Source organism: Leptidea sinapis, chromosome 12, assembly GCF_905404315.1.
Source record: "Leptidea sinapis chromosome 12, ilLepSina1.1, whole genome shotgun sequence".
Lineage (NCBI taxonomy): Eukaryota > Metazoa > Arthropoda > Insecta > Lepidoptera > Pieridae > Leptidea > Leptidea sinapis.
The window spans coordinates 9,208,407-9,280,495 of record NC_066276.1 but is presented as its reverse complement, the minus strand read 5'-3'; the positions used below and the strand labels follow the sequence as shown (position 1 = coordinate 9,280,495).

General features: G+C 35.0%; 2 protein-coding genes across 2 annotated transcripts; both read left to right on the top strand.

Moving 5' to 3' along the window:
- Nucleotides 1-46,290: 46,290 nt before the first annotated feature.
- LOC126967141 (uncharacterized) lies at nt 46,291-50,764 on the top strand. Its single transcript, XM_050811578.1, has 2 exons — nt 46,291-46,432; nt 46,511-50,764. Exons 1-2 carry the CDS (start codon nt 46,389-46,391, stop codon nt 50,199-50,201), a joined length of 3,735 nt encoding a protein of 1,244 aa, XP_050667535.1. The 5' UTR covers nt 46,291-46,388; the 3' UTR covers nt 50,202-50,764.
- Nucleotides 50,765-57,477: 6,713 nt separating this feature from the next.
- Nucleotides 57,478-58,410, top strand: LOC126967331 (uncharacterized). The gene has a single exon (XM_050811790.1). The coding sequence runs from the start codon at nt 57,478-57,480 to the stop codon at nt 58,408-58,410; it is 933 nt and encodes a 310-aa protein (XP_050667747.1).
- The last annotated feature ends 13,679 nt before the right edge of the window (nt 58,411-72,089 follow it).

Sequence of the window (72,089 nt, the reverse complement as noted above, 5' to 3'; positions counted from 1 at the left end):
TAAACTACAACAGCTGTTTTATTTTCGGATTTTTTCCTTATTATTATTGTTCTTTCTTCCTTCTGTGAGACCTAGCTGATTGGACAATGTCTTCGTTTATTGTATTTTTGTTTGAGCTGATGAGCTTGTTACCAATGCTCTAAATAAATAAAACTAATAATAATTGACACACTTTTTACACAAATTATCTTGCCCAAGTTAAGAATATATAGCCTGTGTTATTGGTTACAAGACAATGATAAATTTAATACAATATACTTACTTAAACATACATATATTCATATCAACATACATAAATACATTTAAACATCCATGACTCGGAAACAAACATCTATATTCATCATATAAATGCTTGCACCTACCGGAATTCGAACCCGGGACCTCTTGCTTAGTAGGTAGGATCGCTAACCACTCGGCTATACAGGTTGGTTACAAACATTGTCTATTAAATTTTATATACTACATTTGAAATGTGAATACAATTTCATTGTAGAATTCTAAAGTATACACAAATTTATTGAACAGAAATATACATTTGCCAACATTGCAATGGCTTGATCGAATCATATAATGAAGCAGCCATCATAAATGTTTTCGTGGAAATGAACATATTTATCAAAATGAAGAAGACAACATCTTATTTTCTTTTCAGATTGCTAACTCTATGAATATAATTATTAATGGAGTTAGCAATCTGAAAAGAATTATAATACCTTATCAAAACAGTGACCCAGACACCTATTGTGGAGTGCTCCCGTAATGCTGCAAACCGTCAAAAGTGGAGGAGCAGCGCGAGGGAACCAGTGCGACCCATAACTGTGGAGACCAACGGCGACTAATGTTGCGTCATCTTGGCAACCACGACCACTCTGACAAGAGTGAACGATTGAGAAGAGAAACTCTATGAATATTTTTTTTCAACACTGAACTTAGTACACTCGCACTCTGCTGGTGCATTTTAAAACTAATTCATGTTCCAATTAAGCATCAGCACAATTGTACGCCAATGAGTCGCATTTTGCTCTGTAATTGGAAAACTACCAATAATAATAAGTGCTTACACATTAATGTTTGGAGGTTAGCCGGCATCAGAAAATTTTGTAATCAATCCTGTTCGCGATGAACAAAAGAAAGATTGATATCTTCTTAAAGATTTATATTTCGTTTGTCTAACAGGATTAGATAAAATCTTGTGTAGTTGAGGTGTCGTGTGCAAGTAGTCGAAGTAGAAGACCGAATGAATGAATGTTGTATTTGACAGATAGATAAAGGATGAAGTATGATTGACAGAGTAGGTAAATTAGAGTAATTGTTTGATAGGTTTAGGTGTATGACTCGATATAATAATAAAATTAAATTTAATCCAGTCGACGATAGGATATCTAGCGTCGATAAATCCCTTTTGGAACATTTTTTATATCAGTTAAAGCATCATCACCGTTGTAGAAATGAATGGCTCTGAGAGAGAAGAAACTGCGCAGGAAGCTCTATCAGTATTCTTATTTATATATCACTTCATGTTATAAAACAAAGCCGCGTCTGTCTGTTCGCCTAAAACTCAAGAAATACTACACCATTATTCATCCTATTTTCGCCAATAGATAGCATTTAGTATATAATTTGTTAAGTTTTTGCCTACAATTTTGCATACATTAACGATATTTGTTAGAGATTTCAGAACAAAATAAGCCGTATGAGAGCTTTCAACGAAAACGCTGTCGAAAACCTTTGAGATATAACAAAATAATATATCGTGGAATTGTGTATCTTATACCCTACAATATCTACGCAGGGCATATGTCTATCTCTTCCTGAGCGGCACTGCAATGTAATAGGCAGGGCGTATCAATTACGATTAGCTGAACGTCCTGCTCGTCTCGTCCCTTATTTTCATAAAAAAAAGCAAAATCAATAATTTCATTTCATTTGATTTCAATAATTTCATCTCATTTTATTTAATTTCATAACCAATGGATTTATTGTAACAAAAACATTGTACGGATTAATTCAATACAAACATTGGAGCAACCTTCAATTTTAATGTAGATTTACAATAAATGAATGGGATTAGTATTTCGATACAACGTTGCGGTACATCGATTCGTTTGTTGTACAACACTCAAAGCCACAGGCAATTGCTAGTGCATACGAATGTAGCGCTTCGTGGTTTTAATTAGTTTACCCAATTAAATTCCGTTGACGTAAATGCGAATCGACTGGCTTTGTCGTGTATACTTCCACCTGCTTTAAATTTATTTTATTTGATGTTACAGTTTGTGCAGTCTTTGGTGCTTAAGCTTAATATATATAAATTACGTGACATGTTGTTTGTCCGCGATGGACTCCTAAACTAATGAACGGATTCAAATGGGGATTACTTCATGGAGTGCAGTTTAGTCCAACTTGAGAGATAGGATAGTTTTGATTTCGATTTGGGACCCACAATAAGTTTTATTTCCAATATTTTGTTTTCTATGGACATATTTTATATGAGAGAATTTATTGACGCACGGATTGACAGTTCTGCTGTGAAAGAATTTCATTGTAACAACAGGGAGCATATTTTACGAAATAATTCTTGATGTTATGAAATATTATTGATAATTTCATAAAAAAAACAGTACTTTATTTATTATGTACAGAACAACGCCTGTCAGATCAGCTAGTCTTTTATATATATATATAAAGAAAATTGTCTTTGTTTGAGGCGCTTTCACGCCTAAACCACTGATCGTATCGACATGAAACTAACACCATTCGACGCGAAATTTATCCTAGATGATATAGCTACTTATTTTTCGAATTACAACGTTCCTTCCTTTTAAAATTCGCCCAACGGAGCGGGCGGTTACGGCTAGTGATTATCTATAAATAATTTAAGTGAATAAGTCTCTCATATCGATTAATTCATTTTAACTATGAGGAGATAGTAGGTATATTGGTAAGGATTGACCAGCAGATTTGCTCTTTTGAGTAATTTTAAATCACTTTATTATTGTAATTAATTTATTGTAATTAATAATAAAACATTTTCAGAACTGGCTTTTGGTCTATGTACAAAGCAAATACCCAGTTAATTTTTCAATATGAAGACTATTTTTTAATGAAAATTTATTGATTTTGGCGTTATTTTACAGAAATTCATAATTATACAAATGTTATGAGTTGTTTAGAGTGGAATTTCCGCTAAGACTCTCTTTTTCTAAGAGTTTGACAAGTAAACAGCTCCTGAGGATGCCTCGTGTAGAGGCCAAACAATTCCTAATTATCACAAATACTCCGAACATTCTATAGTTAGTTTCAGTTTTATAGCGAAAACTGCGTCAACAGATCATAGAGTTATTTATGAAAAAATTGACGAGACGAGCAGGACGTTCAGCTAATCGTAATTGATACGCCCTGCCTATTACATTGCAGTGCCGCTCAAGATTCTTGAAAAACCCAAAATTTCTAAGCGGCACTACAATTGTGCTCGTCACCTAAGACATCAGATGTTAAGTCTCATTTGCCCATTAATTTCACTAGCTACGCCGCCCTTCAGACCGAAATACAGTTGTTGGTACATGAACACTTGCGAGGTTTGATGCATATGTTTAGATTTCCTAGGTCACAGAAACAACGAAATCCTAGTTAGTTTCAAATAAGGATAAATATAGTGGCTGCAAAACTGGAAGTTTTGAAAGGAAAACTCACCAGACAGGAGCACACCCCTTTTGCCAATTCAAATGTGACTACACTTAATGTTTTGGAGAACCTATATAACTACTGGTAGACTCGGCACTATAACTTGTACGCACACAGTATTCCGGACGATTGATCGATCTTAGACCTTAGTTTTCTATATTTTTCACGAGCGATGATGCGGTTACGCACGTGGCCAATAAGAGAGTTTTTTATGACAGTTCACCAGATGGCGCACATCACGGTTATGTTTATGGTTTTCCGGAAAAGTATAAGTGATTGTTCTGAAGCCGCAACATTTCCCCCCACTTGAAACCATCCAGGGGTTTCACAAGACATTCACTGTCAGGCAACATCTAGGCATCCAATAGCTCAGACAGTGACTATTATAGACATACATAGAAAAAAAAATAACATAAACTTGTAACTAGAATACAAATTTATAAATAAGTATATACCCTGGCTAGACTAAAATATGTGCGTTGATAACCTAACTTAAAAGTAAAGACATAAGACAAGGTTGCTTACCTGTAAATACTATTTTTAAATATAAAATAAAAAATTAAAAAATATTAAAGTTTTAATTGAGAAGTAAAGGACAAAGCTTCACGATGGGTCTTTTAAGTACACGTTTTGGAGTTTTTACCGTCACAACGGGAATAATATTATCGTTACCTGGATGAACTCCAACAATACGCCCTAAACAGTTATTTAGAGGTAAGTTAGGTTCAGTAACAAGCTGTCCTACTTCAGGTCTTTGTTGGTCGTCTTTGAACCATTTCTGTTTTTGTTGCAGTGTGCAAATACTTGGCTTATATAATATATAAGGATATATTATAAGGGATAGTAAATAAGGGATTGTTCTGAAGCCGCAACAACGGTAATGTTTACACATTACTGCTTCACGGCAGAAATAGGCACCGTTGTGTTACCCATAATCTAGCCGGCATTTTGTGCAAAGGAGCCTCCCACTGGTAAAGTAGAGTATTATTATCGTTCGAATAAAAATCTGAGTTACTTTCCTGTCGCGCTTAACAGTATTACATCAAATATATCAACGTAAATAAATCTCTCTTCCAATACAAAATATGCAGTGTAATATTTTCATTTTTCCGTATTTGCAATTCCCAGAGAGAGAATTAGTAAACAGCTGTCATGTTTAAACTTGAAAAATATTACTCCAGAGGACGTGCAAAGTGCCCACTCGATGTCAGACATTTTCTTATCTCAGCCGTTTTTTGCAATGTGTCGTAAAAATAATCATAAAAATAACATCAACGTTAAATCGGGATAGCTAGGTATATCGTAAAAATAAACGTTATTTTCTCATAAGCCGTAAGGACGATCGCCAATTACAGGGAATTTTAGGGCTTTGACGATTGAAAATATAAGAAAATAGAGCAATTTAATATATTACCTTAATTATGTTCGTTGCGTAATTTCATTTGATCAATTTTGAGGAGACAGACTTAAGAAAAACGTGTAATAAAAATAGTGGATAATAATTTTTGATCATTGGTATATGAAATGAATAAATGTAACTATTTATGGGATCTTGGTATTGGTTCTGTTACAACCAACAAACTGTTCTGTTACAAACAGTACAAGTTATATAAGGAGAGAGGATTAGAAAACTATTTTTACCACTGGAAAACTCCTGTGCACAGAATGCCGGCTAGATTATGGGTACTACAACGGCGCCTATTTCTGCCGTGAAGCAGTAATATGTTAGCATTATTGTACTTCGGGGCAAATGAGACTTATCATCTTATGTCTCAAAGTGACAAGCACAAATGTAGTGCCGCTCAGACTTTTTGGGCATTTGCGACACTGCATTATAATGGGGCGTTGTAGGCGTATCAATTACCATCAGTTGAACGTCCTGATCGTCTCGTCCTTTATTATCATAAAAAGAACAAATGGTATAGAGAAAATTGTTCATACTGTGTAACTTTGTATTGAAAATGAAACATAGATGTTATTGTACAACCCATGCACTCTAATTTGAACTAAACGCGAACTGAAGCAATGTAATTTAATTAGATATTGCAATTGGAACAAGCGTACTATCAGTAACATAGCATTACAACTGGGAATCTGGGCGAATGGCAAATTGATATAAAATAAAACCGTTCAACATATTATTATAAACTTTGGGCTGGTATAGCGTTTTGTCTGCGATGAAAGTTCTGTTATACCTATTTAATGAGTAAATGCTTGGCTACGATTATATCACATGTGGACTAGTAGCAATGGGCAAATCTCAGCTCATTGAACTAAAGTGTTCTTGTGAATATATCATCAACCACTGTTGAACAAAGGCCTCCACCAAAGATCTCCACGACAATCGTTCCTGCGCTTGTTTAAAACGTTGAGGCCAGTTATCAAAAGAAACACGCACTCTTTCCATGCGAAAATTCTTCACTACCAATCGTACGGATTGTTTTAGGGGCTCCAATTATGGCGTTTAGAGCAAACCGTACTCTCTAAGACTGACCATTATCATCCAAATCATAATCCAGCAGATTGAGATCGGGACAATATGACGGCCAGTCTTCAGCTCTGACGGAGTCCAAAACGTTCGTTTCCAACCAAGACTGCGAAGACCGAGCTCTATGACCCGGCGAGTCTTGCTGGTAGGACCATTCTTGGTTATTGAACATGGTGTTGTTAAGGGGCTTCACTACTTTCTCAAGAATGGTATCTTGATATACTTGTACCGATGTTTTGATACTTTTTTCACAAAAGTTTGGCTCAGTCGCTCCTTCATAGCTAATACCCCTACAAACTATCAATGAAGTCGGATAGTGCCCACGCTGTACTCTGTCGACTAATTGGGCAGGTTCCTCAGAGCTTTGAGCATAAATTCGGTCATTTTGTTTTTTAAAATTTTGCTCGATTGTAAAAAAAATCTCGTCCGTAAACAAAATTTTTCTGTGACCTCCCATTGCGTACCGCTTCAGTAGTTGTTTAAATTTTATCTCCCTATTTTTTTTTAAATAATCAGTTAAGAAATAACTAGTACGTCTCTTATAGGCAGTAAGTACTAAGTCATCTTTTAAAATACGCGCATTGGTTCTAGGTGCAGGACAGGATTTCTTCGAATTCTTTCCCTTACTGCTTTAACCACCTTTTTCGTACGAACACTACGTGGACGGCCAGATCTTTTTCTGTCACAAGCAGAGGAGGTCTCATTGTACCTATTAATATCAGTATACAAACATTTTACTAATACCAAGCGTATGGAGAGTTTTAAAAATTGCATTTGGCTCCATATCTACTTTGTGTAATAGAATCACAGCGATTCAGTTCTCTTTATCACCCCACAAAATTTTAATATCGCAAAATATTGTACAATGTACACTGTGTGTGACCAGCGTAGCAAACTCTAGGAATGGTATATCTCCGCATCATCGGGTTGTTTAGCTTCTTCTATTTTCCCTCTCACTTGTTTCAGTATGTGGTGCACACTACAAATTCGTGGCACTTAACGACATAATAATCACAAATAATGAATGCCCCCATTCCATTTAATATGTAAAAATAAACGTGCGACGCCATATTGGAAAAAATACAAAATGGCTGCCATATGTCGGGCCAGCGTGTTCAAATCTCTTTCTTACAAAAAATATTATAAGAGCGTTAATCAACTAAGTTTGCTAAATCTGTTGATAGAAAGATTTCGTGTCAAATTAATGCTGCGTAATTGAAAACATTCGATTATATTCTATTATATAATAATTTTACTGTGTAATAAGATATGAAATATCAGCTTGGGTACCGTGAGTACAACGTTATATTTGATTTTACTGGATTATCCATAGAATGCGCAATACACGAATCTGACATTATTATCATAAAGGACTGTCGATCGGAGTACAGTTACAAAATATAAATTATTCGATATTCCAGCATCTACCGCGAGTAATTTCATATCAGTTTCATTAATGATGAGTAAAATAACATCGATGAAAATATACTATTACCAAAATGTGGTCTGTGCGGCTTTTAACGTTTCAGTTACAAATAAACCGAGTCAATTGTTAATATTTACATTGTTCTGGTAAAGTTTAGGCAAGTTTATTCGTTTAACATCACACATACGTTGCTCACTAAAATATTAAAAACTTGCTGATACCGCCGACTTCGACCGCGTGAAGATATCGCCTTTTTTTTAGATAGGGGCCAAGTGTGTTATACGATTTAAAAGGTTGCGTCATAAAAGATTGGTTGGCAGTTCTTCTCCCCATGTCAAAGACTATTTACGAACTGATACATGACGATAACAAAGTGTTGTTGCAATATATTATTAGCGCCGATTTCTGCAGTGAAGCAGTAATGTGTTAGCATTGTTCGTCGTCGTAGTGTTTCGGCCCGAAGGGCGCCGTAGCTATATATATGGCCGTGAAATTACTGGGCAAATGAGACTTAACATCTTATGTCTCAAAGTGACGAGCGCAGTTGTGGTGTCGATGAGAATTTTTGGGATTTTCAAGAATCCTGAGCGACATTGTAATTGGCAGGGCGTATCAATCACCATCAGATAAACGTCCTGCTCGTCTCGTCCGTTATTGTCATAAAAAAATGTTATACTATTGTCACTCCTTATGGTAAATAGAATATGTATTTCTATTTCTAAATCTATCCAGTAGTTTTTCCGTGCTGCGCGCACAAATGCAAACCTCTATCATTTTAATCCGTATGAACAATTCTCAACACTTACAATACACCAATCTGCTACGTGGCGTCTATTCCGTTTTAGTCTATTATTTCCTAACTAGCTGATTCGGCAAACGTTGTTTTGCCATATAAATTATTTTTAGAGTTAGACCGTTTCTTGAACATTGCTCTATTTTTCTAAAATAAACGTAGCCTAAGTTACTCCTTATTACATCAGCTACCTGCCAATAAAAGTCGCCGGATTAGCCGCAACAAACAGACAGACAGACAAAAATTGTAAAAAATGTTATTTTGGTGTATGTACCGTATATATATATTCATAATATACATTTAGTAAAAAACGGTTATTTCAATATTACAAACAGACACTCCAATTTTATTTAAATGTATAGATAATTCACACAATATTTTTATAAATTATAGCCTGTATATGTTATTCTGGTGTGTAAGCTATATTATTGCAAAGTTTCATCACAATCCATTCAGTAGTGTTTGCGTTAAAGAAGTTCAAACATACATCCAGACATACAAACTTTCACATTTATAATATTAATAGGATAATAATAGGATTAACGAAACACCATACTAACGTCGTCCATACAATATATATCGTAACAATATGTTATGTTTTTTTTTAAAGTGATAACCCTCACTTCTAGGACACAAATAAAATTTGAAAAACAAAATTTTATGAACGATTCGGGATTCGAACCCACGACCTCTGGCGTTCCGTGCCGGTGCTCTAACCAACTGAGCTAACCGTTCGAGTACCGCCTCGTTATAAAATTCTGTTTGCTTTGTTCAATTCTCAGGTTGTGGCTTCATCTACAGGATCTATGCTCAACCCCAATATTTGCATATTAGGAATATATATCGTGAGTACCCTAAATAAAACTAATAACTATGTTGAAATTCCACGATCAAAAAAGCTGAAAAACACAATATTATTTACGTGATGAGTTTCATAGTTTCATACCGTTGCGGTCTGGGTTGTATAGTATGGAAATATGCTGCACCGCAGAAACAAGTTCACTAGGCTCCTTTGCACAGGATGCCGGCTAGATTAGGAGTACCACAACGGCGCCTATTTCTGCCGTGAATCAGTCATGAGTAAACACTACTGTGTTTCGGTCTGAAAGGCGCCGTAACTAGAGAAATTAATGGGCAAATGAGACTTAGCATCTATCGATGTCTCAAGGAGACAAGCGCAGTTGTAGTGCCGCTCAGATTTTTTGGGCTTTTCAAGAATCCTGGGCGGCACTGCATTGTAATGGGCAGAGTGTATTAATAACCATCAGCTGAACGTCCTGTTCAACTCATCCCGTATTTTCATTAAAAAAAAACGAGCTAAAATTATACTCTTGTATAAATTAATTTTTGCAATTCTCTGAATGAGAATTATGACAGAGCCGACATGTTTTTACTAGAAAGTTATTACTTTAGAGGACGTGCGAAGTGCCCACTCGATGTCAAACATTTTCTTATCACAGCAGTTTTTTTGAAATGTGCCGTAAAAATAATCATAACAATAGCATCAACGCAAAAATGGGATGGTTAGGTATATCGTAAAAATAAACGTTATTTTGTCATATTCCGTACAAGTTTTCGGAAATTTCAAGGAATTCAGGGCTTTGATGATTTTTGAAATATTATAAAACACATGTATGTTTATTCAATTTTCTTATTTACCATATTACAGACTTACTGTTTAAGGACTGACACTAAAAAGTCTTATTTATTTTTCGGGTTAATATAATATAGCATATGACACTCGCAAAAAATGTGGCTTTCGACTAGTAGGTCGTTTAACTAAAAGGTGAGTTGTAGTATTTGCGACGATATATGTACATTAAATGTATTTTTGTAACACCTACGGGGTTTGCGCCGCAAACATGAATAGCTCTCAGATTGCAGTTTTTTTCCTACTTCTTGACACTTATCGTTATATTTTGGATAAGTCACACTTAATCATTATAAGTTATAGCCTATGTGTTATTCTGATGGGTAAGCTATATTATTATAAAGTTTTAATAAAATCCATTCCGTAGTTTTTGCGTGAAGACGTAACAAACATACACACACACTCACAAACTTTCGCATTTTATAATATTAGCTTGTGTGTTATTCTGATGTGTAACGGAAACTCTTTGACAACCTGCAACTTTACCTATCAAAATATTACATTTCATATGCTGTGACCAATGACGGAAAAATGTTGTTTATTCCTTGAAGGTTTCCTGACCAATGGGCATTCAGTATCCCGCGCCAGCTTACCGCAGTTGGATGACTGAATTGTGTACATTGCAAATATATAAGTATAATAAGTCTAAGAAACAATACAGTGTATGAAATACCGAAATTTGTTGAATATTTTTTTTGGAAAAGGAGTACAAACGAGCGTATGGGTTACCTGGTGTTAAGTGATTACCGCCACCCACATTTTCTTGCAACACCAGAGGAATTACATGAGCGATGCCGGCCTTGAAGGAACGTGTACGCGCTTTGTTTGAAGGTACACATGTCGTATCGTCATTCCACAGCTTTGTAGTACGTGGAAGAAAGCTCCTTGAAAACCCCACTGTGGAGGACCGTCACACATCCAGATGGTGGGGATGATATTCTAACTTGTGGCGTGTCGTACGAAGGTCTGTAAAATAAAGGTGAATGAGATGAAGCTTCACGTGAGAAAGTATATGTAAATAAAGTAAAGGGGGATATACCTGGAAAATGACCGATAACTTGGTAAATCGTGTATTCACAGAGAATACATAAATTGCGAGAATTGTTCGTAATAAAGATTAATTAATTTAATCATAAATGTGATAAAAACATGTTTTTCATAAGTTCAATAGCTTTTAAATCGCACCGTAAACATAAATTGTATTTAAATACATAAAACGAAGAATATCAAATATGTTTTCGTAAATACACTGTAAAGTATGTTTAATTAATTTGATTTTAAATCCACATCTGGGCACTTCAGTCCACCGAGCTCATTTCCAACAAGTTAATATAAGCCAGCGCAGCTTTATTTATTGCTAGCAAGCGTAAACAGACATAAAAGAAATCTCTACGTTGACAGAATGCAATCTAGCACCGCTCGTGTAGTTCAAAGTTAACATTTAGTTACATTTTGAACAGTTTTATTTTATATTTATATATCAGTTTTGGAGACGGATTCCCAGTTTTAATTAATTTTATTTTTTTATTTATTTTGATTAAAACGGTTACAACACCAATGACATTAATCAAGTATATTATACCATTGCTAGACGCTTTTATGCGAGGACTCACAAAGTTGGAGCAGCAACTGCACCAACACCTCAAGTGTAAACCACCAGCTTCTACGAGGTGATTAAACAATTTCAAAACTCACGGCACGGGCGCCGCAGTGCGTGCTACAGTGCGACACGCGGGCACCGCCAGCAGACGGTGATTTCTACTACGAATATAATTGTCAGGTGTATACAATCGAATCAGCTCATTATGAATATCAGGGGCATCTATTAAGCCCCGGCTAACTTTAAGCAAGGTAGTTGCCTGGTCGAGAGCCCGTCTGGTTTCCAGAGTGTTGTATCCTAGGCAACCGATGAGATACGCCGTCGGGTACAAGTACGGGTAGTAACCCAGTTTCCGCTTGTACAGGAAACGCAGAAATGCTTTTTGTACTTTCTCCAGCATAAGGGAATAGGTTACTTCGTAGGGATTCCATACGCACGAGCTCGCTTCAAGCTTACTACGCACAAGGGTATTGTAAAGCAGTTGTATTATATTGACGCTGTGGTAATCGCGGGCATTCCTTAATACGAACCCTAGTCTCATAAAGGACTCAAGAGAGTGACTGTTATTATATGGCCGTGGAAGGTAAGCTTTTGGTCAAATGTCACAGCCAGATATTTCATTGAATTTCGTCTAGTTATGAGCTTAATGCTTTGTAATTGTAATTAGCGCGTTTCAATTGTATTTTACTTTGGGCCTTATGAGAAAGCTCATGGTCGCTCAGAGGGCAATGGAGAGGGCTATGCTCGGGGTTTCACTGCGAGATAGAATCAGGAATGAGGAGATCCGTAGGAGAACCAAAGTTACCGACATAGCCCAATTGATTGCGAAAATGAAGTGGCAGTGGGAAGCGCACATAGTTCGACGGGCAACCGTTGGGGCAGTTAAGTCCTCGAATGGCGAAAACGTACCGGAATACGTAGTGTTGGTAGGCCACCCACAAGATGGACTGACGATCTGGCCAAGATCGCCGGAATACGTTGGATGAGGGCAGCGCAGGACCGGTCGTCGTAGAAATCTTTGGGGGAGGCCTTTGTCCAGCTGATAATGATAAATTGTATTTTGGTTCTTATTATAGAATTTGCACTTAATGTTGTTGTTTGAATGCAAAAGGATTACAAACATACATACGGGTCAGCGGATGATATATGATCACTATGGCCATACTCTCTCGTAACACAGTGTTTTTGCGATCTTACAAAGCGTCAAATAAAGGTACATATAAATTTGAAAACTGTAAACAATATTACTTTTAAAATTTTGTTTTTTAATTTAATTTGTGCAATTACTCCCAAAAGTGAGGGTTATCAATTTAAAAAAATAACAAATCGTTTAGATTTTATTATTTTTCAAAAGGTAGTCAATTGAATTAATGGGCGCTCGAAATAAAAGCATATTATAGATATATACTAGCTGACCCAGCAAACGTCGTATTGCCATATAACATATTAAAAAAAATCAATTATTAAAATTTTGATGCAATCGATTCTCAGACCTACCAAATATATCGTACATTTATTGTATTCGATTGCCATCTTGATCAACCCTATATCGGTTTGGTGGATGGAATCGAATAATATAAAAATCGTGATACAAAAATAGTTGTAGATCGTAGAAGGGCGAAAATCATTATTAAATTTGTATATATTTTTAATGCTGAATCATAATAAAATAAAAATAAAAAAATTGTCAAAATATAAAAAAAAAATTGGGGTGGACTTAACATTTAGGGGGATGAAAAATAGATAGTAGCCGATTAGTTTTTTGACTTTCAATAAGTGCTTTCACATTCTATTTTGAATAAAAATATTTGAATTTGAATTCTCAGACCTACTGAATATGCATATAAAATTTGATAAAAATCAGTAAAGCCGTTTCGGAGCAGTAAGGTAACATTGTGACACGAGAATTTTATATACAAGTATAAGATACATCAAAACTTATTTTATTTAGTGAGTCTAATTATCAATACCTATCTTTAACGATGAGGACTGTATTAGTTAGAAAACTGTTGGCTTAGTGCTCGACAAACTATTAGACCAACACGAGTTGTTAGGACAACTTTTAACACAATAGCTTTTGAATTTAACTTTTCCGTGTTTCTAGCGGTATTTCATGTAGCGAGAAAATATGTTATTTTAGTTACAAAATAAAGCTTCTGAATTTTACGAACTTTGTCTAATTTGTGTGTTGTACAGCTTCCCTTAAATGAAATCAAATTATTTACTAGCAGACCAGACAGATGCTATTCTGTCAATAGAAAAAAAAAATATTTATGTATTCGGGAATAATAGCTCAAGAAAGTTAGCCCCTCAGATTTGTTTTTCTAAATTTTTAATTTTTTTTATTACATTGCAATTCATTAAAATTGGTTAGGTTAGGTTATGCTAGAACAGTTAAAACAACGCACGAGCCGAGCGTAGCGTGCCGCGGCAGCGGCTGTCGAGTGCCAGAACCAAATAGTAGGCGTTTCCCCCCATTAACAGGGGGCGGGGGCTAACTAAAGGGTATGTTTTTAATTAATTGTTTTTTAATAAACAACAAAAAAACAAACAATTATTTATAGCGAACAATTAAGAACAAACTACGAACTAACGATATGCGATATTGAAAATTCAAAAATAGCAAAAAATTTTTTTTTGGGGGGCTAAGTTTGATGAGCCGGGAATAATGTAGTCTAAAGCCATCGCTAATGTGAAATCAAAGTTAATTAGTTAAAGATGAACTAAAAACTTATTTCTATAAATAGTATTTAAATGATAGTAAACAGTTTTCGGGAAGCTCTGAAAAATCTTCTCGTCCCAAATACCGCAGTGTTTGAAGACGAATGTTTTCAACCAGTGTGTTGCCAGTAATGACTTACGTGGTCGCTAACTAACTGGGTCTTATAAGAAAGCTCATGGTCGCTCAGAGGGCAATGGAAAGGGCTATGCTCGGAGTTTCCCTGCGAGATCGAATCAGAAATGAGGAGATCCGTAAGAGAACCAAAGTTACTGAAATAGCCCAAATGATTGCGAAACTGAAGTTGCACTGGGCAGGGCACATAGTTTGACGGACAGTTAGGGCAGTAATGTCCTCGAATAGCGACCTCGTGCCAGAAGACGCAGTGTTGGTAGGCCCCCCACAAGATGGATCGATGATCTCTTTATGATTGCTGGAATACGTTGGATGAGGGCAGTGCAGGACCGATCGTCGTGGAGATCTTTAGGGGAGGCCTTTGTCCAACAGTGGACGTCTTCCGGCTGATGATGATGATGAAACAGCTTTTACATTACCGCTTTATAATTGCCGATTTCCTAGAGTATTAGAATGGATATAGTGCGTTATCCTTAAGAGATAGATACATGCCATCGTGAACATTTCTGTAGATCTATATAAGATACACAATTCCACGATGCATTATTTTGTTATATTTCTAAGGGTTTAAACAGCGTTTCCATTAAAAGCTGCATATATGTAAGACGGCTTATTTTTTCGTTAAGTTGTTTTTTTATCAATTATTTAAAATCTTAACAAGTTATACGCTAAAAACTTCACCGAGGACCATCCTATTCATTGATGATATCAGTATGAAAATCGGTGCCATAGTTTATGAGTTTATCGTGAACAGACAGACAGACGCGGCGGAGGACTTTGCTTTGTAATATGTAATGATTTTATATGAACACTTATTAAACAATTATTTAAATAATAATTCATATTCAAATATTAAAAGATTCAACAATACAACAATCTTAAATGCTTAGATACGTACATAAAGGACATAAAATTATTAACTGGAAAACACAAAAGATGAAACATTGTCCAATGCATTTGTAACAGTTTTCCGCTGTGAAATTTGTATAGGTAGCTTACGGTACGTCAGAATAAATAAAAGATTTTTTATTTGTTTTGACTATTCAAAATAATTAATATTCATTCCGAGTTGGACAGAATAGAAAGATCTGTTATAACAAAATGTATTTTTATCTCATAAATGTTAGATAGGCTACGTTGATTTTCATCATTCAAAACGACGCATAAATTTTCATATAATATGCGTATTTATTACCATAGTTGTATCATCTTCTATGTATCTATATATATTATGAAAATGGTCTTTGTTTGAGGCTCTTTCACGCCTAAACCACTAATTGTATCGACATGATTACCACCATTCGACGCGAAATTTATCCTAGATGGTTTATGGCTACTTATTTTTTTATTGTATTTGTAATAAGATAAAATTTAATTTATTTCCTTTTAAAATTCGCCCAGTGATGCGGGCGGGAACGGCTAGCCTATAAATATATATGTAATGAAAACGGTCTTTGTTTGAGGCTCAATCACGCCAGAACCACTAATCGTATCGACATAAAACTACCACCATTCGATGCGAAATTTATCCTAAATGGTATATGGCTACTTATTTTTAGAATTTCAACATTACTTCATTAATTTATTAAAATTCTCCCACCGGAGCGGGCGGGAACGGCTAGTTTAAATATATATACCGTTGTAGTTTCCGACTCATTTGTTAATCGCATGCTTTACACTATTCTTGGTATTGATATAAAATTCACAATCATCATCATCAGCCGAAAGACGTCCACTGTTCCATGTTCCATGTTCACTGTTCATTTTGTTGAACTCCGGCTATCTTGACCAGATCGTCGGTCCATCTTGTGGGGTCCCACCAACACTACGTCTTCCGGTACGTGGTCGCCATTCGAGGACTTTTCTGCCCCACCCGCCATCTGTCCGTTGAACTATGTGTCCTGCCGACTGCCACATCAGTTTCACAATCATTTGGGCTATGTGGGTGGCTTCGGTTCTCCTACGGATCTTCTCAGTCAAATTCTGAATACTTGATCATAATATTATTATTTTATGCGATAGTTTAATATATTTTAATATCTTCTTTTACACATCTCTTATTTGTTTCAAACAAACTGTAAAGAATGTTCTAAATATGAAGAAATAAATATGCTCGGGTACTTATTTGACATCTAAATCATCATATACTCTTTCGAATACGTCAAAAAACCCAAATTTAGAACTAATATAGTAGAACTTTATAACTATTCCTACTTTGTCACTTATATCGTTTAAACGTCTTGATAGACTATGACAGCTGTGAAAACGTCGAAAAAAATTGAGTTTAGAACTAACTATTTTAAGCAATTCACGCACACTAACACAAAGTGTCATACAATCTCGAGTGTAAGACGTAGCTTGTCACGCACACTAAACTAATATTCCTGGCCTGTTTTTATCGGTTGTCTAACAGCAAGAGACTATCTAGACGTATACGAGGGCGGCACTGAAAATTTCGGGAATCAAGGAAGTGACACAACATTTAAAAATGTATTTATTGCTATTCGAAATTTGACACATTTTTTCGTACGATGGAACCAATCATTGAAGCAATCATTCCATTCGGAAGTTGGCCGTTTTGTAGGCGTCCACAGCTTCTTCAGGTGAAGAAAATCATTGACTCATGCCAATGTCTAAAGTTCCCTGAATTTCGCGGTATGTCACATGTCGATCTTCCTCAATCAGCTTACGCACAGCATCAACGTTTTCTTTGGTGACTGCAGTTTTTGGACGACCTTGACGGGGATCATCACTGAGCTTGACACGTCCACGTTGAAATTCAGCAAACCAGCGATAAATTGTGGTTTTGGATGGGGCTTCATCACCAAATGTAGAAATCATCCGGTCAAGACACTGTTTTTGTGTTAAACCACTTCGAAAGTCATAATAAATCATCGCTCTAGAATTTCCTCGAGTCAATTCCATTTTCTCAACGACTAAACAAGTTTGACAAGACGTTGAGACAAGACCGAGAACCTTTTTTAAATAAATAAATGGTATTCGATTTTTAAAACCAAGGAGTTTTCAATTAAAAAGAGTTTAATATGACAGGAACGTACACAGACATTCCCGATACTTTTAGTGCAATTATGTTTCCCGCTATTGACATAAACAATTACTGTTCACAAATATATAGAATTATAATAATAATTATGTATATATATATTCATGACGTTATAATGTTATGTGTTAAAAATAACCTTGTTATTTGAATGCACCATGATATATTTATGCATAGATTCTTTAATAAATAAGATATTATATTGAACCCTGGACTTGAGACGCTGAGCAAATTTTTAATTAGTGTCAGTCAAATATTATTGCTACTAACTGTAATTAAATGTACTAGTCGCATTGTTAAGTTATTCTGACACGTCTCCCGGCTCGAGACTAGACTTGTGTTAGTCTGTTGAGCGCCTTGTCGTGCAGGGCAAAGTGGAGGGCACCAGAGGGCGAGGAAGGTCGCCCATGCGATTGACCTACCAAATTAAATCTGCTGTGGGCGGTATTAAACGAGTGCACCAGACAGTCGGCCAGCAGGAAAATATGGCGAATTCTCGTGGGGCAATTCACATCTACCCTGAAGAATCTGAATCTAAAGCATCCGAAGAAGAAGAACTGTTACTATATACGAAAGAACTCGTATTGTGACTGTAATATTATCCCCATGGAAATCACACAATTTTAACATTCACATTTTGAACAGTTTTACTTTTAATTCACTTCCAATTCGATTCAGATTCCCAGTTCTATTACTATGTAATTTAAACTGTACGCTCGTTGCAGTTGCATTACGTAATTAGATCGCAGTGATTCAGCCCTCATTTAATTTATAATTTAATTGCTTGAATTAGTCTGTAATGCTTTTCAGATGTTATTTTCTTTGTTTGTAATAAATGAAACAGGAAGTGTGTTGTGCAGTAAATAAATAATATCTACGAAATTATGTAGTATTATTTCAAGATATAACAAAGGGTACATAGGATTATTATATCATTTACGATGATATGGAATACTTCGTAAGCGAGTTCGACTCGTATTTGACTGGTTTTTTGTTTCAAGTAAGTTTTTTCCTTTGCCTATTTATGCCGTGAAGCAGTAACGTGTAAGCATTATTGTGTTTCGGTCTGAAGGGCGCTAGTGAAATTACTGGGCAAATGAGACTAAACATCGTATGTCTTAAGGTGACGAACACTATTGTAGTGCCGCTCAGAATTTATGTGTTTTTCAAGAATCCTAAGTGGCACTGTATAATAATGGGCAGGGGGATCTTACTATCCCGATGTTAGATCTAATTTACTTGATACATCAACATCTACAACAGTAAAGGATAATAAACATTATTGTACGGAAATGTAATCTACAAGTATCAATAGCTTTGGGGCTTCTCAGAATTTTCAGACTGAAAAACTATTTGCGAATAAATTCAGTTCATTACAGTTCCTTTTGTGAAAGGGTCTCGTCAAAGCCAAAAATAATGATTTTTCTATTCAGAAAGCGGTGAGTCGCAAAGGACTGTTATTATTTTGTGAGGTTGATGGTTTGATATTTTTGAAAATTACCTACCGATGAGAAAAAATCCTCTTTCTTTATTCTGTCTGCATATTTTTTCTATTTATTGTATTTTGTTCTGTTATTGAATTTTACACTTGTTATTGCTGACCTTCGTGAAAAATGATTTTCAGTAAAATCGCACAACAGTTGCATGATAAATTTTAATATTGTTTAAATGTTTAATTCAACCCCAAGAAGGCACAAGTTTGTGCGTTCACCGCTAAAAAGTCTCCCTTCGTCGTATCCCCTCGATTCGAGATCACTCCTCTAACTTTGGATAGACTGGGACTGCAGCCGGCGCTCGATGACGATGAGAAGGCTGAATGCCTCGCCGACAGTCTCGAGAGTCAGTACTCTCCAAATGCATCAGCCGACCCGACACACGTTGACAAAGATGATCGTGAAGTTCGACGTTGCGCCGCTCTGAGCCCTTCAGGCGATATAATTAAACCCACCTCTTACGAAGAGGTGAAACTAATAACTAAGGAGCTTCACTCCAAGAAGGCCCCGGGGCCCGATACTATAAGCAATAGGGTACATAAAATCCTGCCCTCGGCTCTTATTACTTTATTGGTTTTTATTTTTATTTTTAACATTCTTTTGTCTAACAGCGCGTTCCCCGAACAATGGAAGGAGTCCATTGTTATATCCATAACGGGATACCCATCCCAAATAGCTAAATCCGAGTAGCTATAGGCCTATTAGCTTAATTAATTCAATCGGGAAACTGTACGAAAGACGAATTCTCACGCGTCTTAATCACTACATCGCAGAGCTTAACCTGATACCCGACATACAGTTCGGGTTCAGAACTGCTCACTCATGTCCCCAGCAGGCTCACCGACTTACCGAGTACATCCTCATACGGCGTCAATTCCACGCTACCACGGCAGCCATGTGTTTCGATGTCGCGAAGGCCTTCGACAAGGTATGGCACGACGGCTTACTCTAGTCTCGCTCTTCACGACCGACATTCCCAAGTTTCCGAGTGTCCAGTGTTCAAATTCAAATATTTTTATTCAAAATAGGATTTAAAATCACTTATTGAACGTCAAAAACTACCACCCATTCAAAACAGACTGCCTCAGACCTGAGAAGAATCGGCGCAAGAAACTCAGCGGGCTTTTTTTTTAATATAAAATATGGATTTCAATGTGATATCCTACAATAAACATTCATAATTAAAGAGCCTGAGGGTGTTCGCTTTATTCCCAGTCCGTGGTGTCATTAAGAAAATCGTTTATGCTATAGTAACCTTTCCCACACAAAATTTTTCACAATTCTTTTAAATTTTGTAACAAATTTGTATTGTACATTTTCTGGGATCATATTGAAGAAGCATATACATCGCCCAACAAAAGACTTACTAACTCGACCCAACCGAGTAGTAGGCATAAGAAGTTTATGTTTGTTCCTCGTGTTAACATTATGAATGTCACAGTTTCTAGAAAATTCCTCAATGTGCTTATGAACATACAGAACATTATCAAAAATGTATTGAGAAGCAACAGTCAAAATGTTTATTTCTTTAAATTTTTCTCTTAATGATTCTTTAGGACCTAGGTTATAAATCGCGCGAATAGCCCTCTTCTGCAGCACAAATATGGTATTAATATCGGCCGCACTGCCCCATAACAATATACCATAGGACATAATACTATGAAAATAACTAAAGTATACTAATCGCGCCGTATCTATGTCAGTTAACCGTCTACTTTTCTTAACCGCATATGCTGCAGAACTAAGCCAATTCGCCAATCTTCAATATGGGGGCCCCACTGCAATTTGGAATCAAGAGTAATGCCAAGAAATACAGCAGATTCCACCGGTTTTACCACCACTCCATTTAATAAAATATTCGCATCTATCTAGTCAGATAGAGCATTGTTTACTTCGTCATATAAAACTTGGCTTCGTTTCACTTTTTTTTATGGAAAAGGAGGACAAACGAGCGTACGGGTCACCTGGTATTAAGTGATCACCGCCGCCCACATTTTCTTGCAACACCAGATTAATCACAAGAGCGTTGCCCGCCTTTAAGGAAGGTGTACGCGCTTTTTTTGAAGGTACCCATGTCGTATCATCCCGGAAACACCGCACAAGGAAGCTCATTCCACAACTTTGTAGTACGTGGAAGAAAGGTCTTTGAAAACCGCACTGTGGAGGACCGCCACACATCCAGATGGTGGGGATGATATCCTAACTTGTGGCGTGTCGTGCGAAGGTGGGATTCGGCGGCAGGAATCAGGTTGAACAGCTCTTCGGAACACTCCCCGTGATAAATGCGGTAGAACACACACAATGAAGCGACGTCTCTACGCAACGCCAAGTGATCTAGCCGTTCACAGAGCACTGGGTCCCCAACGATTCGAGCTACTCTGCGTTGCACGCGGTCAAATGGATCAAGCTGATACTGGGGTGCGCCAGACCAGAGATGACAGCAATACTGCATGTGTGGCCGGACCTGAGCTTTGTAGAGCACTAGGATGTGGGCCGACTTGAAGTATTGCCGTGCTCTATTGATGACGCCCAGCTACTTCGAAGCCAATTTGGCTTTGCCCTCCAGATGTCCACGGAATTGGCAATCGCTCGAGATTTCGAGACCCAGTATTCCGATACTAGGCGAGGCTTTAAGGGAAGTGTTGTCGAAGAGTGGTGATACGGCAAATAGGGATTTTTTTGTGGTAAACGTGCTGTTGAGTCTTCTGGGGGTTGAATTGGACAAGGTTCAACATACCCCATTCCACGACCTTCTCGAGAGAGGACTAGATAGAAGACACAAGTTTCTCCCGGCACTGGTCGACGTTTTGCTGAGAGAGACTTGCATGGCCCGTATATACGGCATCACCAGTGCTGTCGTCTGCATAGCAATGTATGTTGGAGGTGTCCACAACATATCATTGATATGCAGAAGAAACAGCGTGGGAGGCACACAGCCTTGGGGCACTCCAGCGTTCACGGGCTTGGGATTCGAGCAAAAACCGTCGATAGCGACTTGTATGCTACGCCCAGTGAGGAAGCTGGAGGTCCACTTGCATAAGCTCTCGGGAAGCCCAAATGATGGAAGTTTTGAAAGGAGCGCCTTGTGCCATACACGATCAAAGGGCTTCGCTATATCCAGGCAGGCCTTCCCCCTTGCTTTCAATAGCCGCCGTCCATCTATGTGATAGGTATACCAGAAGATCACCTGCCGACCAACCATGGCAAAAGCCCCATTGTCGGTCGTCGGAGGTGACCCTCTAGGTATACTAAAAGCTGGCGGCTAATTATGCTCTCCATGATTTTGGAGAGCAGGGAGGTAATAGCAATAGGCCTGTAGTTTGCCGGATGCGAACTGTCTCCTTTTTTTTGGATCGGATGGACAAAGTCTGACTTCCATGAGTCAGGGACTACGCCTTTGGAATAAGAGTGCCGGAATAAACGCGTTAGCAGCGGCGTCAACTCAGGGGCACACGTTCTAAGCACGATTGGAGAAATGCCATCCAGCCCGCTCGACTTCCTGACGTCCAACGAAAACAGAGCTCGCCTAACAGTTTTCTGTCTGAACTGTACTTCAGGCATGGAGCTCTTACACCGCGGGATGGTCAGCGGTGTTTTTCCGTTGTCGTCAAGTGTCGAGTTGGAGGCGAAAAGAGCGCACAGGAGCTCGGCTTTCTCTTTTGCCGTATGGGCCAGGGTGTCATTCCTCATGTGCAACGGCGGCATGGACGGCTGGTTGAAGTTACCAAGAGCAGCTTTCGACAACGACCAGAACTTGCGTGTTCCGGTCGGGTAACTGGAAAGCTGCTCGCCGATTTTGACGACGTGCTTAGACTTCGCACGGGCGATTTGCCGCTTAAAAAATCTGGAGGCACGGTTATATTTCCTCTTAAGAACTTTGCAGTTCGGATCCTTTGTGCCCAGAGCCGCAACCCAAGTTCGATACGCCTGTTTTTTGCAATCAAATGCTGGCGCCTAACCATTCCAACATCTTGGTAAGGAAGGCATGTGGGTACTCCCCGCTTCACCATAGTCTCATCCCACCAAGACGTCCCCGGCACGTCACGGTAGACCCTGGTGACCACATCACCATCGCGAACGCGACACTCACACATACACCGACACAGACGCACACATACCGCCTTCGCAGGCGTAGGCACGGTCAACCACAGCAAACCGCTGGCACTCGTCACTCTGACGATGGCCAGGGGTCCGCAAATTAGACACAACACACATTGTTTTGATACCCGACGGGACGTTAGTCCTCGACCTGTAATCGTTTCACTCCACTCACACTCACACACGGACTGACTGACGGACTGACATACACCACTTACACAATCACAAACACACTCACACTCACAAACAGACACAAACACAAACATAGATGCACACAAACATTTCACACACACATTTTTTTAACACACACTTCTTACATACATACAAACATACATACATTCATTCATAAACACGTATATACACACTCACATATATTACACAATACATCACCACACTCGCCGGCGATTATGTTCTTATCATTTTCTCATCTTTCATCACCATCTCATCTTCATTTTCATTCTCTCTCCTTCCCACAAGAACATAGCAGGTCCGAAGTTCGAGTCTCGTTAGGTCTTTGCGGCCTTCACTGCCCACGTCCTATATCGCTGTAAAAGCCTTCAGGGCTAACAGTATAGTGGGGGTTTTTAGTCGATGGGGGATGTCCGCTTGCGCAGACACTCGAGTCCGACATATGGACCCCGTCTCGGGGCCTAATTACGTAAATGTATTTTCCTCCTCTCGAATAAAAAAACTTCTCTAACTGCCACAGCCTGTATTGGCATTCCTGGCGTCGATATATTGAGCGACGTTCAGTCTCGTGGTCACTTGTAAGAGAAGGCCAAACTGGCCTCTAAAAAGCTTGGTGTACTTAGTAACAATTGAGTTCTACGAGTTTTTTTTATAGAATATAAACATGAAAGTGGAGCTATAAGAAAAACAAATAGTGATAAAGCGACCACTGAGGGTTCAGGTAACTTTGGGACAACTGTGAAAGTTGTTTCAAACTTCGCAAACAGAATAAAAAGTTTCCAAACAATGAACAACTTTGAAACTATTTGATTTTAATACAATTATTATCTTGCAACGTACGTTCGTAGACTGTTTTCAGTTCTTTCTATTTCCCAACGATAAGCTTTTCTATTTAAATGCGAACATGTCCCTGTACAATTTGATAAAAGCCTTTCGGGAAATTAATCCCAAGGAGAAGAAGATTATTTCTAACAATAAGAAAATGTATATTGAGATTCTACTAAATATTCAATCAATCATAGGTTGCAACTATTCATTGAAGCATTTGCTAATTTGATATTAGATTTATTGAGTGAATAACAACTTCTCTATATTACTTACACATAATTTTTTTAACTAATGGTAGGCCCGATGTATGAATTATATAAATATTATAAAATAAAGTACTCCGCCGCGCCTGTCTGTACGCGATAAACTTTGAAACTTTTGCAGTGGGAGGCTCCTTTGCACAGGATGCCAGCTAGATTTTGGGTACCACAACGCGAACGAAATCTATTTCTGCCGTGAAGCAGTAATGTGTAAGCCGCAGCTAATGAAATTACTGGACAAATGAGACTTAACATCTTATGTCTCAAGGAGACGAGTGCAATTGTAGTGCCGTTCAGAATTATTGGGTTTCTCAAGAATCCTGAGCGGTACTGCATTGTAATGGGCAGGGCAGGGTATCTAATACCATCAGCTGAGCGTCCTGCTCCTCTCATCCCTTACTGTCATAAAAAAACTCAAAAACTACTGTACTGATTTTTATGTTGTTTTCACCAATGGATAGCGTGGTTCTCAAGGAAGGTTCTCATATATAATTTGTTAGGTTTTGTGTACATATCTGTACACATTAATGATATTTGTTGGAGATATCAGAAAAAATATGCTGTCTGAGAGCTTTAATCCAAAACGCTATCTAATTGATAATAATCTGACCCTTTGAGATCTACTAAAATGTGTTTGGTGGAATTGTGTATCTTATATAGGTCTACAGATAAGTTCGTAACGGCATATTTTGTCCATTTTACTAATTTAATAAAGCGGTAATATAAAAGATTTAATACTAGAACTTTGAATACACATTTCCTTAGTTCCATGGCTTTAGAACACATTATTCCCGAATCAAACCATTGAATAGGTAGCTCAACCTATTGATAGGTACCTACACTGGCCACGCGTGACTTTGAGCGGGATAGCTTCGTCTAGAACCATATAACCCAATCTGGCAACCCGAATGCCTATCAATAGGTAGCACGGACATATAATAGTATTTTATTAATATTAAAGAGAAAAAAATATTTGAAATTTTTCAGTAAAACAGCGTCTGGCGGGTCAGGTAGTTATATATAAATAATAGTATTATAATATGCTAACAAATGCTTTTACCATAAACGAACAAAGGTAAGAAAACGATCCAAAATATATGCAATGTAATTAAAACTTCTACGAGAACAAAACAATGCAATCTAATTAGGTTGTCCAATCAGAACGAGTGTGCAATCAGTTACAATTACATAGCATTAGAACTGAGAAACTGACTTGAATTGCAAATGAATACAAAATAAAACCGTTCAAAATGTAAATGTTAACTTTGAACTAGTACGAGTTGTGGGAGATTGCATTCTGTCAATGGTAAGATCTCTTATGTGTTTTTATGCTTGGTGGCTTGGATAAATTTAACGTCTAGATACAGTCTCTTGCTGTTAGACAACCGATAAAAACAGGCCAGGAATATTAGTTTAGTTTGCGTGACAAGCTACGTGTTACACTCGCGATTTTTATTACACCTTGCTTGACAATTGCTCAAAATAGAACCTCTATTTTGAGTTCTAAACTCAATTTTTTTCGACGTTTCAGCTGTCATAGTCTATCATCAGAGCAGTATTTCCAAGCCTTTTTTAGGCCATGCCCTACCATAATTTCTAAAATTATTATGCCATACATAATTTTTAACCTTTAAAAATTGTGATGTTCCTATAAAATATATAAATGATAAGTTTTCGGAAGAAATCACTGTAAAATTGTTATCAAAACTTCGTAAGTAAATTCACTAGTCTATCCCCCCCAGTGGGGCGTGGGCCCTCGTTGGGACACAGTGATCTAGAGGTATAAATGATTTATGCTTGGTGGTTTGGTACACAAACAACTCCTTAAAAATGAGCTCGGTATATTGAAATGCCCAGATGTAAATAAAATCTAATTAATTAATTACGATTCCTATACGCTGCATTTGAAAATACCTGTGACGCGGTTTCAGAGAAATGCTTGAAATGAGCTTGCAAGCCAAAGCGAAGTGCCTGAATGAAATTAATTAATTAAATATACTTTATGGTGTATTTGCTGAAACACATTTTTTTAATATTATTATTTGTTCTTCTTCTTTACATATATACGTCGGACTCACGCGATAGTCGGGACTCAACGATAGCCCTTAGCAGAAAACAGAAGTGGGGGTTTTATATGACATATTGAAAAGTAAAAAGAATGATTCATGTTTGACTATACACACAAATAAATGAATTTCTCAAAAATTATAAAATTGCAAAGCTAAAGTGATTTTTATGTAGAAAGCTTCATAAAACAAAAATTGTTATAGGCATGTCCTTCTCTGCCTATAAAGTTGAGAAGTTCTCTATATTATGAATCGATTCCATCAACAGACCTTCCAAATAGGCATGAATATGATGCATGATAACATACAAGAAATACCAATTGAGAAAATGTTTCTTTTTCTAAAGTCGGATCGAAATTCACTCTTTTTATTATTAGACTCACATATAAATATTTAGCATATCTCATGTTATATTTAAATTGTAACGAAAAGTTTCGCTCCCTGAAATACGATAAGAGGCTTATAAAAGAATGTTGTGGTAAAATCTCTCCTTATTCAATACATAAGTACTCGGAATCGTCGGTACGTAAAGTTCTTTATTTTGAACTAAATCTCTTTGAGCTATTCACGTTCGATCGTATTTTATTTGAGTTATTTACTGAAAGCATTACAAAAGTTTAGCCGGTATAGCCAGTATTTATTATGTCCTCATTTCATAAGATGTAGTGTGAGATGTGTTTGATTGCAAGTCACTAATATTTGTTAAACACAAATATTATGTTTATCAGCAGATATAAGCCCACAGCACACCTAACATGTCCTACATGTTTCCCAGAAGCCCTTATTAGCAGTAACTAGTTTGCGTTACAAGCGATTAAATCCTAGTTATTATGAATACAAATCAAAGTAACCGGACCATTTACCTTTCAGCATTAATGTTATTTTGCTAAGAAAATGATACCACTTTGAATTTTTTTTTATCTAAGAGGGTGCAACAGGCAAGAGTCTCGCGTGGGGAGTGGTGAGGCAGCCACCCATGGACATCGACAAAAAAAGGTGTCAAGAGATGCGTTGCCGGCCTTTAAGGTGGGAGTATGCATAATCTTGAAGGTCCCTGGGTCGTATCGGCTTGGGAAATCAGCAGCCGATAATTGATTCTACAAATTGGCTGTACGAGACAAGAAATTTCTTTTAAAACGCGCGGCTGTGGAGTGCCAGATGTCAACGTGATGCGGGTGGTATTTTTCATTTTAACATAATGTCTCGTGGTGGAATCCGGACGCTAGAATCAACCCAAACAGCTCCTCAAAGCAGTCTCCCTTGATAAATGCGGCAGAAGATGCAGAGAGAACCCACATCTCTACGCAACGCCAAAGAATCAAGCCGATAGGACATGACTTGATCGTTGATGATTCGAGCCGCTCTTCGTTGTATGAGGTCAAATGGAAGAACCTGGTATTGGGGAGCACCCTGAGTACACCAAGCTTTTTGAGGCCAGTTTGGCCTTCTCTTCCAAGTGACGACTGAACTGAACGTCGCTCGATATATCGACGCCAAGTATGCCGATACAGGCTGTTGCAGAGGAGTGATCTCGAATCAAGGGGATACGACAAAGGGAAACGTTTTGTAGACTTTGCAAAGCATAGCATATTATATGTATATATATATATATATATATATATACATACATAAGTAATGAGGTTGTTCTCTTTAAATAATGTAAATATAAAGATTAAGTTAGGTAAAGTCCCACGAAGCGACCGTTGAGGGCTCAGCTAAGTTGAAATGTAAATAGAAAAGTTGATTAGGCATAGAAGGCATTTATTTTCTCAAAATAGATTCCTTTAGAATTCTTTTTGATGTCAATTCTAATATACTAGATACTGCTACCGCTTCGGAAACAAATGGCGCTCTGAGAGAGAAGAAGCGGCGCAAGAAACTCTCCCAGCATTCTTTTCTTGCGCTCTTTTTAATAAAAATATACAATATTGTACTTTCATTGCTATTGCTATAAAAAAATCATAATCTACTCCCAGGCTGTCCGATCAGTTAGATATTCAGCTGTGGATTTATGACTGGGCCATTTTTTTATAAGACATTTTGAATTTGAATTTGAATGAACAGTCAAAATATTTATTTCTTTAAATCTTACTTTGAGAGACTGTGTAACTGTATAACCAAGCTGATATATAGCACGAACAGCTCTCTTTTGCAGATCAAACACTATGTCAATGTCAGCAGCTTGACCCCACAGTAAAACACAGTACGTCATGACGCTGTGAAAATAACTGAAGTACACTAATCTAGCGGTCGCAACATTAGTGTACTCTCTAATCATTTTAACAGCATATGCCGCAGAGCTGAGTCTATCTACTAGATGGGCAATATGTGGACCCCACTGAAGCTTTTTATGTAACGTGATACCCAAGAAGACCGTAGTGTCCACAAGTTCCAATTTCTGGTTATAAGTACGTTGGTTTGTACCTGCGCAGCGTTTGGTGTAATGGACCGTAAACACTTGGTTTTTTTACTGTTTAAGTGCAGATTATTCGTCTCAACCCAACGCCCTATCTTTGAGAGTGCATTGTGTACCTCGTCATCAATATCTTGCACTTCGTTTCACTTTAAAAATAAGTGAAGTATCATCAGCAAATAATACAATCTCGTGTCTATCATCTACCACAAACGGTAGAGCGTTAATATATATTAGAAACAAGAAAGGACCGAGAATAGAACCCTGAGGAACACCTATTCCCACAGGTTTACCCGAAGACTGTTTGCCATTTACATCGACTATCTGAACTCTTTCGCTTAAAACTTGCCTTTAAGAGAATTATCAAATCTTGAACAAATTATATTAAATAAATATAAAAATTAACAAATCATAGAATTATAATTATGCAACAGATATTCAATTATTTTGGATCATTTAGTTTCATGTAAGTACTCGAAGCATTATATTAACCAGTTGGTATATATATGTATATATATTTTCAAATCCGAGCAACGGAGCACAGCGGAGACCAATCATTAATCAAGTTAACTTCAATAATTTGTTATATAAACATGTTTAATTTCTCTACTGACCAACAGAGTATAGCATTAAGAATGTAATTTCCTAATATTAATCGAGTGACAAATTAACTATCTTCTCAGTTTTAATCAAAAGTTTCCTTGCATGCATATAGCATTGTAATTAGGATTTGGAACAAGCTGTCAAAAGTTGAACTAGTTGAAAATTGAGCGAACTCAGTTCAAATAATCCGACAATGAGGTGACATACTGTCAGCTTTTAAAACTGTTCTATTGGAACTCATTTTATTCGTATCCGTGGCGTCTCAAATATTCTCTTTGAGGAATTGACCTCGTTAAGTTAGAGTCATATTGATTTTTTGGTTGAGTAAGCAGCTGTTCAGCTGTGAACATCCAAGTTTTTACTCATCGTAATTTCTTCAAATGTTTTATTTGGAGCAATCGAGCATATATAATCTAGTTTCTCTTGGGAATGGGTAAAAAATTATGATTTCGGGTCAATGCTTAAAGATCAATATCAAATACAGGAAACGCAAAAAGCCCTTCTTTTAATATTGTTGTAATCTAAACTATGTTTGTAATCTAAACTAATCTGATAAATTAAATATGAGTTTTTGTCTGATTGTTACAGTTTAACTAATCAAATTATCATTATGAAAGAACAGACGTTGTCAGTGGTAACGATATGGGGTAAATTTCATTTAAAGTTTATAATAAGTTCTCGAGGGTGCGTAACGAATTTAACGCAGAAGTCCCGTATCGTTCATAAAATTTTGTTTTCAGTTTTATTTGTGTAATTAATCCCGTAAGTGAGGGTTATCACTTTAAAAACAAAACAAATTGTTTAATTTATGTAATTATTAACTATACATTTTGAGACATGTGTTAACATTCGAATATCTTTAAATCAAAACCTTAATTAATATCACCATGCTTTTAATTATGTTTTTGGTGTCCATGAATAACATAACAAACAAAAAACAGATCACGACCTTATAGTATTTTATGCAACAGTTGTATACTGAGGGTCAAAAACATGAGTGGAGTGGGTTGCTATTTGACTTTGTTATACAACGTGTCGCGTACAATATTTTTCTACAACTAGCTAATTTCAAATAAAACAAATATCACAAGTTTTTGAATTGTCGCTTAAATGTATGTAGCATGGTAAAAATGCTTTTTTGAGCCTTAGAGTATAGACTTATTTAAAGACTCAATAAAGTATGTATCTAAATTACTGATCATGGCTGTATACATGACATAAAAAATTAGAAGAGAAAAGAAAAAATATTAAAGTTTTCATTTCTCTTGGATTAACTTGCAAACATCAAGTGTAAAACATAACCAAGTTATATGAATGGAACAGTTACAATTTGAAACATTCCGTTGATCAAACAAAAGGGTTCAGTAAAGTTCAGTGCATTCATTGTTGTTGTCAGTTCCGATAGTTTTGGAGAACATTCACTGAATTTAACATTTTACGTGGCACCGTAAAGTTTATCCGTTTTAATGTCTGTACGATACACACCGAATTTACAATATACACTATATCTTGAGGCGTATATTGGTACCAAGTAGTAAGATCGAATAAATATTGATTTTCAGGAAATAAGCACATTGAAAAAAACAGATTATTAACGCACCCAATGAAGTACACCTCTGCCTGTGGCCATTCTAATTTTTTCCCGTCCACACACCCATTTCATTCATGTATCCTGCAAAATGCGTGCGAGCGGCGGGCGGCGGCATAAACAGAAGTTATGTATTAATAATAAACATCGCCCGCCTTATTCGTTTTAGCCGCGCCGCCGCGCCGCGCAGCTAATGCTAGCTATACACCATTGGACCGAGGTCAGGGTAATGACCTTAGTTTATTGGTAGAATAAATAAGTCATACTAAAGATTTTTGAAAACATTTAATATGAAATGTTCTTTTTATAGTATTTAATCTAAGGGGTTGTGATTTTTTATTTTATTTTTAATAGTCAATTATCGTTCAGGATTTTTTTAACAGAGTGTACAGCTGTATGTGCAGTGTCTATAGACTTATATAATAGTTTCTAAACTCTGAAGATAATGTAACCGTTAAAGGGCGACGTCACTTAACATGACGTCTTTCATAAAACCCATATAACAATCAATTATAAATAATGAGTATGGAATACATACAGTTCCGAATTAAAATATCAGCCGTGTTGACATTGAAACATTAAACTGTTAGCTTAAAAAATTTTTTTCGAAATGAATTACAGTAAATTAATCATATTCAAATGATTTATATTTTTTTGTGAGAAAAACACTTAAAAACACATGCTGATATTGTTAAAGAAAGAAAACCAAAAAGTTCTTTACAAGTCACTGCTGACAGAGAAAGCCCTCACACATCCCAAACTGAGTCACTGCGTGATAAATACCAGGAGGATAACTTAATGACATATCTTAACATTAGTGGTCCAAAAATTCCACCTAGTAAGTGCATGACCAAAATTTGACAATCATTTAAAACATCCAGAATCAAACAAAACCTAAAAAGATAACCCGTAATTTTTTATTTTTACTTTTAGTGTATTTGAGACACCGATAGAATAGTTATCTTTTTAAGGTAAACGATGTAAATAAAGAAGGGCTCCAAAAATACGTAAAAGCAGTAACATCACATGATATTTATATACAGACGCTAGAAAAGTTAAAGAACAAAGGTTAAGCAACACTCAAAGGCTTGCAAAGGGATGAACTCTCCCAACCACATACCTACATGATCCAGGATAATCATTCATGCATGGGAAACTAGATTAATATTTAATCAGGATACGCAACTAATCTCGTAAATGACACGGTTGTATACAGAGAAAAGTTAGTTTCAACTCGAAAATTCCATTAGAAGTAGGAAGTAGGAAACAAAATTTATTTTAGGGGCGACCTTACCTTAATAAATATTAAATGATAGCTTGACTGAAATGGAGATTTGAAACGATGTTTTTTGTAAGTGTTCGTAGCATGAGAAGCGACCGCTTAACTTTTCAACCGTACACGTGATTCAATTTAGAAGTTGTATCTTTTCCCGTAAGCCCGAAAACTGTCTCCAAACAATTCAACTTTTCTCCATATTTTAAAGCGGACACTTGTGAGTGGCTACTTGAAAATACTTCCAATATAAATCACTCAACGACTTTTGCCGAAGTTTACGGCTCATGTATTTATAGTTAAGAAGTTTAGGAAATGTTTGGTTAAGCGTTTATTTTATTTATTGAAAAATTCAACATCGACTTTAAATGGGCGTTTTAAAACTTTCGTGACATTTAAGAGGACTTGACATTTTCACATAAAACACAGTTCTAGAAGAGATACTTCTTTGGGTGCCTTACTGATATATCAACATTTTGTACGGTGCGAGAGAACACGGACACCCAAATTCGACACCTTGACGTTAGTTGGTCAACTAGGACCCTTTGTATTATACTTCAGACGTATGGGGTGTCCTAAAACTTTAATTTTTTTTACGATAGTAAGGGACGAGACGAGCAGGATGTTCAGCTGTTTGTTATTGATACACCCTGCCCATTACAATACACTGCCCCTTATTCTTGAAAACCTAAAAATTGTGAGCGGCACTATAATTGCCCTCGTCACCTTGAGACATAAGATGTTAAGTCCCATTTGCCCAGTAGCTACGGCGCCTTTCAGACCGAAACACAATAATGCTTACACATTACTGCTTCACGGCAAAAAAGGCGCCGGTTTCATTGGTTGTAATTCGTAAAATAGCGCGAGTAATGAATTTTTTTAGGATTTTTGTTTTGTTACGCTTAAGAATTATAATCATCATGCACTAATTTTGCACTATCAAAGAGTAAAATATCTCACTTATTTTAAATGATAATAATTAATATCGTTTCTGCGTAAAGCTTTTACATTACCGCTTTATAATAAGCAATTTTTAAGAACTAAGATGGATGTAGTATGCTTAAGAGATGGTCATATGTTATCGCTTTTCTGTAGACCTATATAAGATACAAAATTCCACCATACATTATTTTGTTATATCTCAAAGGGTTTCGACAGCGTGAAATCACCCAGAAAGCAATTTTTTACCAACAATTATCCTTAATGTATACAAACACTTAACACATTTTATACTAAAACTGATAACAACATGAAAATCTATGCAGTAGTTTTTGAGATTGACAGACAGACAGACACAGCAGAGGAATTTGCTTTATAATATGTAATGATGTAGTGATAAGACTGATCAATCATAATCAGCTTCTACTAGAACATTGTGAATAATAAAAACAACAATATACCTATTTAAGTCCCAATTAGTTAGCAATTGCACAATAAGTACATTTTTATTGAAGTAGGCGTTACTTTGCGGAAATCCATAATTATACAAATGATTTGAGTTTTCTTTAGTATTAATTTCACTAATATTTGTCTTTAAGCAATTCGGGAGAATTTAGACAGCCAGTCTCGTGCCAGATTTTGGCGAGACAACACGTCCTGAGGATGCCTCGTGTAGCGGCGAAACACGTGTCGAATTGTTTAAAGACAAATATTGGCGGAATTAAAACTAAAGAAAACTCAAATCATTTGTACAATAAGTACATGCAAAACTGTTAATAAATGTATACAAAACATACATAATATTATATCATCGCATCAACATCAATTAAATATTTGATTGAAATTAATTCTACATAGCAACACGTTACAGAATTGAAAGATGTGTTTCTCGGAAGTGTATTGAGAGCCACTTAAGGTTGTTACGGAACTCAGAGATGTAGAGGAATTGTTTGCGCACGCCAATTAGTATTAGATGCAGAAGTTTTGAAGTTACGTAAGAGTGACTAAGTGAATAATATTTCAAATAAGGTCACATTCTCAACTTGTGGCTGTGTAAAGAGAGTTAAATAGTTAGTCTGGCCATAAATACTGTGACAATTAAAAGTAAACAAAATATTACATTTGAATTTGGAATCTGTCATTTTTATATTGATTGTTCATTGAGTTTTCTCATTTAAAACTCATAAAATATTTTGCGATATTTAAATGGAGTATGTGTTTTTTTTTGTAAGGCTCGTATATGCCCCTTCATACAGAGATTATCAATTGATAGGCCTTCAAATCCTTAGGCCCGTTGCTTTCAAGGAGTGATGTTGGATAGTATTAAATAACATCTTTAAGGCATTATTACGTTGCAGAAGCATAAATTCTCGGACTCCTAGGACAACTCTCAATTAAGGCTGTAGTCTTTGGAGGTAGGTTCTTTTTTGGGAATTCTGCAACCGTAGAACCTAGTAACAACGTAGAAATGCTGTTCTGCTGGTCATAAAATGCAGAATTAAGACAAATGATCTATATTGTTAGCTGATACGCTATCAATGAAATGATTGAACAAAAGATAGAGTTAGATGGATATATAGAAAATATATTTTCATCTCAATTTTTGACACTGTGATGTTATGTTATGCTAAGATAAGAGTTACGTAAAATATTTCTTTTTAAAATTTAATGACACAGAACAAAGTCTACATTTAAAAAAAAATCGTTATAGTTCTTTTTTTATGATTGTAAGGGACGTGACGAGTAGTTCATCATCCTCATCAGCCGGGAGACGTCCACTGTTCGAGGACTTTACTGCCCCAACGGGCATCTGTCCGTCGAACTCTATGCCCTGCTCACTGCCACTTCAGTTTCGCAATCATTTCGGCGATGTTGGTAACTTTGGTTCTCCTACGGATGACATTGAGTTTATAACTGTAAGGGACGACACGAGCAGGACGTTCAGCTGATGTTAATTGATACGCCCTAATAGCAATGCAGTGCCGCTCAGGATTCTTGAAAAATCCAAAAATTCTGTGTGGCACTACAATTGCACTCATCACCTTGATACGTAAGATGTTAAGTCTCATTTGAACAAAAATTTCACTAGCTACGGCGCCCTTCAGACCACAATATTAGAATTTATATTATTAATTAATACGTTTGAAAAATAAAAGATGTATAGTAATTCAACAACGTTAGAATTTAAATTAACTTTAATAGAAGGATTTATATTCGTGAGGCCCTTATCTTGAATCGGCTGGGATTCAATGGAGTGTCAATATAGAACCCTTTAAAGGCATTGCGTACCTAAAACGTGTTCCGTGTTCCATCCTGGAGATGTCCGTGATAAAATACGAACTCAAAGGGCTTGATATTTCAAGAGTTTTCTTCCATCGTATGCAAAATAGCGTCAAAGTAAACAGAATAGAGATATGGCTGATATGCGCGAGCGAATATTATATTTATTACTTATTTCTATGTTCTGATTTTGTTTGTTGGATACAGCTGACATTGCTAACCGCCGTATAACCACATATTATAAAACAAAGTATTCCTTCGCGTCTGTCTGTCTTTTTTTTATGAAAATAAGGGACGAGACGAGCAGAACGTTCAGCTGATGGTAATTGATACGCCCTGTCCATTAGAATGCAGTACCACTGAGCGGCACTACAACTGCGCTCGTCACCTCGAGACATAAGATGTTAAGTCTCATTTGCCCAGTAATTTCACTAGCTACGGTGCCCTTCAGACCGGAACACAGTAATGCTTACATATTACTGCTTCACGGCAGAAATAGGCGCCGTTGTGGTACACATAATCTAGCCGGCATCCTGTGCAAAGGAGCTTCCCACTGGTAAATCTATCTATATCATGTTGTTTTACACCAATCGATAGCGTGATTCTCGAGGAAGGTTTGAGTATATAATATGTTTAGTGCTTGTATATACTTTGTATACATTAAGGATATTTGTTCGAGGTGTTGGAAATAAATAAGACGTGTAGGAGCTTTCAACGATAACGCTGTCTAAAGGTCTGGAGGGTCCGTAGCTACTACGTAAGTCAGTACTGGCAAGGAGCCGATCTAATTACTAGCCAACAGATATGTTTGAAGCGCTTAAGCAAAAAGCAATCATATTATATATCGTGAATTTTAGTTTAGTAACCTTTGAGATATAATAAAATAATGTATGGTGGAATTGTGTGCCTTATATTGGTCTACTGAAAAGTCCGCATAGCATATGTCTATCTCATAAGCATACCATACTATATCCATTTTAATACTTTGAAAATTAGCAATTATAAAGCGGTAATGTAAAGGCTGTTTATCTACACCCATGCTTTAAATCCTCTATTAAAGATTCTGAAACAGTTAGCTTATTACCAACATTAAAACACCCAATGTCGTAATAACCATTACATCATCAAAACGAGTGTTGTAATGTTGTACTGAATTTCATAACAACACTCCTTGGTTTTTTTTTCGATCCCTTCATGCACAAAGAGTTTCAACATACAGCCACATTCTTATTGCTCGATTCGTGATATCTGTATGAATTTCAAAAAAAGAACATTTTCGTTTACGCGCGTTCCACACTACCAGAACGCGCCGTAAAAAAAAGTAGGTTATTCGAAACCCCGCCATTTTTCTTGAAAAAATTAGTGATTCAAGTTTTGACAGCACACCGCTGCAAATTTTAAACGCTGCATAGGACATAATATTAGGTCCTTACATATGAAATTGGCGTATTTCGTACTAGCCACTTTAATCACGATGTTCTCCTCTTTGGTAAGGAATTCCAAATTCAAATTTGTACAGCTATTTACTCATGTATTTGTGCTTCGATGGCCGTCATTCGTTTGTTTTTTTCTTCTGTTTTTTTTCTGTTTGCGTCACTCATTTTACAAAATGGAAAACTTAAAGTATCGCATTATGTACGAGTACGAGTTCCGCCGTGGCACTAGTGCTGCGGAAACGACTCGAAGGGTGAATGATGTGTATGGCGGTCATGTTGCAAAAGAAAACACAGTTCGTTTTTGGTTCCAACGTTTTCGTTCTGGAAATTTCGACCTGCAGAACAAGCCCCGTGGACGGCCTGAGACCCAAGTTGATAATGAAGTATTGAAGGCTATTGTGGAAGCGGATCCCACCGATATAAACCCACATTCGTGTTGTAATACCCCTCATTACACAACAGTTGCATAAATAACTATTACATTACCATTACAAATACGATATAAGTGCTTATCAGTATATTACTATAAATTATAAAATAATTAATTTCCTATCCCTTTAGACTAATTTTTTACCGAATACTGTCATATTTTTTTTTATTGACAGAACAGCGTCTCTCTGGTCAACTAGTTGAGACTAAACCGCTTTCGAAGGTATAAACCTATATTAGTTAAGGTGGGTTTCAAGTGTATTCGAACGTTCGATAAAATTCCTTATTCATAATCGTTAGAAAATGGCAACATTCAAGTTGCCATTTCGTACATAAATTTTACGATTTAAACGGATTTAACAAGTAACTGTCTCAATAGACTTATTTTGCTTGTCAGTTGTGGAAAGTCAAAGTATTATATAGGCTGGTAATGATAGCTAATGACTGACATTGAAAAACGAAATACAAGACAGCTGATCGATGTTGGCTATGTTTTTATGCTATCGAGGGCTTAAAATAGAAGGGTAGGCTATTATCAGTCACGTCAGCCTTATAGAAGAGATAATGAGCGTTTTAGCTCTAATATGCAATTATGAATACCAGTTTTAAACAAGCATCTATTACCGATGTAAGTCATTATGAATAAGACCGCGATATACAAGCCAGCCACTTGATAGCCCGATAATGCTGAAACCATTTTGATTTGGCAATGTTTGCATCTACTATTGGTTCAATATTTACTATACTCACTACTGGGGTCGACGTTATCGGGATCTTGAGTGAAGACCGCGACGCGATTACTATGTAGTCTAAGGCGAACTTTGACTAGGTCCAGGGAATAAAAACAAGGAGAAGCCGGCATCAGTAGTACAGGCTGATTATGATGATGATGCAAATACAATAAAGTAAGTAATCATTATCAGACGTCGACGACATTGCTGGACAAAGGCCACCCCCAAAGATCGCCACAACGATCTGCGCTGCTCTCAACACTACGTCTTTCGACAGGTGGTCGCCATTCGATGACTTTTCTGCTTCACTGGCCATCTATTCGTCGACCATGAGCTTTCTCATCAGGCCCATAGTTAACGACCACGTATGCATACCGTAAGTCATCACTGGCAACACACACTTCATCTTCAGACACTGTGGTGCAATTTACAAAGTGAGCAATATTATAGCGATATGAATTCTCTGTCAGCTATAGAATCTCTAGCGATTTGCTATTTCTACGACTAGTTATTTGCTACGGCATTCAGGTTTAATAATACAGTTGGCAGGAATGTTTCTTTAAAAAAAAACTAAAGGAACAATTACTGATAACAAATATCAGGGCTGTGAAGTGCGGATAAAACATTTCGCCTTCATTTTTGTATATCTCCCAAGTGCTATAAGTTTATATTTTATACATTACCAAAAAAACACTCACGAAAGCTTTGAAATAAACTCATGCAGAGTTTTAAAATATATATACAAAATTATAAAACATCGATATTTCAAAAGCAAACTGGGTCGTTTGTCGCAGTCGTTTAGCTAGAACGCTCCACAGATGCCTGTGCAACCCATAGATCACCCAGACGATCGCAGAAGTTACACACTAGGCCCATATGTGAGACGGTAAACTAACAAAACACTTTCGTTATGTAAAACTTCCCACTGATTCCCGCAAGGAGCTTCTTTGGGACCTGTTTATATAAAACTACAAAGACGATTGTGATAACGCATTGGCTCTTTCTCTTTTGTAACCATCTTTCGCTTCGACGCACTCATGAATCCGGATATTGGTTTCCATTAATCTCTGTAAAGTAGATTGAAGCATGGAACTTGAATATGCTATGAGGATTAACTTTTTCTTAAGAAATATATCTGTGATAATAAACAATGAATTTTTATTTTATTTAATTAAAACGACTTTACTCACGATTGATCTGTGTTGGTACCAACTAGTTTCGGGTACAACGATTATAAGATTAATAATAAACATTAATTTAAAAGAAATATTTATAGTGAATATATTATTTATTTACCTCCACAAGATGGACAAACGATCTGGTCAAGATTGCCGGTATACGTTGGATGAGGGCAGCGCAGGACCGATTGTCGTGGAGATCTTTGGGGGAGGCCTTGGTCCAGCAGTGGACGTCTTCCGGCTGATGATGATGATGATTTATAGTGACGATTCAAAAGTGCTTAGTTTAAGCCTAATTGAATAAAGTTTATTTGATTGGCTTTGACTTTGAGGGCGACTTTGTAAGACATTAACTTTTCTGATATAATGTAACTTTGTTTGTGAACACCTTACACGGAGTATAAAATATAAATTTCGAGCATAGTGACATTCTAATTATCAGCACTGTAATTCTGTTGTATACAACACCCATTAAGATAACCAGGGTTTCATAAGTCTAGAGATTGTTTGTATTTTGCACACAATACAAAGCACGTACCTCGTATGCTAGTTGTAAAGTAGATGGTTTTCCCCAACCTAGAATACTAAGATACCATAAATGACTAAGCTCATGCAAACTTTGTCTCAAGATACACAAGACCGTAATATATTAGCTTGTATTGGAATCTACGTTTAACTTGGCGTATGCAATATCAATACAATTTAGATAACAAATATATATAACCTAGTATATCACATGATTTTTTCTACCGCCTGATGTAATTACTTCTTAGGCATACAATACCAAATTACTACAGCTTCTTGCGTGATTACGAAGGCTATCAAATTAAAAAATGAAAAATGACAATGTAAAATAAAAAACAATATATTTTTGGCCGATTTTTATGATTTTTAATTTAATGGATTTGTCTCCGTCCCGAATAGCAAGCAAATAATATAAAAATATTGAAATATATACGAAATAATTATACTTTCTAATAATGATAGTATCTGGATCTATTGAATCGATTTTAAATTTTCTGTTACCAGTAGAAGGCCACATTTTTTGTGAGTGTCATACACTATATTATATTAACCCGAAAGATGAAAAGACTTTTTCATTGCAGTCGTGTTTAAAAAGTAAGTCGGACAAAAAACTGTCGAACACTAAAAATAATTTATATGACAAAAATTGTTTGCCGCGTCAGATAGTATTAAATAAATTAAATTCAAATAATGCAAATGAATTCTGTTTTATTAAATATACCATCGGAGGAAAAACATCGTTGCAATCTTAAAAACCGTGTTTTAATCAAAACTTTTCAGTCCTCATTTATAAAATAAATGAATGTTATTTAGTATCTTGTTCGGACATTTTTTGCAAACTCTGTAACCAATGCAATATTTAATCATGTTATGTTAGCTTGTAAGTCTCATCAAAGCAATACGTATAATTAATACACGCCAATCTCCGTGACTTTGCTTGTGTAAATTTCATTGAGGAGTTTTATCTGATTTTGTTCACAGTTTTGTAAGTTTTTCATTTCTTTTACGGATATACCTTGCCTGAATATGCTAGGTACTGAGTTAATAAATATGTATAGATACTTCAGCATAAGGCGCCAACGTTGCTGGAATGACTGATCAGTTTGCCGCGGTCAAGGTTGAGTATTTGCAACATTGTAATATTGCATTTTCTTAAATTATTTTCAACACAACACAAAGCACAGACTTCTCAAATCTTACAAATTATTTTGTGAAGTCACTCTCCTTAAATAGAGAATATGTAACTAACCATGACAATAGCCGCTCATTGCATGCTAAATAAATATTTACAAACAAAAAGGCTCAATAAGTTGCCTATAAATATGTTTTCGGCAAAATAATTAAATACCCTGAGATCCTGAGACGATCTTGCAATTGAGATTTCCCATTGGAATTCAATAAAACCTAAAACCGCAGAGATATAACATAGTTTACGGAAGGGATTTGTATGCGAGAGATACTTTAACACGAATGTGCTAGGGATATAAAAGAAAATAACGGACCACCGTTCAGAATAGTCTGAGACGACAATTTCTATCCCCTTAGCTTATCAGGACTGTAAAGAAAAAGTTATAGTGAACCAGCAGATAACCTATCTTAATTCAGTTTGATACGCTGCCTCTTTTATGAAACTATACAAGAAGTAATAGCAAACTTTTATAAGTAGACCTTATAATATAATATACATAAAAATTCATTACATTTTTAAAATTTTCCTGAGACGTTATTATTTTAGACTTTACATAATAAAATTGGCTTTAGTAACGATACATCGGTGTTAGAACCGACTAGTTTCAGGCCATTCGGAGGTCCTTCATCAAGGTAAGCGTAGTCAGTTCCCAGTCACGTCCTGTCTAGCACTACTTATTTGCACTCGTAGCGCGGTGCTTGACAAGCGGCAGCGATGACGCGTACGGTATTATTAAGAGTAATGCAAAAAAAAAGACTCAAACGTCAAATAATTAATGACTTACACGAATAAGTTAAATATATAAACGTTTATTAATAAAATAACCATAAGACTTATTGAATACAGTAGATGCATTTATCCATACATACTGTAAATAAATAAAAAAGGCATTATGGGAGCATTAGATCAAGTGTGATGATTAGGATTGACCAGTGGGTGGCTCTTTTACACAGGATGCCGGATTATTATGTTCGGAAAAAGTAGAGCTCATGAGGAGAACATACAAGAAACTCAACGGCCACTCTTTTCAATCAATAGAGTATTTTACAGTGACTGTAATATACAATACAAATTAGTTTGTAGGATGCTGCATCCAATATATGAATCGTGTTCAAAGTTAAAAGCATTTATATATCAAATATTTCATAAAAAGTAATAAAGAAAAAATTGTATAAATATAAATTATCATATATTGGATGTCAAGCTTAAATTTATTGTTTTTATTATAACAGGGCGACCTGGCATCACAAGCAGCACTCGTTCACGAGTTAACGCATGGACCAGCCATCGTTCCCATCGCACATATTTGAGGGAAGGAGACACGCGACACGAGTCACGAGTCATCGTCATCACTCCAAAGATATTTTGTATAAAATAGTTTCAAAAAACTAAATAACAAGCTTTGGTTGAAATTTAAAATTAACATCAATTCCTGCCTTATTGATATAATATAATAATATAATATAATAGATGAAAAAATTATATAAATGAACAAAAAAAATATTTAGCAATATTTATAATTTTACCAAATTAACGTATTGGCATCGGTACTCGATAAATGTACCAAGTTTGAACTAAATCTGGCCGTTTAAAGTGGGTCAAAATCGCGCTCAAATGAGTCGGTTACAAACAAACATACATACAGGTGAAGTTAATAAAAGCGTGTAAAAAGACTGACAATGAGACACACACGCTTTTTATTAAAACTTATAACACCAACACATACTTCTGTGATTCAGTTTGTTCCTCGTAAAATGCTATCTCTTGCCACTGGATGATTGACCTTACCAACAGATCGTGTCGATGCCTTCTATTCAATTGTGAGCCAGACACAGAGCACGGGATTTCCGACAATTCGAACACCTCTTTGTTGAACTCGGTTACAATGGTGCGTGACGTGTTTGCTTTAGAATGATTTTATATTAATCTGTACCTAAGGGCAGTGCAACAGACATCAATACCATCCTTTGCTGCAGACGAGGGCTATTCGTGCTATATAACCTAGGTCCTAAAGAATCACTAAGATTTTTTTTTAAAGATATAAGAATTTTGACTGTTGCTCCTCAATATATTCTTGATAATGTTCTATATGTTCATAAGCTCATTGAGGAATTTGCTAGAAACTGCGACAGTCATAATGTTAACACGAGGAACAAAAATATACTTGTAATGCCGACTACTCGGTTAAGTCGAGTTAGTTAGTGTTTTATTGGGCGATGTATATGCTTCTACAATATGATACCAGAAAATGTACAAAACAAATGTGTTACGAAATTTAAAGAAATGTTTGTGTGGGAAAGGTTATTATAACATAAACGATTTTCTTAATGATACCACATACTGGGAATGAAGCGAACACCCTCAGGCTCTTTAATTATAAATGTTTATTGTACGATATTACATTTTTATTAAAAAAAAGAAGCCCGCTGAGTTTATTTGAATTGGTGGTAGTTTTATACGTTCAATAAATTATTTTTAATCCTATTTTGAATTTGAATAAGATTCGTTCTTGTCTGATAAAAACTTAATTATAATGTAATAATTGATAGCGAACCAAATAAATAAATAGTTCGAGCTGATACTGGGGCGTACAAGACTGGAGATGACGGCGGTAGAATGTTGACCAGTTCAAATATATTTATTTGCCTTGCTCTAATAATGAATGGATTCCAGGGTTTTGTTTAGTAATCCGATACTTGGGGAAGCATTAAAGGGAGTTGCGAAAGCCTTATTCATAATAAAACGCTTTTCAAAGGTATATAGTTATATTGGTTAAAACGTGTTTTAAGCCTATCGAATGTTCGATAAAATTCCTTATTCATATTCGTTAGATAAATCTCCCATAACTTATACGTCTCTATAGTACGCAATGTTGCCATTTCGTACAAAAAAACATGATTTTAACTAATTTAATGAGTTACTGTCAATGAAAACAGACATCTTTTCATTGTCAATGGGTTGTCAGTTGTCAAAGTCGATGTCAAAATAATTTCTAACTTCAAATCAATAATTTCATAAAATCTAAGTTTTGAAGTCCATTTTTGATCTCGCATTACGGATTGGATTAGCTACCACGCGTGAGTCGAGTTCGGAAATTCAGTGATCATTTTTTATGGGCTTTGTCTATCGTAGCCTATTGTTATTTTGATTACAGGAGTTTACCTTTCTCTCATTGGTGGTGGATTGTTTTTATTTTGGTAAGATTAAGTACTTAGTCATTAACAATTAACATAGTCAACCCTTTTACATTTTACTAACCGTTTAATAATGGAGATTTCTCCCCCGGAACCTCCGGACCCTCCGGATATCCCCACACTCGCCAGTAGTAGGGATTCGCCGGTTCTGGCTCACAGTAGTAGGGATTCGCCGGTTCTGGCTCCTCGATTCTGGCTCACTTGCTCGTGATGCCTACTAAAAAAAAAAAAAAAAGAAGTTTGGTGTCAAACTGGGGGTTTTGATGTATTTCCGAGCGATTGCGCTGATCCGTTTTTCGATATCTCTTATAGTTTCAAAGTTAGCTTTTTAAATTAAACAGATCCATAATCATTAATAATCACTGGTCATTTAGCTAATGATTGGTGAGCGACTCAATGTCTAAATTTCCATGAACGTGATACAGGTAATTTACTAATTACCTCTATCACATTCGTTACTACGATTAAAAAGACAGTTTCTGTATTTATTATTTATTTTTAAAACATGATTTAAATAAAGTATATAATAAAACATCATTGCAGATTGTATCATTTTCAAAATATTTGATGAAATCATTCAAACTCTTCTTATTAAACTTAAAGTATAGATACATTATGCAGTACTCGCCACACACTGCGGTATATTCATTCTGTACTCTTGCAGTATTGTAGTTATACATTCTGCAATTCCTTTGTAAAAACATCAGCTGGAATCCCTGAGGTGGACGACCATATGAATCGAAGTATTGTCCAATACCCTGCTCATCAATGTGTATTGCAACCCAGTGAGTGCCTGGCTTATTATCACTATCTAAATTGCTGACAATATAACAGGGCGTTACAACATATATCGGCAATCGGTTTGCCGCGTAAACATTATTTTTAATACTGGGATCGATTTTGTTCAAATAATTCTGTATCTCGATTGTATTCATATTAGTTGAGAACAGGGTCTTGTCAGTTGCGATGATTGAATAGTTATGTGGATCATAATAACATAAGCACTCAATAAATAAGGCTTTAATGTATCTTATTCATGTATTTAAAACTTATATGGTTACAATAAAACAAAATATCATTACAAGCGATTCAAATATAAATCTATGAACATTTGATGAAATTATATTTTCATCAATTTTATTATAATATAAAAGCTGATTTAAAAACGAACTTTGTACCTACATACTTACGTAGTCATTAGTACAATCTGGAAATGTTGACTCCATTAAACTATCAATAATTGAACTTATCATTTAAGTGCCATTATGTTTCATCACAATATTTAAAAACCAGTACTAATCATAAACAAATTTACTTTTACGATATTTTAGTATAAAATGCTAGAACTGTTCAGAAAAATAATCATTGAAGTGGCGTATTCAGTCAAATTATTATATATTTTGTGTCTTGTGTAATTGTTGAGTGATTTGCTGCAATGGAGGTAAGTTTTATCTATTATTCACTTTGAAATTAAAAAGTTATATCATTTGTTATATTAAGATATGTATGTATAATACTATTCTAAAGCAGTCTTATTGTTGTTGTAGAATGCATTCAACCCAACAGTGGAAGAAAATACATATAAAACATTTTACTATCCCTTGTCTGAAGATAGTCAGGATTCATTAAAAGTTCCTCAACTTAAATCCTTGAAGAGGGCCAGCTCAAATGAAAATATAGATGCATTATTCGAAGTGAAAAAAACAAAACAAAAGAAAATATCATCATCAATATCCAGAGCACAGGAGAATGGAAGTATTTACATTACAACTAATGCAGATGACGGAAGAAATGCATCACATTTGGTTAAAATAGAAATCTATGATCTCAATAAAATAAAAAACACGCCTGCACAAGAACAATGGAAATACGCTGATTATAGATTAAAATATTATACAATCGACAATAATGAAAGTTATAAGGACATTAAAAAGATTTTATACAATGTTACGAAGAAAATTTTAGAAACAGAAAATTATAAGAAATATAATTTTAACAATAAGTAGGTAGCTATGAAGAAATACATAAATATTAGTTCAGTTTAGTTATTAGTTTATTTATTCTCTTATACAAATAATATTATTATATTCTCATCATTTGGAAAATTAAACATAACGATATGGAACTCTGCTTTGTATGTAATGAGGTTGAAAAAATGATCAAGTGAGTTATTTTCTTTGTAAATTATTTAGTATTATATTATTGATGAAATGTGGCTAATATCATTCACTTATGTTGTAGTCAACCTGTTCTACAAAGTGGAGGAGGTTTTAAGAGAAGAAGTGCAGTATTACAAGACAGTGAAGACAATGATACAAGTACAAAGAGAGGAAGACAAGGGGAACCATCCACATCATCGGGGCTCACCAGTGTGAACGATGAAATGGTGAACTGTTCTTTATGTCAAATCTTAATACGGAAAAGATATTATGCAAATCATCTTAGAAGTAACCTCCATAAGAATAACGTAATGCAATTACATAGTACTTTAAAAAATGTCACAGTACACGAATCGGCTTTTGGTAATAGAATAATCTCATATAAAATAAAGAGTAAATCCAACCAATTACAAACATTCGAAACACCAGAAATGTTTTTGAATTCTATTAAAAATGAAATTATTTCACTATTTGAGGAATCTGTTCGATTGCTTACAATTTTTAAAGTTAATTTTATTCTGCACGCTAATTTTGTTCAAGAAACAAAAAATATTTCTAATGAATTTGAATTTCAAACATGTAGTTATACTATAATGCAGGGTGAGGATTTAAATTTTTTCTTTTCGTCCTTATGTGATATGTTGATGACTAAAATTAGCACATTTGAGAAAAAAGATAGTGGTTGGAGTCTTAAGAAAATAAATGCATTAGACATGAATATAAACAAATTCAATCCATTACGTGGAAAATCATACATTGAATTACCTAAAGAAATCAAATTAAAAAAAAGTGTTATAAATGTACAAAACTCGGATGATTTATGCTTTAAATGGGCTTTGCTTTCTGCATTATATCCAGTTACTAAGAACTCTCAGAGAGTTTCATCTTACAGTAAATATTCAAATAAATTAAATTTTGACGGAGTTACGTTTCCTGTTAAAATGACAGATATACAAAAAGTAGAAAGGTTAAATAATTTAAGTGTAAATGTTTTTGGTCTTGAATACAATTGTAAAAAGAAAGTACATGAATTAGTTGGTCCATTGTATTTAACAAAATCACGGAAAATTGTTCATATCAATTTATTATTTATTTCGCACGGAACAATTAATCATTTTTGTTACATTAAAAACCTATCGCGTTTAGTAAGTGGTCAAATTTCAAACCATGAACATGCAATCTACATCTGTGATGGTTGTCTTTTACACTTCTCAACAAATGATAAGTTATCAGCCCATCAATTGAATGATTGTTGTCATATTAAAGTGGAATTGCCTAGTACAGAAAAAACTTTAAAAGATTGGTTTGGACAACCAATTTCAAACAATGTCTTAAAATTTGATAAATTTAATAAGATGTTACAAATACCATTTGTTATATACGCGGATTTTGAAGCTTTCCTTAATCCAATTCAGACATGCTTTAACGATCCATCAAAACCTTATACAACTAATGTTCACAAACACGAAGTTTATAGTTTTGGGTACTATATCAAATGTTCATATGATGATAGTTTATCAAAATATGAAACATATAGTGGTCCTCATTGTACTCATGTCTTTATGAATCAGTTGTATAAAGATTTAGAAGTGATTTGCACAAAGAATTCTTTTATCATAAGTCCAAAGCCTTTGACTTCCAATGATAATGAAATTATTTCGCAATGTAAAGACTGCTTTATATGTCAATTTAATTTAAATGGTGAATGTGCATTATACTTTGACTCGCATACAGGACATTTTAGAGGAGTTGCACACGAAGTATGTAAGACAAAGTTTAGAATCCCCTATCACATCCCAGTTTTTTTACACAATCTTAGTCAATATGACTCTCATTTTATTGTTCATGCATTAAATTCTATTGAAGGGGAAATTGATATTATTCCACAAACGAAAGAAAAGTACATTTCTTTCACAAAAACGATAAAATTTAATAATCATAAAATTCAATTGAGATTCGTTGATTCGTTTAAATTTTTGCCTTGTAGTTTAGACAAACTTGTTCAAAATTTGATGGAGGAACAATTTCAAACATTAAAATATAATTTTCCAAATAATAATGATTTTTTACGTCTTAGAAAAAAAGGAATTTATCCATATGAATTTATGTCATCACATGATTCCTTAAAACTTTCAGCACTCCCTAGTCGCGATAAATTTTACAATACATTAACCGACACACATATTTCCGATGAAGATTATGAACATGCCAAGGATGTTTGGCAACACTTTCATTGTCAAAATATGTCAGATTATTCTGATTTATATCTTAAAACCGATGTTTTACTTTTAACAGATGTGTTTGAAAATTTCCGAGCCTTATGTTTGCAAACATATGGTCTAGATCCAGCTCATTATTATACAGCACCTGGGTTAAGTTGGGATGCTATGTTAAAATGCACAAAAATTAAATTAGAATTACTTCAAGACTTTGAACAAATAGCTTTTATTAGATCGGGCATTCGAGGAGGTGTATCTCAATGTAGCAATCGTTATGCCAAAGCAAATAACAAATATATGCGAGAATATGATAAAGACACACCAAACTCATTTTTAACTTATCTTGATGCTAATAACCTTTACGGATGGGCCATGTCTCAATTCCTTCCTACAGGAGGTTTTGAGTGGGTAGATGTCACAACTAATTTTGATGTCCCTGATGATTATGAATATGGTTTTATTTTGGAAGTAGATCTAGAATATCCTATTGAACTGCATGATTTACATTCTGACCTACCCTTATGTCCCGAGAATATATGTATTGGTAATACAAAAGACATAAAATTAGTTCCAAACCTTCGTAATAAAATTAAATATGTGATTCACTACAGAAATTTAAAGCAATGTCTGACAATGGGTTTAAAATTACAAAAAATTCATAGAATTTTAAAATTCAAACAATGCGCATGGTTACAATATTATATAGATTTAAATACAAACATGCGTAAACTAGCCACATCTGATTTCGAAAAAGATTTTTATAAATTAATGAATAACTCAGTGTTTGGAAAAACAATGGAAAATATCGAAAAAAGAGTAAATGTAAAATTATTGAGTCATTGGGAAAATCAGGGTAAAATTCTAGGCGCACAAGATTTAATTGCTAAGCCAGAATTCCATAGTTTATCTATTTTTAATGAAAATTTGGTTGCAGTTCAATTACGAAAGACGAAATTGTTCCATAATAAACCTATTTATTTGGGATTTTGTATATTGGATATTTCTAAAACTCTAATGTACGACTTTCACTATAACTATATGTTTAAAAAGTTTCAAAACAAATTAAAATTATTGTACACAGATACTGATAGTTTAATATATCAAATTTTTACAGATGATTTTTACAGAGATATAAAACCTGATTTACATTTGCGTTTCGATACCTCTGACTATACAGAAAAAAATATATTTGGCTATCCAAAACTCAATAAAAAGAAGTTAGGCTACTTTAAAGATGAAAACAATGGTAATATATTTAATGAATTTGTAGGACTTAGATCTAAAATGTATGCATTAGATGTTGAGGGAAAATTCACAGCTAAAGCTAAGGGGGTTAATAAAAGTGTTACTAAGAATATGAAAATGGAAAATTATAAGACTTGCTTATTTGAAAATAAGAACGAATATTGTTCAATGCTTAGATTTAAGTCAATAAAGCATAATATTTTTACTCAAAGAATAAATAAATCTAGTCTGTCATTTAATGATACCAAACGGTACATTTTACCGAATAATATTGATACATTAGCTTGGGGTCATCATAAAATAGAATAAATATTATATTAAATTTTAAGAATAAATTATTATAGTTTTAAAAAACCAAATGAGAGATTATTGTATTTAGATGTATAAGTTGCGGAGTAAAACATGATGTACTGTATATTGTTTCAATTATCGATTTTTCTGTTTAAATAAATGGTGGTTTAATAACAGATTGTTTCATTACTATACTAAACCTTAACACACATAGACGTAGTAGATAATGCATCATTTCAATCATCCATTCACTGCAATAGTTGCTGGTCCAAGTGGATGTGGAAAATCAGTTTTCGTAAATAATTTTATAAAATTTTTGAATGATATCTGTGATACAAATTTTACCCAAATCACCTGGTGCTTTGATGAAATGCAGCCTTTATATAATCTCAACCACATTAATTATCTTCAAGGTTTACCTGATTTATCTATGTTTGACGGAAAAAATCCTCAACTTGTAATAATTGATGACCTGATGAGGGAATCAGATGGTCGTATTGTTGATATATTCACGAAAGGAAGTCATCATAGAAACTTAAGTGTGTTTTATTTATCTCAAAATTTGTTTCATCAAGGTAAAGGACAAAGAGATATATCACTCAACTCAAGTTATATAATATATTTCAAAAATCCTCGAGATAAAACCCAAATTCGATACTTATCTCGTCAAGTATTCCCTGAAAATCCGAAATATTTGGAAGATTCTTACAGAGATGCTACCAATGAAGCTCATGGTTATTTAATGATTGATTTGAAACAAGAAACAAATGAATTGTGTCGCGTTAAGACAAAGATATTTCCATCCGATGGATATTGCACTGTTTATGTACCCACAAAAGGGTTTAAATATGGTAAGAATCAAGAAATTTCGATCATTTATAAATGATGCATAGACGTTTAAAGACGCATAAAGATTTGTTAATTGCTCTACATAAACTGAAGCCAAAATATCAAAAAGCTTTATTAAAATCATGTAACAAAACAGAAATAAATTACATTTGTGAATGTATTCATAACGTACTGCGGGGTAACGTTGAATTGGCCGAGAAAGAAAAATCTAAATTAAAGAAATATAAAAATATTCTTCGAAAATTGGTAAGAAAAGGTACGAATAAAATTAGAAAAAATATAATTGTACAAAAAGGAGGTTCATTTCTACCGATAATATTGGGTTCTATTCTAAGTGGGTTGATTAATTCATTTATTTAAGAAAATGGATAATGCTAAAAAAATGTTACTTATTGAACCATCATTATTGGAGAAGTTAAAACAACCCAAAGAAAATGATACGCCAAGATCTCGATTAGATACTGATATGCAAAATATCTTAAGCAGTGACATAGAAGATCGAAAGAAATGTATTTTATATTTGCAAACCCTTCAAAGATATCTAAACTTCGTCAAAGAGGATCGACAACCATACCACATACCACTTATAAATGATAATGATTCATATATTGGTTTTAATCAAAGTCATAATGAAATCGATACTGATTATATAAATCATGATGTGAATAAAATAAATGTAGTTCCTTCTCAAACATCAGTGGAGGTTAACAAAAATATTGGAGAAATATACACGAGCTCTGAAATACTGAAACTAATACCGAAAACATATGCTAAAAAAGGTGAACTTTTACTAAATTTGATTTCCTTGAATAAAAATAAAATAAGCTGGGATGAATCTGGTACCGTGATTATAGATAATGAAAAAATACCTGGGAGTAATATTGTGGACTTGGTGAGTGATTCCTTGAGAGCTCTTCAGAAAAGTGAACCTATAGGTTGGGAAAAATTCGCAACAACTTTAAAGGAAATAAAAGTACCACTCACTTATATCGGGAACCCAAAGCGATTGGATTTTATAAACCATTTGCAATTAAAAGAGGTTGAAGCTAAATCAGTACCTGACGAAGAATTTTCTACACCAACAAGTAATAAGTACACAGGGAAACTAAAAAAAAGATCGGACTGGGAAAAATGGACCCCATATTAGAAATAAATAAAATTTATTATGATGCATCACATCCTGCTGGCTACAGCACTATTGATAAATTGTCAAAAGCAATGAAGGGTAAAATGGACAGAAATAGTGTCTTAAAGTGGTTACAATCACAAGAAACATATACATTACATAAACCTGTTCAAAGAAAATTTCCTCGTAACAGATATATTTTGTCTAATATTAATGAGTTATGGCAGGCCGATTTAAGTGATATGAGATCTTATTCTGAATATAATGATGGTTTCAAATACATACTTTGTGTTATTGATGTCTTTAGTAAATATGCGTATGTTCGAGCAATGAAAAAGAAAAACTCTGAAACAGTTAAGGAATGCTTTGAAAGTATTTTTGCTGAAGCTAATACTACACCTACACATATACAGTCTGACAAAGGAACTGAATTTGTTTCCAAATATGTACAAAAATATTTTAAATTAAAAAACATAAATTATTATACAACCAATAATCCAGATATTAAAGCAAGTATTGTCGAAAGATTTCAGAGAACTCTTAAAATGAAAATGTGGCGCTATTTTACACACAAAAATACTCATAAATACATTGATGTTTTACAAGATCTAGTGCATTCATATAATCATAGTTTTCATTCTAGTATAAAAATGTGTCCATGTGATGTTAATAATACAAATATAATGAGTGTATGGCGAAATTTATATGATAGAGAAAGTAAGATAAAAACATCAATTAGTATGGTGAATCCAAGAATTCACGTTGGAGATTATGTTAGAATAACAAAACATAAACATATTTTCCAAAAAGGATATGAATCAAATTGGAGTGACGAAATATTCATCGTATCTACTATAATACACCGATCTCCGTTTGTAGTATTTACTTTAAAGGATTTAGAAGGTGAAGAGATAGTTGGTACATTTTATGAAAAAGAGTTACAAAAAATCATATTCGACCCCACTACTAAATACAAAATAGATAAAATAATACGCTCTCGATATACCGGTAACAGAAAAGAATTGTTGGTGAAGTGGAGAGGTTATCCAAATAAATTTAATAGCTGGATATTAGCTTCTACTTTGAAAAAAATATGAATAAAGATAGTTTTTATTTAACTTTACTAAGCAATAGTTCTATGGATTATTTTCCTGATAATACAACAACATTATTTTCTACGAAACTGCCAAAACCAACAATACTAGAAGGTGAATGGAGGGTTGGAGTAGTAGAATTTCAGTACCCATGCACTATGTTCACCGTTCAAGAACATGAAAACATTATTTATATAACAAAGTTGATGCAAGTACCCAATGAAAGTAAACCGTCATATGTTTATTACAAGACACATATTCCAGCCACAAATTACGATAACATAAATCATATTTTGATGGCACTGAATAACACTCGAGAAAAAATTAAATTTAAGTGCGATGAGGTTTCAAGGATTGTAGTTGCTACAATAACGGATGAATCCATAAAATCTGTAACTCTATCACCTAAATTATGTCTTCAACTAGGGTTCGAACCAAACAGGAACCTCGTTGAAAAAAATTTTGGAAAGTGTCCAGCTAATTTGCATTTGGGTTTACCGTCTCAATTATTTGTTTATTGTGACATAGTGGAGCCTCAAATCGTTGGAGATGTTATGACACCCCTTTTACGAATAATACCATTGGATCCCTCAAAATACATATATGGAGCGTACAAAATGCACGTTTTCTCTCCTCCCCATTACCTACCTGTGATGCGTAGAGAATTTGATACAATCGAAATAGATATAAGAACAAGCACCGGTCAAAAGATACCATTCCAATTTGGAACAGTGTGCATTAAACTCCACTTTCAAAAATTATAATGTACGGCAAACGTGATAATATTTCATGTCCATATGAACACTATTATACTCACCAGGCCGGATCGGGTATCGGAGTTATTTATAAAGGAGCACCGTATCAAAGAGGTCATGGAATCGGAAGTTTTCTTGGGGGGCTGTTTAGATCTATTTTACCACTACTGTCTAGTGGTGTTCGAACTATTGGTAAAGAAGCATTAAGTACCGGTGTAGGTATATTATCAGATATGGTTAATGCACGCCCCATGGAAGATTCAATAAAAACTCGTCTAAAAGAAGTCAGCTCAAATTTGAAACGAAAAGCCGATGCTAAAATAGATAATATCAACATGTTTGGATCTGGGTATATAACAAAACGAAAACGTCGTTCTGCGATCATTCCATCATTGACTGCGAAAGCGAAAGCTATTAAGAAATTAAAATTGAATCAAAAACAAATCAAAGATATATTTACTGATTAAATATGTCATTTTTACATAGTCAGTCTTGTGAATGCATTAAGTCCGAATTGGATTTATTTGCATTACCATCAACTCAAACTAGCATTGAAAGTGGACTATGGATTCATTATAAGCCCATTTCATCACTTGCTGATGATGGACCAATAGAATTTCAAGTACCTGGGGCAGGTGATGACTATGTGGATTTATCCCATACTTTACTCCATATAAAAGCTAAAGTTTTGAATCAAGATTATACAAAACTGACAGTACCGACAGTTGTGGCCCCAGTTAATAATTGGTTACATACACTTTTCAGTCAACTTGATGTATATTTAAATCAAAAACTTGTATCGCCACCGAATAATACATATGCATATCGAGCTTATATTGAAACTCTATTGAATTATGCACCTGCTGCAAAAGAATCTCATCTCACTTGTGGTCTATGGTATGAAGATTCAGCTGGAAAAATGGATGCAACTGATGAACAAAATAAAGGATTTATTAAAAGACAAGAATTGGCTAGTGAAAGCAAAGAAATAGAAATGATAGGACATTTACATGGAGATTTATTCAATCAAGAAAAATTTTTGATTAATGGCGTTGACATGTGCGTAAAGTTAGTTCGTTCTAGAGAAAATTTCAATCTCATGGCTTCATCAACTGACCATAAATTTAAAGTGTCTATTACAGATGCAACTCTTATTATTCGAAGAGCACGAATCAACCCAACTGTGCTACTTGCACATCAAAAAGTTTTATCATCTACTACAGCAAAATATCCAATCACGCGAGCAGAAGTCAAAGTTTTAACTATACCATCAGGCATTCAGGGGAAAACCCTTGATAACATATTCCTTGGTCAAATACCCAAAAGGTGTATAGTCGGTTTTGTGAATAATGCATCCTTTAATGGTAGTCTCACAAAAAACCCATTCAATTTCGAAAATTATGATATTAATACATTTTGTTTATACATAGATGGACAACAGATACCTTCAAAAGCCTTACAGCCATCGTTTGACAATAATATTTTTACTACGGTCTATCATACGTTATTCTCAGGAACAGGTATACATTTCCTAAATGAAGGCAATGGAGTATCAAGAGAGCAATATGCCAAAGGGTTTTGCTTGCTAGCCTTCGACTTAACACCCGATTTATCAGCAAATTCTTCAAGTCATTGGAATCTTATAAAACATGGTAGTGTAAGATTAGAAGTTCGTTTTGAATCAGCTCTTACACAAACAATTAACTGTATTGTTTATGCGGAATTCGATAATGTTATTGAAATTGATAAAAATCGTAATATTTCTGTAGATTACAGCAGTTAGAATATAATAATTAATGTTTGAATCGTTTGTATCCTTGTGTATTTTTTATGTTGATTAAATACTAGATTACCTTATAAATTTATATAATAAAAATATGTATATAAAATGATATTTTGTTTTATTATGGTGAAACATAATGGCACTTAAATGATAAGTTCAATTATTGATAGTTTAATGGAGTCAACATTTCCAGATTGTACTAATGACTACGTAAGTATGTTATGTTACAAAGTTCGTTTTCAATCAGCTTTTATATTATAATAAAATTGATGAAAATATAATTTCATCAAATGTTCATAGATTTATATTTGAATCGCTTGTAATGATATTTTGTTTTATTGTAACCATATAAGTTTTAAATACATGAATAAGATACATTAAAGCCTTATTTATTGAGTGCTTATGTTATTATGATCCACATAACTATTCAATCATCGCAACTGACAAGACCCTGTTCTCAACTAATATGAATACAATCGAGATACAGAATTATTTGAACAAAATCGATCCCAGTATTAAAAATAATGTTTACGCGGCAAACCGATTGCCGATATATGTTGTAACGCCCTGTTATATTGTCAGCAATTTAGATAGTGATAATAAGCCAGGCACTCACTGGGTTGCAATACACATTGATGAGCAGGGTATTGGACAATACTTCGATTCATATGGTCGTCCACCTCAGGGATTCCAGCTGATGTTTTTACAAAGGAATTGCAGAATGTATAACTACAATACTGCAAGAGTACAGAATGAATATACCGCAGTGTGTGGCGAGTACTGCATAATGTATCTATACTTTAAGTTTAATAAGAAGAGTTTGAATGATTTCATCAAATATTTTGAAAATGATACAATCTGCAATGATGTTTTATTATATACTTTATTTAAATCATGTTTTAAAAATAAATAATAAATACAGAAACTGTCTTTTTAATCGTAGTAACGAATGTGATAGAGGTAATTAGTAAATTACCTGTATCACGTTCATGGAAATTTAGACATTGAGTCGCTCACCAATCATTAGCTAAATGACCAGTGATTATTAATGATTATGGATCTGTTTAATTTAAAAAGCTAACTTTGAAACTATAAGAGATATCGAAAAACGGATCAGCGCAATCGCTCGGAAATACATCAAAACCCCCAGTTTGACACCAAACTTCTTTTTTTTTTTTTTTAGTAGGCATCACGAGCAAGTGAGCCAGAATCGAGGAGCCAGAACCGGCGAATCCCTACTACTGTGAGCCAGAACCGGCGAATCCCTACTACTCTCGCCGGGTCAAAACGGCGTAAACATACAAGCAGCTCAGAAGAAAACGCTGCAAAAAAAACTATAACTGATACGGATCTGGCTTCGGCGTCCATTCAGAATGTATTTTGTGACCCAAGTTTAGTTATTGGTTTTAAACAATATACGGATTTTGATAAAGGTCCATTTATTATCCATGTTTCTCGTATCGAGGAAGACCCTACCTCAGGCCAAACTATAAAGCCCATCAAATTCGGTCAACTACTGCATAGGCATAAAATTCCAAATATTTGCCCTGACGGCATAAAAAAAATCGGTAGGAATAAAATAGCTGTCACATTCAAATCGTCTGGTGATGCAAACAAATTTTTAGATAACCCTGTATTATCTGCCAATAAATATACAGCAACAATCCCAAACTTCAACATAACCAAGATGGGTATAGTCCGCCGGGTTCCTGTGGACTTATCTATGAACGATTTTGTGGAGTCTGTCAGTCTTCCCACTGGTTGTGGTAAGATTTTAAAGGCTCGCAGATTCAACAGAAAGGTCATTGAGGAAGGTAAAGTTACTTGGTTACCTACTCAAACAATTGTAATAACTTTCCATGGTCAAGTGCTTCCTGAAAAAATATCCCTCTTCCATAATTCCCTCCCTGTTGAAACCTACCTTTTCCCTACAATCCAATGCCTTAACTGCTGCCGATTTGGTCACATCAAAACTGTATGCAGATCTAACCCAAGATGTTACAAATGTACTCAAGCTCATGCTGGTAGCTCATGTGATACAACTGAAAAGGATGCTATCTGTATTAACTGTTCAGGACAACACTTTGCCACAAACAAGGAATGCCCTGAACTGGGCAGACAAAAAACAATTAAAATTATTATGTCCCAAGAGAACATTTCCTATGAGGAGGCCTCAAATCGTTGCCCAAAGGTGATGAGGCCATACTCAGAAATTCTCCGTAACCCCTCTGTATCCCATAACTACTCCTCAGCACACATGAGCCAGACACCCACTCCTTCTCCCACAGTCAGCTATAAGAAAACTGTATTTTCTTCTCCACGTTCCAAACCCTTATTGAGTAAACCTTATGATCGAGCTGCTCACCAAGCTATCATTGCTGATGTACCTTCAGCCTTCCCAAATGGCTCTGCCCTAAACCACCAAGTTTCTTCTTCTTCATCAACACAGGATGATAACCTCTTGGAGGCCCTCCTGTCAATCTTACTCTCTTTGATTACTAAGAACAATCTTAGCCTACCGTCCAACGTTGCCCATCAACTATCACAAATCTTATCTATTGGTAAAATTCATGGCCCCAGTGTCCATTCTTCAATGGAACACCAGAAGCCTACGTCCTAAAAAACCCAGCCTTATACACCTAATTAATAAATATCTTCCTTCTGCCATCGCCATCTCTGAGACATGGCTGGTCCCTGGAACTCACTTCAGGGTCCCCGGCTATATGTGCCTTAGGGATGATAGAGCAGAAAGTGTTGGTGCGGGTTGCGCCTTATTTATAAGACGCACCCTTCCCTTTTCCCCAATTATCCTTCCTAATCCCCATCCTGGTATAAACATTGTTGCAGCAAAGGTAATGAACTTCTCCTTAGTATCAATCTATGTGCCTCATCCGCAATCAACTATGATTGCAGATATTCTCCTTTTGTTATCGTCTATTCCCCCTCCTATTATTATTATGGGAGACTTTAATGCCCATCATCCCTCATGGGTTCAAGTCACACTGACTATTTTGCCCTTTCCCTGTTGGATGTATTTGATGAAATCAATCTCTGCATTATCAATGATGGCTCTCCAACCTGAAGGGTTTCTCCTTCTCAAAATCCCAAAAGTGCAGTTGATCTCACCTTATGTTCTCCGTGTCTGGCTCCTCTCCTTTCTTGGAACATCTTAAATAATTCCCATGGTAGTGACCATTTTCCTATAATAATTTCTATCCCTGACAAAGTAATTCCACCCCAAAATTTTTCCCCATCTCTTAAATATAGATTAATAGAAGCAAATTGGCCTAAATATTCTTCTTGTCTTGATAAAAAAATTGCTGAGTTTCCAGTCACTAACCATTTTAATGCAGTAGATAATTATAATAAATTAGCTAATGCCATGATTACATGTGCTGACAACAACTTCCCTTTAAAAAAACCTGTTTCAAATAAGATTTCAACTCCTTGGTGGGACTCTGAGTGCACTGCTGCTGCTAAAGAAAGGAAATTAGCTGAATTAAATTACAATAGAAACATGTCCATGTCAAACTTTACTTATTATAAAAAAGTGGCGGCGAAGGCTACCCATTTATTCAGAAAAAAGAAAAAACAAGGTTGGATTAATTTTTGCCAGAATTTAAAACCAAGCACTCCATCCTCAACTGTCTGGAAACAAATTAAAAAATTTAGAGGTTCATTTTGTGATCAGGTGTGTGATTTTAATGTGGATCCTTCTGTATGGCTTGATTCCTTTTCAGATAGGATGTCCCCCCCTTCAGTTCCAAATATGGACTATTTTCCATCCCCCCCAATCCCTCTTGCCTCAACTCACAGTTTAGAGTCCCCCTTCTCATTCTCTGAACTTCTTCTTGCTCTGGATGGCCTAGTTGACTCTGCTCCTGGGGCAGATGGAATCCCATACTCTTTCATTAAAAATTCATCATCTACAACCAAGGAATATTATCTTAGCATAATCAATAACCTTTTTGATCTTGGTTCCATCCCTCCACCTTGGAAAAATCAGGTAATTATTCCATTACTTAAACCTGGTCAGAATCCATCTGAAGCTACCAGCTATAGGCCAATTGCCCTCTCTTCTGCTCTTGCAAAAGTTTCTGAAATCATGATTAAACAAAGACTTGAGTGGTTTGTTGAAACCAATAATCTCCTTTCCACCTCCCAGTACGGTTTCAGAAAGGGCAAGAGCTCCTTAGATAGCTTAGGTATCCTTACAACTGACATTAGAATAGCACTCCTCAGAAAAGAACACCTTGTGGGAGTTTTTCTTGATATAGAATCTGCATATGATAACGTTTCACTTCCCCTACTCAGGAGTAAACTCAACCAGCTGAGTATCCCCGTGAAGTTATCCCGTTTCATATGTAACATGTTAATGGAGAGATCCATCACTATTAAAGGTCCATCCTCTTACCTCCCTCCTAAGTCAGTTTGGAAAGGTTTACCTCAAGGCTCAGTCCTTAGTCCCCTTCTTTATAATCTGTATACCCATGACCTCAACAGTACCGTTACACCTTTCTGTCAGATACTGCAATATGCAGATGACATTGTCCTGTATTCTTCTGACAAGTCTATACAAGATTCATCTAATCATTTAAATAATGCTCTTGATTATCTTTCTGAATATTTAACACAACATGGACTGTCTCTATCAACATCTAAAAGTAAGGTAGTTTTATTTACAAATAAAAGAATTCTTCCACCTATTAAAATTAAAATTTATGAAGTTGATCTACCAATTGTTAATAATGTTAAGTTTTTGGGTATTTGGTTGGATCACAAATTATCTGGCGTCAAGCATTTTGATTATGTCTCACAGAAATGTGAGAAAAATATTAATATTCTTCGCTCATTGTCTGGTGTCTGGTGGGGAGCTCACCCCGTCACTCAAAAATTACTATACAATGCCATAATTCGCACTCATTTAGATTATGGCACTATGTTCTTAATCCCAGCAAACAAAGCAGGTCTAAATAAATTGGACAGAATTCAGGCTAAATGTTTACGTTTAGTATTGGGAGCTATGAAATCCAGCCCTATTAATGCAATGCAAGTAGAATGTGTGGATCCTCCCCTCTCACTACGTAGACAATTCCTTGCCAATAAATTTTTCTTTAAACTAGCTGGCTGCCGAGCTCATCCCTTACTCCAAAAATCAGAACAATTAGCTGTTTTATACAATGATAATAATATTGTACCTGAAGACATAAGACCTTGTGTTATAAATAGTTACCTTTTATTTTCTCAGCTCTCTAACCCTCTCTTTCAATATTCTAAATTGCCTTTATTTTCTATGCCTTTCAATGCTCTTACTTTCCAACCCTCAGTAATTTTAGACTTAGGTGTTGATAAGTTTTCTATAGAAGCAAATAAAACTTTTTCTCATATATTGGACTCAGATTTTCGACATTGGTATAAAATCTACACGGATGCTTTAAAAACAGACATGAGTCCGGTTGGGGCTGCAGAATGGATTCCCTCAACAAGAATTATACTGAGTTATAGCTGCCCACCTACCACTTCTGTGTTTACAGGGGAATCAATCGCCATTCTTGAAGCTATTCTATTTGTTAAGTCTCACAACATGAACAATTCTATTATCCTTTCAGACTCTAAAAGTTGCCTCCAATCAATTCTCTCAAATCCGTTTAAGACAAAAAGTCAGTTTCCCATCATTCTCAAAATAAGAGAAATTTTGAAAGAGTGCTATGAACTCAAAATTAACATAGTTTTAGCTTGGATTCCAGGTCGCATGGGCATCTCTGGTAATGAAAATGCAGATGCCTGTGCTAGATCAGCTGCTCATTCAGGTTCCTTTCAGTATTCAGAAATATTCACTCATGACTTGTGCTCTACCCTGAAACCCAAGATGTATGAGAGTTGGTCAAACATTTGGCAAGTTTCCAAAACTTTAAAAGGCAAATTTTATGGAGAACTCCAAGCAGAAATTCCTCAAAAACCTTGGTTCTCAAAATGTAGGATTCATAATAAAACAATAATCTCAACCATATGCCGCTTACGTTTAAACCATGCCTGCACTCCAGTCTTTCTAGCAAAACTTAGAATTAGGGATCATTCTCTATGTGATTGTGGCCTTGATGAGGGAAACATGGATCATTTATTCTTTAGTTGTCCCTTAATGCAAACTTCTCTGCACAATTATATACCCGCTGAAGTCCCCCGTCCAACCTCCGTTAAATGTCTCCTCTCCCTAGTTTACACTCCTTTTGTAAATATTTTGTGTAAATATATTAAAATAAATAAGATTAAGTTGTAAATATTATTTAGTACTTATATTAATTAATTATTTAAGTATTTCTATTTGTGTATGTCATTTATAGTCTTACAAGCATGTATATTATTTGTTTCAGATATTATTTGAAAATTAAACTTTATGTAATCTGAACACCGATTATTACCGTTAAACTTAGAAGACACATACTCAAAGCTTGGTAGTCTAATCTAACGTGATTCTGGCAAATCTGTGGTATATCTTCCACAGAAGCCACAGTAGGAAGAATAGAATAGAATAGAAGTTTTGAAGTCTGTCGGTTGTCAATCTATGACGGATACCCAACAACTTTGTGCGGAAGCTATTTAACTCATTATTTAACGAACAGCTGATCGATGTCGGCCATGTTTTTTTGTGTTCGAGTGCTTAAAATAGGTTTATAGAAGGGTCCTAGCTACTATAAGTCACGTCAGCTTTATCGAAGAGATAATGAGCGTTTTAGCTCTAATATGCGATTATGAATACCATTTTTTAACAAGCGTATATTAGAGATGTTTGAAGTCATTATGAATAAGACAGTTACGGCCTTACAAATAAAATTGGCATAAAGTTATAACTAATCATAAAACAAGAAAATGCAAAATGTTTACAAATAGACATTTTGCTTACGATTGTTTAATTCGGACGTATAACGTTTGCCGCGTTTATTTGCAAGGCCGCTTGTCATTCGGAAAACTTCAGAATTTATCATTGTTTTGACAGTGTTGTCAACGATATTGTAAACAATTTGCATATTCTTTGTTTATGCTTAGTTATTATTTTATACCAATTTTATTTGTAAGGCCGTTAGAGTCTAGTCTTCTGGGGTTGAAATTGAACAAGGTTCATGCCACGATCGCAGAACATACCGCAACATAGTACATAGACTTTTAGGGATTTCTAACAATAGTTAATACCTATTTTTAACCGACTTCAAAAATGGAGGAGGTTCTCAATTTGATCGGTATTTTTTACGTAATTCTTCTTTAATTAGATACGGAATAGATGCCATTTTGTCCCATAAAATTTTTACATAGTTTGGCTCAGAAGTTTTCATTTTACGAAAATTTTTGTGTACGTGGATGATATAATTGTTTTTTGTGTATGCCTTTTAGAAGCTTTCATTCAGGTTGATTAAATTTTATCATTATTAACTGACACTAAAATAAAAAAGTAAAAAAAAAATAATGTTTAAATTAAATTTTATACACCTCGCAAACCTTTACCTTTAATATTAATAAAATACTATTTTGGTATGTGCCACATATTGATGGCTTTGAAGTCATACACATACATTATATTATTTTATTTGAATTTGAATATATCTAGAAATAATATTTAACGTAGATATAAGTACAATATAAACTACCCACAAAATGTATTCCTGTAAAAATATTTTCTTATTAACGTCAGGATCGAAGATGTTCAGAATATGCGGCGTATTTCAAATATCTCAATTGTGGTATTTCTTACCGAGGGTGAAGGTACCAGAGCTATCAATTAAGTTATATGAATAAAATATTAAATTCCGTTCTAGATTCTTGTCTTACCTTTTGATATAATTTGTTTTATGTGCCATTCGAAGTCAATAATGGTGGGTTTTATTATTTTGCTTTCTTTAAAAGTATGTTAAACTGTTCAACGACATTTGGTTACAATAAGAAGATTGAAATTCGTTTTACATAACTCAATTGTAGCTCAGAAATGACTGACTAATTTAATAACTAATGTAGATTTATGAATGATTAGATTATTATGTTGAGTTTTTGTTTCTTATGATAAAAAGTGGCAAGACAAGTAATATAGTAGGTGATATATTCAGTAATATATTAAGTAAGTATGTAATAATAGTAGTAAGATTATTTAAGGAAATTAATATTTTTGACCGGCCCTGATATTCGATCATATTCATCGCCCATAGACGTAAGATGTTAAATCTCTCAGCCCAAATAGCCCAGTAATCTCACCAGCTCCAGAGGCCTTTAAAAAACTACGTTTAAAAAAACCGACTTCAAAAACTAAAAAGTATAAAATCGATTACATCAGATAAACTTTAATGTATCCTTTTATTTTTTAGTAAAATATAGATTCCAATAAACGGGAACGGAAAAATGAATCGCTTCCGAAAAAATACTGTTCGAAACTCTATTTCACGTTCTTGTAAGATAAATGAAATGTCGTGAAGAACGTTTGTTAGGTGTGAGTAACAGGTAGTAGGACCCACGTACAAGGTGTACGTCAAAAAAAGCGCGTACACCTTCCTTAAAGACCGGCAATGCTCCTGTGATTCCTCTGGTGTTGCAAGAGATTGTGGGCGGCGGTGATCACTTAGCACCAGGTGACCAGTACGCTCGTTTGTCCTCCTAGTCCATAAAAAAAAAAGAAAAAGAATCACGTAAATTGGTTCACAAATCTCTGCGTAATCTAATTAAGAACCTCCTACTTACTGAAGTCGGTGAATGAACACAAACAGTGCCTGTAGGTATTGATTGTGACCAATTAGTTAAGTTTGAGGAGTTTATTCCATAATACAGACAGCATATTTGCGTTTTAGGGTACCGTACCTCACTCAAAATGATCAAACAGAACCCTTATAGGATCACTTTGTTGTCTATCTCTACGTTCGTCTGTCTGTCTGTCTGTCAAGACCTTTTATTTTCTGAAATTTAGACGAAATACTCAAACCTACAGTCAGTGGAAAAATCAAAATAAAAAGAACCTTATATTTGACACTCTCAACATTAATATTTATAGGGAATTTTCCATTGACCATGAAAACGTCAATGACTTTTAAACAGATGAATTATATTTTATTAATAACCAGTGGAACCGACAGACGTTGTCCTGTACACACGTCTTAAATTTGAAAAATCAGTCCAGCCGTTAGGAAGAGCTCACTAACATACACATGAGCAGGAGCATTATATTATATGGACGGAACTGAGAATCTAAACCAATCTCAAATTCACTGGAACACACAAAAAAACAGCCGCTTAGGAGGTAGTTCAATTGTGAATCTAAACCATCTACCTGAAGACACACAGAAAGTTTCATTAAAATCTGTCCTGCTGTTTAGGAGGAGTTCAGTTACATCAGACGCAATAGATATAGAACCGATCACTGTCAGCAACCGGTTCGATCCTTGCCCGCCACGTATCGGTTGATACCAACGTGTTTTCGGTTTTCGAATTCATAATATGTACGTTTTCATCGCCGGTTTTGTGTTTCTATTATGATTCCTGTGGTAGTTCAAGAGAGTATGAGACGCGCTGATCATAAATCATTATGTGACCTATTTACCTACCTACCTATTTACCTAGATTATGAGCACTACAACGGCGCCTATTTCTGCTGTGAAGCAGTAATGTATAATCATTATTGTTTCGGTCTGAAGGGCGCCGTAGCTACTAAAGTTTCTGGGCAAATAAGACTTAACATCTTTTGTCTCTAACGGCCGTTCCCAATATTCAGTCTATCTCTTACTTGAGATAAAAATCGTAACTATCGTAGACTTTTCTGTCCCACTTATCTTATTGACGGTAATTCACCTTATCCGTGCACGCTGTCTGTCAATGGGACGACGTAAAGCTTACTAGCGATATAAAGTTTGTATGGAAATTGCAATTCACGCGTCCCAATATAAGGCGCTAAGAATGACTTATCGGGTATATTGGGACAGCTTCCGATTATTGACAGCTAATTACTGACAGTGGAAGGTAGTAATTTATTACTATCTGTAGATAGTATATTGGGAACAACCGTAACGAGTGCCATTATAGTGCCACTCAAAATTTTTGGGGTTTTTTAAGAATCCTGAGCGACACTGCATTGTAATGGGCAGGGCGTATCAATTACCATCAGCTGAACGCCTTGCTCGTCTCATCCCTTATTTTGATAAAAAATTTCATATCACGTAGCTAATAGCCTCGAAATAATATCAGTTCAAACAAAATGATAAGTTAATATTGAAATAATTACCAACTTCAAATATGTTCTGTATTAAATAACAAATTATCTGATACATTAATTAAAACTTTTGGCACAGTTACTAGTAACTAAGCGGATAGGAAAATTAATGGCTGTCGGATAATATTTCATTTTATTAATTTAGGTTGCTCATTCATTATTTGATAATTATGTTTTGTTAAATATTGCATTGCGCGAAACTAAATATTGTTCATTTGAAAACATGTTGAGAAGTATTAATAAAAGCCTCATTTATATATTTCACTTCATTTGATTTGTTTACAAGCTATAATAAGTTTTTATTTCATTTTATATTTTTATGGTGATGTCACCAAATGGCCCATCGTATACTAATAAACATGGTGATATGGACCCACAAACAGCCGTTCCCAATATTCAGTCTATCTCCGGTTGTGGCTGTACTTGAGATAAAAATCGTAACTATCGGTGACTTTTATATCCCAATAAACTTATCGGCGGTAGCTTACCTTATCCGTACACGCTGTCTGTCAATGGGAGGTCGTATAACTTACCAGCGATAGAAGTTTGTATGGAAATTGTAATTCACGAGTCCCAATATAAGGCGATAAGAATGACTTATCGGGTATATCGGGATAGCTTCAGATTATTGAAACCTTCTAATACTGACAGTAGAAGGTAGTAATTTATCTCTATCTGTAGATATTAAATTTGGAACGGCCGTTACGGCAATACGGTCAATTTGTCGTATAAAGATGTTTTATATAACAGGTTTTCTTTTTGTTTGTGTCTTACTTACAATATTATAATAGAATGTTGTGTTTACGTATTATTACGTATTATCTATGTTACAAATAAAAAAATCATTCCTTTTTTCTTTTCCAGTCTACCTAGACTTAAATTACAACATTAAATAACCTCCATTTGATGTTATCCATTAATTAGTTATACAAGTTTTGCTTCCAAACGCGATTTTGCGTATCGAAAATTCGTTTAAAATTTCTAATGAGATAAATTAAGATCGTTAACGAGTTTGTTGATATAATGAAATAAGGGAAGTAAAGATAACTCATGGAAAATATGGCGTCAAGTTGATTGATGGGAAAGATTAATGACGCCGAAACATTGATCGATGGTGGTTAACCGTATGAGCTCATTGGATTGTAAAAATGGATTCTTGTGAATTATTTATTCGATAGTTCTATATGATATATTTGTATAGAAGTATCACGTTATTTTATGTTATAAAATAATTTGTTCCTTTTTAAAGTGAAACCCTCACTTCTGGGATTAATTACACACATCACATTACATACCAGTGAGAGGCTCCTTTGCACAGGATGTCTGTTAGATTATGGGTACCACAACGGTGCCTATTTCTGCCGTGAAGCAGTAATGTGTAAGCATTACTGTGTTTAGGTCTGAAGCGCCGTAGTTAGTGAAATTACTGGGCGAATGTGAATTAACATCTTATTACGTATTTAGTGTATTAAGTTGTACTGTTTGTTTCCCGAATAAAATAAATAAATTACTCAAGGTGACGAGCGCAATTGTAGTGCCACTCAGAATTTTTGGGTTTTTCAAAAATCCTGTGTTGCACTGCATTGTAATGGACAGGGCGTATCAATTATCAGCTGAACGCCCTTTGGACCGAAACACTATAATCCTTACACATAACTATTTCACGGCAGAAATAGGCTTCGTTGTGGCAGAAATAATCTAGCTGGCATCCTGTGCAAAGGTGCCTCCCACTGGTAAAGTTAACATCATTGCTCACATAAAAATAAATTCCTTTGCATAAAACGTTACACTTAAAAATTCCATTTAAAATTACTTCTCAACGTCTTTAAAAATACATGTTACAACAAAGAAATGTTAGTTACTTAAGCCGTCCCATTTAAGTTAGAAATCGTTTTCCCGCATTTCCTCTACAAGAACCAGTTTTGGAGTAAAATACCCGCAGAGTATAAAAGAAAGTAATGAGGAAGCAATCTTGCTGAGTTCAAATTGTTCCTTTGTCTTTTCTGGCGCAAACCGACCAGTAGTAAAATAATAAGTTGCATTATCAATATTTCACAGGTTCTGTTCAATTTAAATTAGTAAAGCTACAACTAGTTTTTTAAATAACATTTCAATTGATTCATAAATCCAAGATCATCTGTTTCAGGATTTGGTTGAGTGGTAGTTAAGCTATCTCTAACTCTATTTTTAACCGACTTCAGAAAAGGAGGAGGTACTCAATTCAAATGTATTTTTTATTTTTGTTACCTCAGAACTTTCGACTGGGTAAAACAATTTTAATGATCAAGTCCAGTTCTAACAATGGGATCCATAAGAAAGACTTAAATTTGTATAAAGTATGTGCGCCACAAATGGACTTCGATGATTTTTTTTTATTGGAAATTGAAGTATATCTCAAGAGTTTGATCAGAGTTTGGTTAGGTTCTGACATGGGATCCATGACAAAGCAACGGAACTCTTCAATTCTTAGGAGCAAATTGACGATACTCGGCCGAATCTTTTATATGCTATTCGGATATTTGAGTCACCTACCGTAATATCGCTATGGTCAAGTTATTGTCGTAGTCGAATAGGATGATCAATGGAACTCTTTTACGACATACAGTAAGGGTGCGATTTGTGGCAGAATTTCTAACTATCTGTAATTTAATTGCAATGCGCGTACGTTAGGCAAGTTACCATAGTCATGTCATATACTGTTAGACACATAGCAGTCCCACTCGTTGACGGTAAGGACGGCCAATGGAATACTATATAATATGTCTGACAATAACCATTCTTCTATATTAATATTATAAATAGGTAATGTTTGTGGGATTGTATGAGGTTGTCTCGGGATCTACTCAACTGATATTGAAAAGTATGTTACCAATACAAAGCTACATTACTTGTGAATGAAATAGGATAAATATTAATCTGAATAAGAAAAGACTTTCTCATTGTATTTGAATTTTCAAAGAAAGAGAAAAACGGTCGAACGGAAACGAACGAAAACTGCCTTATCGATGTTATATAATTGTTTTGTATACAGCGTGGCGCAACAATGGCGACATTAATAGACACATGATTAGAGCTACTTAACCTTTACATTATAAAAAATAAATACAAAAATAAAAATATATAATTCACCTAAATAAATCAATTTTCCATAACATCATTTCGGAACACCTATAAGTAATCTAGTAGCCGCATAGCGTAGGCCTGATACCAACTCCTACCACGCTACGACGTAGCCGTCAGAACTCGTAGGCACTGTGTCGTGAATAACGTGCACGTAAGGAAGATTAAATTTTTGTTTTCTGGTTGGTTCCACTGGTAAATGTGTCGATCCTCTCACAGCTCAAGATAAAAACCCGTCTGTCCACGATATGCCACCAACAAATTCTTTCGTATTCTGGCCACTTAATGCGAAGGGGTAATGAGATCCTGGAGAAATTGATCGTAGTTGGCAACACAAATGGCAAGCGAGCCCGAGGCTGATCTTCGTCCCCAAGGTTTAGCTTCAACGTCAGGGCCGCGATGGATAGAAGCCGATAGAAACAAATAGTTAACTCCAAGTGTGGACCACTTGTCGATGACCACGTCAGTTCCTCAGTCATGAGGGAACGACTAGAGAGAGAGGGGTAAACGCGGAGAAGTCTCAGGGAAACAGATAGTATTCTGTAATATATACCAGTAAATGTAAATGTAATTTACCAGTGGAAGGCTCTTTTGCACAGGATGCTGGCACAGTAACACAACGGCGCCTATTTCTGCCGTGTAGCAGTATTTTTTTTTATTTATTTAGAGACTTAAAAAAGTGAAAAAAAAAAATATATAGACCAAAGCATTAGACTAAAACTTAAGGCTGGTGATTGCAACTGGCACCCCAATTAGACCTTAGCGTGTGCTAGGGCTGTCCAGAAGTCCTCGGCCTAATTGTTAAAAAATAAAATATTAAAGTTTTCTAATTTAATCTAAAATTTTAATCTTATGAATTATTTACCTAACTAAACTTAATTGTTATTAGTTTTATTTGGATTATCATACATATATAAGAAACAATAAGAAAAGTTATAAAAAAAGAATAATTTATATAAAATATAAGTAATATTAGTGCAACAGTGTTATTGTATTAAGTTTGAAGTATAGTTACTTGTACATAGTAAACATGATAAAGTGTCCGTGATAAATACAAATAGCATTAGCATCAACAAATCTTGTCATAAAGACATTTAAAGTTTTCAAAAGAGCAGACTAGCAAATATTTCTTCATATCCAACTTAAATTTTTTTTTCGAGAGGGTTTTGAGCACATAGAATTACATTAGTTGCCTCCGGAGGGAGGTTGTTGAATAATTTTGGCTTCGTTCGCAGTGGAACCAAACATCTTTGTTTTCTTCGCCTAAGGTGACTCTGAACTTGCTCAAGTGGAAAGTAATCAATATATTTTGCCATATATATTGCTAATTGCCATACATATAATTTTCTTGGAGTTAGTACTTTACTCAGTTTAAATAACTCTTCCGTTGGAAACCTGCGATTCTTTTTTAAGATAATTTTGAGGTTAAGTTTTTGAGCCTTAGAGATAATGACTTAGAGTCAGTAAAGAACAGAAGTCGTTAAGATAAATATTAAACAAAATTGGGCCTAGCACGCTTCCCTGAGGGATACCAAATACAATTTCTGGTCCATTTTCAGCGCTAACTTGATTTCCGATCCGTACAAATTGTTTTCGATTCTTAAGATAACTAGCAAACCATTTTAATGCATTTCCCATGAATCCGTATAACTCCAATTTTTTTAACAATAACTGATGTGAAATGGTGTCAAAAGCTTTAGCTAGATCAATGAATGCGGCAACTGTTTTGTTTTTGCTTTCATGATTCAAGGCTATCTGTTTTGTAAATTAGGAATAGCATCACTGGTTCCTATTCCCTCTCTCTAAATCTGTATTGATTATTATGCAAGACATCGGAGGTGTACGCGTTTATTCTAATTTTCATAATTTTTTCAACTATTTTTGAAGTAATAGGCAAAAGTGAAATAGGACGGTAATTTGACACAACGTTAACTGGCCCTTTTTTATGTAATGGCATAATTATGGCAGTTTTTAATGTCTGTGGAAATATTCCTGATTTAAAGCTTAAATTAATCATGGTGGAGAGAGGAAAAGCAATTTCATTAATCAGTAATTTTAAGATTTTAGAAGTAATGCCGTCGTGCCCACAAGATTCTGTATTTTTAAGTGTTTTTATGCATTTGTTAACCTCTGCTGGGCTTGTAGGTTTTAAATAAAAAAAATTGTCTATACGGGGGAGACTAATTTTGCTACATAGGGCTTTCTCTGTAGCTGTTACTTTATCTAGATGCTTTTGAGCAAGGTCATGTCCTATTGAGCAGTAAAATCCGTTAAGAGCGTTTGTTATTTTATTTGCCTCTGAAGAAAAATTTACAACTTTATTATTTATTAACATTTCTTTTATAGTACACTTTTGTTTATTCTTTCGATTAGAAGCTTCATTCAAAATTTTCCATATCTTTTTAGAATCCCCTGAATATTTAGAAATTTTTATCCTATAGTATTTTCCTCTAGCATCTTTTATTATTCGGTTATATATATTGCTTTTAACTGAAGTATTATTTCTAATATGTGTAACTATAATGTCATGAAATAATTGAAAGGCTTTGTCAACCTCTGTTTCACTACAGATTTCATCCCATGATTGACAACTTATATTTTTGAGGAGCTGTTCATAGTCAATACATCTTTTTTGAAAAGGAGGTTTTCGTTCTTCGATATAAGAGAATTTATCTTTTGCGTACACACTACAAAAAGTTACATAGCGGTCGGTAATATCAGCTTTTAACACAGCAAATTTAGCAGCTTTGTTATTTTTTAGTCTATACATGCAATGATCAATGCAACTATTGTCTCTAGTCGGTACGTCTATGCCGACTTCTATATTATGAAGGGCTAATAGTGCTAAGTAATCATTTGCTTGGGGGTGTATATTACCAGTAATGTTGATATTTGTATCACCCATATAAATGATGTTTTTCGAACGACCTACCTGCTTAAAT

Coding starts and splice junctions, on each gene's coding strand:
- LOC126967141 (XM_050811578.1), top strand. CDS start 46,389: ATGGAACTCTGCTTTGTATGTAATGAGGTTGAAAAAATGATCAA. Junction 46,433..46,510: donor GAGGTTGAAAAAATGATCAA/GTGAGTTATTTT, acceptor CTTATGTTGTAG/TCAACCTGTTCTACAAAGTG.
- LOC126967331 (XM_050811790.1), top strand. CDS start 57,478: ATGGGTATAGTCCGCCGGGTTCCTGTGGACTTATCTATGAACGATTTT.